This window comes from Artemia sp. Qi Xiang Cuo, chromosome 12, assembly GCF_049724085.1.
Source record: "Artemia sp. Qi Xiang Cuo chromosome 12, ASM4972408v1, whole genome shotgun sequence".
Taxonomy (NCBI): domain Eukaryota; kingdom Metazoa; phylum Arthropoda; class Branchiopoda; order Anostraca; family Artemiidae; genus Artemia; species Artemia sp. Qi Xiang Cuo.
The window spans coordinates 32455920-32528008 of record NC_142805.1 but is presented as its reverse complement, the minus strand read 5'-3'; the positions used below and the strand labels follow the sequence as shown (position 1 = coordinate 32528008).

Genomic DNA, 72089 nt, shown 5'->3' with positions numbered 1-72089 from the left:
CTCCGCCGATTATGCAAATCAATTTCTCAGAAATCTAGTTCCCCTCGATTATGCAAATCAATTTCTCAGAAATTCTCTCCCCTTCGTGGATCAATAAACCATGAATAAATTATCCTCAGTGAGAAAAACCATGAAAAAACTTTCTCAGTGAGAATAACCATAAGAACATGCATAAATTATGTAAGTTTCGGAACTCATGATAGGTTCCTACTTTACTAGGCCTTTGATATGAAAAAAGCTACATTTCAAAAGTTGTAATCGTAAGAAAACCTGCATAAATATATAAAAGGGGGTCAAATACTCTCAATATTGCTCTGTTATTTGGTTATTCCAGCACTTAAATGCAAAATACAAATTCAATACTTGAACCTTGTCATTTCTCATTTAAGTGGTTCTATTTAATAATAAAAAACGCTTAGCTTGCAAATTTATGAGTTGTAATCTATTATCTGCCTGTTCTGTCCCTGGCTTTTTTCTCTTATTTTTTTTACCAAACTCGTATCAGGGAGTGGCCAAAATTGTTGCCACTATTTCTCCATTTCACTAAGCTTTGACATTTTGGTCACAAGAAGCTGATCCGTAGTGATGGAATAGTTCATTCTTGTCTCTCGTTTCAACAGTTATTTTGAGTAGAAAAGGAGGTGCTAGTCCCGTACGAACACCATATATGGGCATAGACTCCCTATGCCCATAGGGAGATGGTTTTCTCACTGAGAATGAAAAAACAGAATTTTTCTCACTTGAAAAAACAGGAATTTTCTCACATTTATGGTTGTTTCTGGGACGGTTATGTGAGTCGGTCAATTTATTTGTTGTTTTTCTCGGATGTCAACAGTAATTTATGTCTGTTTTATGGTTTTCTCTGTGAGAATGAAAAAAAAGTATTTTTCTCACTTTGATGGATGTTTTCTGGATTATTGAGTCTAACGGGTACCGGAGTCAATGACACTTCTTTCAAGATCCTGTTTTGTTGTTGTTTTGGCCAAGTCTCACTGAGAATGAAAAAACAAAATTTTTCTCGCTTGAAAAAACCGGAATTTTCTCACATTAATTGATGTTTCTTGGACGAAAGTTATGTGTGTAGGTCAATTTATTTTTTGTTTTTAATGTATGTCAACAGTAATTCATGTCTGTTTAATGGTTTTTTTCAGTGAGAATGAAAAAACAGGATTTTTCTCACTTTGATGGATGTTTTCTGGATTATTGAGTCTAACAGGGACAGAGTCAATGACACTTCTTTCAAGATCATGTTTTGTCGTTGTTGTTGTTTTGGCCAATTCCGGGATGAAGTTTATTAATGTCTTTGATTTTCATCCAGGAAAATTGTTTGTAGGCGAAGTTTTTTAATGTCGGACGGGTGATGTCAAGGATGATTGATTTGTCACGAAACGGGAATTAATTTGTTGTTTCTAAGGGCAATTATTGATTCATGAAAGGAGAATTGTTTGTAAGATGAAGAGATTAACGCGAGAAAGAGTTTCCTAGTAATTTCAAATGTGACAGCGCAGGGAAGCCAAAAACAAAAGGAACACGTTTAGGGGTTATTTGGGTGAAACCGTTTTAGACATTATAGGGAATTATTTCGGCGAAACAGTTAGAGACATTTTAAAAGATGATTTTAGAAGATATTTTAGAAGAGCATTTGAGGGTGAAACTCTGTGGTCATTATAATACACAAGTTCCATTTGAACAGTGTCGTGAGGTCCCCTACCCCAATCCCAAAGGAACCCCCCGGTCCCCAAGGGTCCCCCGGGCTCCAAAAGGACTCCGATCCTCCTACCCAAACCCCAAAGGAACCCCCGGCGCCCAAAGGTCCCCCGGAATCCCAAAGGACTCCGATCCCCCTATCCCAGCCCCGAAGGAAGCTCCCGGTCCCCAAAGGTCCCCCGGGCTGCCAAAGGACTCCAATCCCCCTATCCCATCCCCGAAGGAAGCCCCCGGTCCTCAAAGGTCCCCCGGTCTCCTAACGGGCCCCCGGATCCCCAAAGGCCCCTGAGCCCCCATTTTTTAATACTTTTTTAGGGCTTTATTATATCTTTTCAGAACAAGTTACTTTCTTATCGAAATCTGAAGGTAGGGTCTGGGTACAATTAGAATGGTGGCAATTAGACTAACATTTTTGGAAATAAAATATTGAAAGGAACATCAAATTATATTCTTTTAGCCAACAAGTTAATGTAAACAGCCTAAATTTTCCAGATACACTTTGGAATGTACATCACCATCAACCTTCTTGTTAACTGGAAATATCCTGGAAAAAATAAAAAAAAAATCACTGACTCTATGGGTTTTTGCTTTATAGCAACAGTTCCAGAATAAAGTCTACTATTTAGCCTAGGGGTACCAATCGAAATCTAAAGGTAGGGTCTGGGTACATTTAGAATGGTGGCAATTAGACTAACATTTTTGGAAATAAAACATTGGAAGGAACATCAAATTATATTCTTTCAGCGAACAAGTTAACGTAAACAGCCTAAGTTTTTCAGATATACTTTGCAATGTACATCACCATCAACCTTCTTCTTAACTGGACATATGCTGGACAAAATAAAAAAAATCACTGACTCTATGGGTTTTTGCTTTATAGCAACAGTTCTAGAATCAAGTCTACTATTTAGGCTAGGGGTACAAATCGAAATCTGAAGGTAGGATTTGGATAAATTTAGAATGGTGGCAATTAGACTAACATTTTTGGAAATAAAACATTGAAAGGAACATCAAATTATATTATTTTAGCCTACAAGTTAATGTAAACAGCCTAAGTTTTCCAGATATATTTTGCAATGTAGATCACCATCAACCTTCTTCTTAACTGGACATATCCTGGACAAAATAAAAAAAATCACTGACTCTATGGGTTTTTGCTTTATAGCAACAGTTCTAGAATCAAGTCTACTATTTAGCCTAGTGGAACCAATCGAAATCTGAAGGTAGGGTCTGGATACATTTGGAATGGTGGCAATTAGACTAACATTTTTGGAAATAAAACTTTGAAAGGAACATCAAATTATATTCTTTTAGCCTAAAAGTTAATATAAACAGCATAAGGTTTTCCAGATATACTTTACAGCTTTTTGTAAACCTCAACACCAAGCAATACTTTTCAAAAGGCATTTCAGAGCAAGTTCCTTTCTTAAAGTCCCTCCTAAGCCAATTTTACAAGTTGAAGTACCCATCCTTTTCGCTCACAACTTTACTTTACAGCTTTTTGGATACCTCAACACCAAGAAATACCTTTCAAAAGGCATTTCAGAGCAACTTCTTTTCTTAATGTCACTTCCTAACCCATTTTCCAACTTGAAGTACCCATCCTTTTCACCCACAACTTTATTTTACAGCTTTTTGAATGCTCCAACACCAAGCAATACTTTTCAAAGGCATATCAGAAAAAGTTCCTTTCTTAATGTCCCTCCTAAACCCATTTTACAAGTTGAAGTATCCATCCTTTTCAACCGCAACTTTACTTTACAGCTTTTTGGACACCTCAAGACCAAGAAATACCTTTCAAAAGACATGTCAGAGAAACTTCTTTTCTTAGTGTCCCTTCTAAGCCCATTTTCCAACTTGAAGTACCCATCCTTTTCACCCACAAATTTACTTTACAGCTTTTTGGATATCTCAACACCGAGAAATACTTTTCAAAAGGCATTTCAGAGCAAGTTCCTTTCTTAATGTCCCTCCTAAACCCATTTTACAAGATGAAGCATCCATACCCACAACTTTACTTTACAACTTTTTGGATACCTCAACACCAAGAAATACCTTTCAAAAGGCATTTCAGAGCAACTTCTTTTCTTAATGTCCCTTCTAAACCCATTTTACAAATTAAAGTACCAATCCTTTTCACCCACAACTTTACTTTACAGCCTTTTGAATGCGCCAACACCAAGCAATACTTTTCAAAGGCATTTCAGAACAAGTTCTTTTCATAATATCCCTCCTAAACCCAATTTACAAATTGAAGTACCAGTCCTTTTCACCCACAACTTTACTTTACAACCTTTTGAATGCGCCAACACCGAGTAATACTTTTCAAAGGCATTTCAAAACAAGTTTTTTTCTTAGTATCCATCCTAAACTCATTTTATAATTTGAAGTACCCACCCTTTACACACACAACTTTACTTTACAGCTTTTTAAATGCTCCAACACCAAGCAATACTTTTCAAAGGCATTTCAGAACAAGTTATTTTCTTAATATTCTTCCTAACCCCCATTTTACAAGTTGAAGTTCCCAGCCTTTTCATCCCCCACTATACTTTACAGCTCTTGAATGCCACAAGACATTACAGAACAAGGTCTTTTCTTAATGTCCCTGTCCCTCCTAAACCCATTTTACAAGTTGAAGTACCTATCCTTTTCACCCACAACTTTTCTTTATAGCTTTTGAATGCCCCAACACCTATCAATACTTTTCCAAAGGCATTTCAGAACCAGTTCCTTTCTTAATGTCCCTCATAAAACCATTTTACAAGTTGAAGTACCCATAATTCTCACCACAACTTTACTTTACAATTTTTTTTCTTAATGTCCCTCCTTAAACCATTTTACAAGTTGAAGTACCCAACTTTTTCACCCAGAACTATACTTCACAGCTTTTTGAATGCCCCAACACCAAGCAATACTTTCCAAAGGGCATTTCAGAACAAGTTCTTTTCTTAATGTCCCTCCTAAACCCATTTTACAAGTTGAGGTAGCCATCCTTTTCATCCCAACTTTTTTTTACAACTTTTTTGCACGCCACAATATCATGCAAGTTTCCACTTCAGTTCAGATTTTTCTCAAAGAGATGAAAAAATTTAAAATACTGTTCCAAATTTTTCATAAAAGATAGAAAGTTCAAGTTATCTTCTGAATTTTATTAAAGAACTTACAGTTCAATTTTAATTTCTCGAAAGATAATAAAAATCTTCCGCTTCAGTTCTTAATTTCACAAAGACACAAGGAAATTTAAAGTTCTATTTGAAATTTTTCCGTAGAAGATAGAAAAAGCTATACCACAGTTGTGAATATTTTCCCGGAAGATAAAAATTTCTACTTCAATTTTAAATTTTCTCCACGAAGTGAAGAAAAGTTCAAGTTCTAGTCATCATGCAAGATTCCACTTCAGATCAGATTTTTCTCAAAGAGATGAAAAAATTTAAAATACTGTTCCAAATTTTTCATAGAAGATAGAAAGTTCAAGTTATCTTCTGAATTTATTAAAGAACTTACAGTTCAGTTCTAATTTCTCCAAAGAAAATAAAATCTTCCACTTCAGTTCTTAATTTCACAAAGACACAAGGAAATTTAAAGTTCTATTTGAAATTTCTCAATGAAGTGAAGAAAAGTTCAAGCTCTCTTCTGAATTTTCTCAATGAAAAAGAAATTAGTTTTTGATCAATTTTATTTTTCCTAATAATATAAAAAGGTTCCACTTCAGTTCAGATGTTTCCTCAAAGACATAAATTTTAAATTCTGCTCCAAATTTTTTGTAGAAGATAGAAAAAGTTACACATTGATCGTGAATATTTCACTATGAAGATAAGGAGCTAATTTTCTCATTGTGTGAAGAAAAGTTCAAGTTCTTTTCCTAACTATCCATATGAAAAGAAATAAGTTACAGATCAATTCTATTTTTCAAGAAAAAATAAACATTTTCCACTTCAGTTCAGATTTTTCTCAAAGGGAACTTTTCCGTAGAAGATAGAAAAAGCTATACCATAGTTGTGAATATTTTCCCGGAAGATAAAAATTTCTACTTCAATTTTAAATTTTTTCAACGAAGTGAAGAAAAGTTCAAGTTCTAGTCATCATGCAAGATTCCACTTCAGATCAGATTTTTCTCAAAGAGATGAAAAAATTTAAAATACTGTTCCAAATTTTTCATAGAAGATAGGAAGTTCAAGTTATCTTCTGAATTTATTAAAGAACTTACTGTTCAGTTCTAATTTCTCCAAAGAAAATAAAATCTTCCACTTCAGTTCTTAATTTCACAAAGACACAAGGAAATTTAAAGTTCTATTTGAAATTTCTCAATGAAGTGAAGAAAAGTTCAAGCTCTCATCTGAATTTTCACAATAAAAAATAAATTAGTTTTTGATCAATTCTATTTTTCCTAATAATATAAAAAGGTTCCACTTCAGTTCAGATATTTCCTCAAAGACATAAATTTTAAATTCTCCTCCAAATTTTTTGTAGAAGATAGAAAAAGTTATATATTGATCGTGAATATTTCACTATGAAGATAAGGAGCGAATTTTCTCATTGATGTGAAGAAAATTTCAAGTTCTTTTCCTAACTATCCATATGAAAAGAAATAAGTTACAGATCAATTCTATTTTTCAAGAAAAAATAAAAATTTTCCACTTCAGTTCAGATTTTTCTCAAAGAGATGGAAAAATTTAAAATTATTGTTCTAAAGTTTTCATAGAAGATAGAACGATAGATTCTTCTGAATTTTCTTAGAGAAAAGAAAAAAGTTATAGTTCAATTCTAATTTTTTTTTAAAAGAAAATAAAAAATCTCCAACTTTTTAATAAACATTCTAAGCGCTTAACATGCTAACGTTTCCTAAGATAATAGAAATACGACAAAGTAATGCATAAAATATTTTTATCGAAGTAAAAACATGTAGTAACAATATAAAAATATGTTATAGACATTATTTTACATTAATAACATCATTGAACAACATTGAACATTCTGAATCTGTTCCATAAAATAATTTATCGAGTTCCCTCTCTCTTGATACTAGAGTTACTCGCTTCTCTTAGTTCATAACCACTAGAATAATCATTCATCCATTTTGAATCATATACAATTTCCACTGGGAATGTCACCTACTGATTCAATACACGTTTCATCCTAGGTATTATTTGATTCATTGACTATATGATCAATACTAGTAATAATGCTCACTTGTTCTTCATTTTCCAATCAATTTGTCATTATATTCATTAGTAATATTGTCTGCCAATGCTCTTTTTAGTTTACCAGCAATTTCTACTGTCTATTATCACATTATTTTTAAAGAGGCAACAGTTTTGGCACGTTGACAAGATATGATTTATAATGTTGGTGCAGGAGTAGGCCCTTCTTTTCCTTACTGATTTCATTTGAATGCTAACACCGGAAAGATGACAATAAGATCTATTAACGGCTAACGTGTTACCAGAACCATTAGCTAGAAGTTGCCCATCTTCATCAACTATTATTTTCAAGTTGGTATTCTCTTTGAGCACTAACTTCTCTGGAAATGATACTTTCACATATCCACCTTTTGAATGATGAAAATTCTTGACTACTCCAAAGGAATTTTAACTCCTCACTGTCATGACAACGTAGGCACACATTCCTAATAAGATCTCCACTACTACTTGTTCCATAGTTCAAATATATCTCTTTGTCAGCATTCAAGGCAACAATGACTTTATCATGTGCACACACTTTCTTCGAATAATTCATTTTCACGTCTTTTTTTTTTAAATATGGTGTAGGTGTTTATCCCTCCAATTGCTAAAAAAATTACTGATTTAACACACGCAATAAACTAGATAGTCTTGATAACCTACCATGGAGTACCACTGGGAAAGCCGCTTCCAATGTAAGAGCAACCATAGACTACGTTTGCTATACCAGCAAGCATGCATAGTGAGAGAGAAATACAAAGTCGACCTGGGGGGATTTTCCGGCGAGTATGGTTAGGTTAGATTAGGTTAGACTAGATTAAGTTAGGTTAGATTAGGATAGGTTAAGTCAGGTTAGGTAAGTTAGGTTAGGTTAGCTAAGTTAGATTAGGTTAGCTAGTAAACATCTCTCCGTGTTTAAGTTAGGTTAGGTTAGGTTAAGGCTAGATTAAGTTATGAAAGGTTAAGTTAGGCTAGGTTAGCCTACGTACGCGCGCGTACGTAGGATGGTAAAAAGATTAAATTAGGTTAGGTTAGGCTAGATTAAGTTAGGTTAGGTTGTGTTAGTCTACGTACCCGCGCGTATGTAGGCTAACCTAACCTAACTTAATCTAGCCTAACCTATCCTAATTTAATCTTTATACCATCCTACGTACGCGCGCGTACGTAGGCTAACCTAACCTAACCTAACTTAACCTAACATAACTTAATCTAGCCTTAACCTAACCTAGCCTAACTTAAACATGGAGAGATGTTTACTAGCTAACCTAATCTAACTTAGCTAACCTAACCTAACTTACCTAATATGACTTAACCTAACCTAATCTAACCTAACTTAATCTAGTCTAACCTAATCTAATCTAACCTAACCACACTCGCCGGAAAATCCCCCCCAGGTCGACTTTGTATTTCTCTCTCACTATGCATGCTGGCGGGTGTAGCAAACGTACTCTATGGTTGCTCTTACATTGGAAGCGGCTTTACCAGTGGTACTCCATGGTAGGTTATCGAGACTATCTAGTTTATTGCGTGCGTTAAATCAGTAATTTGTTAGCATTGGAGGGATAAACACCTACACCATATTTTTTTAAAAAAGACGTGAAAATGAATTATTCGAAGAAAGTGAGTGCACATGATAAAGTCATTGTTGCCTTGAATGCTGACAAAGAGATATATTTGAACTATGGAACAAGTAGTAGTGGAGATCTTATTGGGAATGTATGCCTACGTTGTCTTGACAGTGAGGAGTTAATTTCCTTTGGAGTAGTCAAGAATTTTCATCATTCAAAAGGTTGATATGTGAAAGTATCATTTCCAGAGAAGTTAATGCTCAAAGAGAATACCAACTTAAAAATAGTAGTTGATGAAGATGGGCAACTTCTAGCTAATGGTTCTGGTAACACGTTAGCCGTTGATAGATCTTATTGTCATCTTTCCAGTGTTAGCATTCGAATGAAATCAGTAAGGAAAAGAAGGGCCTACTGCTGCACCAACATTATAAATCATATCATGTCAACGTGCAATAACTGTTGCCTCTGTAAAAATAATGTGATAATAAGACAATGAAATTGCTGGAAAAATAAAAAGAGCACTGGCAGACAATATTACTAATGAATATAATGACAAATTGATTGGAAAATGAAGCAAAAATAAGCATTATTACTAGTATTTATCATATAATCAATGAATCAAATAATACCTAGGATGAAACGTGTATTGAATCAGTAGGTGACATTCCCTGTGGAAATTGTATATGATTCAAAATGGATGAATGATTATTCTAGTGGTTATGAACATAGAGAAGCGAGTAACTCTAGTATCAAGAGAGAGAGAACTCGATAAATTATTTTATGGAACAGATTCAGAATGTTCAATGTTTTTCAATGATGTTAATAATGTAAAAAAATGTCTATAACATATTTTTATGTTGTTACTACATGTTGTTACTTCAATAAAAATATTTTATGCATTACTTTGTTATATTTCTATTATTTTAGGATATGTTAGCATATTACGCGCTTAGAATGTCTATTAGAAAGTTGGAGATTTTGTGTTTTCTGTGAAAAAAAAATTAGAATTGAACTATAACTTTTTTCTTTTCTCTAAGAAAATTCAGAAGAATCTATCGTTCTATCTTCTATGAAAACTTTAGAACAATAATTTTAAATTTTTCCATCTCTTTCTTTGTGTTTACAATCTCTTTCTTTGTATTCCATCTCTTTCTTTGTGTTTGTGTTTACAATTTCTTTGTGTCTTTGTGAAATTAAGAACTGAAGTGGAAGATTTTTATTTTTCTTTGGAGAAATTAGAATTGAACTGTAAGTTCTTTAATAAAATTCAGACTTGAGTTAACTCTTCATGATCAATGTATAACTTTTTATATCTTCTATGAAAAATTTAGAACAGTAATCTTAAATTTTTCCATCTCTTTGAGAAAAATCTGAACTGAAGTGGAAAATTTTTATTTTTTCTAGAAAAATAGAATTGATCTGTAGCTTATTTATTTTCATGGGGATAGTAAGGAAAAGAACTTGAAGTTTTCTTCACATAAATGAGAAAGCTAGCTCCTTATCTTCATTGTGAAATATTCACGATCAATGTGTAACTTTTTCTATCTTCTACAAAAAAATTGGAGGAGACTTTAAAATTTTTGTCTTTGAGGAAACATCTGAACTGAAGTGGAACCTTTTTATATTATTAGGAAAAATAGAATTGATCAAAAACTAATTTCTTTTTCATTGAGAAAATTCAGAAGAGAGCTTGAACTTTTCTTCACTTCATTGAGAAATTTCAAATAGAACTTTAAATTTCCTTGTGTCTTTGTGAAATTAAGAACTGAAGTGGAAGATTTTTATGTTCTTTGGAGAAATTAAAATTGAACTGTAAGTTCTTTAATAAATTCAGAAGATAACTTGAATTTTCTATCTTCTATGAAAATTTTGGAACAATATTTTAAATTTTTTCATCTCTTTGAGAAAAATCTGATCTGAAGTGGAATCTTGCATGATGACTAGAACTTGAACTTTTCTTCACTTCGTTGAGAAAGTTTAAAATTGAAGTATAAATTTTTATCTTCCGGGAAAATATTCACAAATTTGGTATAGCTTTTTCTATCTTGTACTCAAAAATTTCGAATAGAACTTAAAATTTCCTTGTGCCTTTGTGAAATTAAGAACTGAAGTGGAAGATTTTTATTTTCTTTGGAGAAATTAGAATTGAACTGTAAGTTCATTAATAAAATTCAGAAGATAACTTGAACTTTCTATCTTCTATGAAAAATTTGGAACAGTATTTTAAATTTTTCATCTCTTTGAGAAAAATCTGAACTCAAGTGGAAACTTGCAGGATATTGTGGAGTGCACAAAAGTTGTAAAGGAAAGTTGTGATGAAAAGGATGGCTACCTCAACTTGTAAAATGGGTTTAGGAGGGACATTAAGAAAAGAACTTGTTCTGAAATGCCTTTTGAAAAGTATTGCTTGGTGTTGGGGCATTCAAAAATTTGTGAAGTATAGTTCTGGTTAAAAAAGTTGGGTACTTCAACTTGTAAAATGGGTTTAGGAGGGACATTAAGAAAAAAAGTTGTAAAGTAAAGTTGTGGTGAAAATGATGGTTACTTCAACTTGTAAAATGGTTTTATGAGGGAAATTAAGAAAGGAACTGGTTCTGAAATGCCTTTGAAAAAGTATTGCTAGGTGTTGGGGCATTCAAAAGCTGTAAAGTAAAGTTGTGGTTGAAAAGGATGGGTACTTCAGCTTGTAAATGGGTTTAGGAGGGACAGGGACATTAAGAAAAGACCTTGTTCTGAAATGTCTTTTGAAAAGTTTTACTTGGTGTTGTGGCATTCAAGAGCTGTAAAGTATAGTTGGGGGTGAAAAGGCTGGGAACTTCATTTTGTAAAATGGGTTTAGGAAGGACATTAAGAAAATAACTTGTTCTGAAATGCCTTTGAAAAGTATTGCTTGGTGTTGGAGCATTCAAAAAGCTGTAAAGTAAAGTTGTGAGTGAAATAGATGGGTACTTCAACTTGTAAAATGAGTTTAGGATGAACAATAAGAAAAGAACTTGTTCTGAAATGTCTTTGAAAAGTATTGCTTGGTGTTGGCGCATTCAAAAGGTTGTAAAGTAAAGTTGTGTGTGAAAAGGATTGGTACTTCAATTTGTAAAATGGGTTTAGGAGGGATATTATGATAAAAACTTGTTCTGAAATGCCTTTGAAAGTATTGCCTGGTGTTGGCGCATTCAAAAGGCTGTAAAGTAAAGTTGGGGGTGAAAAGGATTGGTACTTCAATTTGTAAAATGGGTTTAGAAGGGAAATAAAGAAAAGAAGTTGCTCTGAACTGCCTTTTGAAGGGTATTTCTGGGCGTAAAGGTATCCAAAAAGCTGTTAAGTAAAGTTTCGGGTGAAAAGGATGGATTCTTCAACTTGTAAAATGGGTTTAGAATGGACATTAAGAAAAGAAGTTGCTCTGAAATGCCTTTTGAAAGGTATTGCTTGGTGTTGAGGTATCCAAAAAGCTGTAAAGTAAAGTTGTGGGTGAAAAGGATGGGCACTTCAAGTTGGAAAATGGGTTTAGAAGGGAAACTAAGAAAAGAAGTTGCTCTGAAATGCCTTTTGAAAGGTATTTCTTGGTGTTGGGGTATCCAATAAGCTGTAAAGTAAAGTTGCGGTTGAAAAGGATGGATGCTTTACCTTGTAAAATGGGTTTAGGAGGGACATTAAGAAAGGAACTTGTTCTGAAATGCCTTTGAAAAGTATTGCTTGGTGTTGGAGCATTAAAAAAGCTGTAAAGTAAAGTTGTGGGTGAAAAGGATGGGTACTTCAAGTTGGAAAATGGGTTTAGAAGTGACATTAAGAAAAGAAGTTGCTCTGAAATGTCTTTTGAAAGGTATTTCTTGGTGTTGAGGTATCCAAAAAGCTGTAAAGTAAAGTTGTGGGTGAAAAGGATGGGTACTTCAACTTGTAAAATTGGTTTAGGAGAGACTTTAAGAAAGGAACTTGCTCTGAAATGCCTTTTGAAAAGTATTGCTTGGTGTTGAGGTATCCAAAAAGCTTTAAAGTATATCTGGAAAACCTTATGCTGTTCACATTAACTTCTAGGCTAAAAGAATATAATTTGATGTTCCTTTCAGTGTTTTATTTCCAAAAATGTTAGTCTAATTGCCACCATTCTAAATGTATCCAGACCCTACTTTCAGATTTCGATTGGTACCCCTAGGCTAAATAGTAGACTTGTTTCTAGAACTGTTGCTATAAAGCAAAAACCCATAGAGTCAGTGATTTTTTTTATTTTGTCCAGGATATGTCCAGTTAAGAAGAAGGTTGATGGCCATGTACATTGCAAAGTATATCTGGAATAATTAGGCTGTTTACATTAACTTGTAGGCTAAAAGAATATAATTTGATGTTCCTTTCAATGTTTATTTCCAAAAATGTTAGCTTAATTGCCACCATTCTAAATGTATCCAGACCCTACCTTCAGATTTCAATTGGTACCCCTAGGCTAAATAGTAGACTTGATTCTAGAACTGTTGCTATAAAGCAAAAACCCATAGATTCATTGATTTTTTTTTATTTTGTCCAGGATATGTCCAGTTAAGAAGAAGGTTGATGGTGATGTACATTGCAAAGTATATCTGGAAAACTTAGGCTTTTTACATTAACTTGTTGGCTAAAAGAATATAATTTGATGTTCGTTGCCCTCCAATCACTTTCGACTATTAAAAAGGGCACAAGCCCTTTGAATTTCCAAATCGAATGAGCCTGTTTTGAAGTTTCTACGACAACGTTTTCTATAAAAACCATAACTTAAAACCCTTTCCCTGAGGGTTGTGGGTGAGTGTCCTCCTCAAAAGCACATTTTCCATGCAGAAATCAACTACGCTGAACAAAATGGCTATCTCACAATTTTGATTGGATGTGTTTGGGTTAGTGTTGGGCTGGGGGGGGGGTCTAGTCGCCCTCCAATTACTTTCGACTATTAAAAAGGGCACAAGCCATTTGAATTTCCAATCGAATGAGCCTGTTTTGAAGTTTCTACGACAACATCTTCTATAAAAACCTTATATGGCCCCAGCACATAACTTAAAACCCTTGCCCTGAGGGTTGTGGGGGAGTATCCTCCTCAAAAAGATATTTTCTATCTGGAAATCAGCTACGCTGACAAAATGCCTATCTCAAAATTTTGATTGGATGTGTTTGGGGGAATAATAGACGTGAGGGGGATAGTTGCCCTCCAATCACTTTCGACTATTAAAAAGGGCACTAGCCCTTTGAATTTCCAATCGAATGAGCCTGTTTTGAAGTTTCTACGATAACACCTTCTATAAAAACCTTATATACCTCCAGGGCATAACTTAAGACCCTTGCCTCGAGGGTTGTGGGGGTGTGTCCTCCTCAAAAAGATATTTTCTATCTGGAAATCAGATACGCTGACAAAATGCCTATCTCAAAATTTTGATTGGATTTGTTTGGGGGAATGATGGGCATGGGAGGCTAGTTGCCCTCCATCACTTTCGACTATTAAAAAGGGCATTAGCCTTTTGAATTTCCAATCGAATGAGCCTGTTTTGAAGTTTTTACGACAAAACCTTCAATAAAAACCGTATATCCCCTCAGGGCATAACTTAAAACCGTTGCCCTGAGGGTTGTAGGGGATTGTCCTCCTCAAAACATATTTTCTATCTGGAAATATACTACGCTGGAAGGTCCCCCGGGCTCCCAAAGGACTCCGATCCCCCAATCTCAACCCCGAAGGAAGCCCCCGGTCCTCAAAGGTCCCCCGGGTTCCCAAAGGGCCCCCGGATCCCCAAAGGCCCCTGAGCCCCCAATTTTTAATACTTTTTTAGGGCGTTATTATATATTTTAAGAACAAGTTACTTTCTTATCGAAATCTGAAGGTAGGGTCTGGGTACATTTAGAATGGCGGCAATTAGACTAACATTTTTGGAAATAACTCACAATTTTGATTGGAAGTGTTTAAGGGAATGATGGGTTAGGGGAGAGGCTAGTTTCCTTCCAATCACTTTTGACTATTAAAAAAGGCGCTAGCCCTTTGAATTTCCAATCGAATAAGCCTGTTTTGAAGTGTCTACGACAACGCCTTCTGTAAAACTCTCATATTCCCCCAGGGCATAACTTAAAACCCTTGCCCCGAGGGTTGTGGGGGAGTTTCCTCTTCAAAAACACATTCTCTATCTGGAAATCAACAACGCTGAAAAAAAATGGCTATCTCAAAATTTTGATTGGATGTGATTGGGGGAATGATTGGTGTGAAGGAGGGCTAGTTGCCTTCCAATCACTTTCGACTGTTAAAAAGGGAACTAGAACTCTCGATTTCTAATCGAATGAACCCCTTTTGTAGTCTCTACGACGACCAACATTTATCTTATATGCCCTCAGGGCATAACTTAAAACCCTTGCCCCGAGGGTTGTGGGGGAGTGTCCTCCTCAAAAAAATATTTTTTATCTGGAAATCAACTAGGCTGAACAAAATGGCCATCTCAAAATTTTGATTGGATTTGTTTGGGGGGATGATTGGCGTGGGGGGGGGGCTTTTTGCCCTCGAATCACTTTCGACTATTAAAAAGCGCACTAGCCACTCCAATTTCCAATCGAATGAGCCCTTTTCGAAGTTTCTACGACAAATCCTTCGATAGGAAGTGCCCGGTTATGGAGAAAAAAAAACATAACTTATAATCCTTACCTTGAGGGTATTGGGGGAGTGCCCTCCTTAAAAATATGTTTCCTATCTGGAAATCAGCTACCCTGAGCAAAATCGCTGTCTCAAAATTTTTATTGGATGTGTTTGGGGGAATGATAGGGGGGCTAGTTGCTCTCCAATCACTTTCGACTACTAAAAATGACACTAGCCACTCCAATTTCCACTCGAATGAGTGCTTTTCGAAGTTTCTACGACGATTCTTTCAATGCTAAGTGCCCGGGTATGAAGAAAAAAAAACACATTGTGCCCACATCGTTCTTTACTTAGGCAGCGCTAGCGCGCTGTGCATGATATTTTCAATAAGGTTTATTGGGTAACCATTGCAGAAAAGAATATCTTTGATATAATTTAATTCAGAATTTGCGTGATTAAGTGAACAAATTTCTAAAACTCTGTCGACTAAAGTGATTATTACCCTTCTTTTAACAGAAGGATGGTGATTTGACGAGAAGTGCCGATACCGATATTTATGGGTCGGCTTCCTGTATACAGAAAATTCAAGGCTAGGAGTATTTTTTATAATCAAAACATCCAAGAAAGGCAGCTTTCCTGAATCTTCTAGTTCCATTGTGAATTGGAGATTACAATCAAAAGAGTTTAAACATACCAAAAAATCCTCAAGACAGTCCTGTCCGTGTTCCGAAACAGAAAGGATATCATCAACGAAATGAAATCAGAGGGAGTTTTTAAGTAGAAACTATTCAAAGCAGATTGTTCTATGAAACCCTAAAAACTTGCCAAATCATGAGTGCCCATAGATAGGCCCATGATTTGAAGGAAAGATTTGTCTCGGAACTTAAAATACGAAGAAAACTTGTTGTAAGGACGAAGAAGCATCGTTATTATGTCAATATCCAAAGTTTTGTAATTCAACCAAGCAGAAAATTCCTCCAATTTTCGTTTTAAGGCCTGCTCACAATTATGGACATCCCATGCAGTGTACATAGAAACAGTATGAAAACTAGATAAGATAGTGTTGTATTTTGAAATTTTAACCTCTCAACAAGACCTATCGAATTTTTATATAAGATTTCTGTGTGCTTAAAAGAGCCTTATAGTGGCCAAGAACTTTCCTACACCTGTAACTGGAGAACTATAACATACTACAATTGGACGTAATGGAATAGCTATCTTATGGATTTTAGGCGGACCATAAAACTTTGGGGCTGAACATCCTTTGGGGTAGACCTACTCAGAGGCGAAATTTGCTTATATTTTGTCTTCTTCATGGTTCGCTGGCTGACAAAATCCTCGTTTTTTCACCCTTTTTGATTTTATTTTTCATTTTGTTACTTTCTCTCTTCTCTGAGTTTCGTTTGTCATTTTTTGGTACATTTAAACTTTTTTGATCCGAATCTCCAATCCACAACGGAACTAGAAGATTCAAGAAAGCTGCCTTTCTTGGATGTTTTGATTATAAAAAATACTCCTAGCCTTGAATTTTCTATATACAGGAGGCCGACCCATGATGATCGGTATCTGCACTTCTCGTAAAATCTGCACTTCTCCTTCCGTTAATAGAGGGGTAATAATCTCTTTAGTCGACAGAGTTTAAAAAATTTGTTCACTTAATAACGTAAACTCTGAATTAAATTATATCAAAGATATTCTTTTTCTCAATAAACCTCACTGAAAATATCATAGATATACGATTAAAAAAGACAAAACAAGAAAACAGAGAGCCCGTCCCCCTTGATTCAGTTGTTCCGGCAATTGAAAAGAAAACTTTCACCACTCTACCATACATTTCAAAACTTAGTGATAAACTTAAAAAAATTTTAAATAAGTACAATCTTTCTGTTTCTTTCAAAAGTGAATAAAAAGTTGGACATTTGTTCAACTCAGGAAAAGATAAAACTGACCATGTACTCGGTGGTGGTGTCTAAAGAGTCCCGTGTTCATGCGAGAAATTTTACATTGGTAGGACCCATCAACAACTTGGTGAACGTTTGCATGAAAAAAAAAATTCAAAAGATGTGTCTTTGAGATTGAAAAATAAAAATGACAACTTTGATTCCGCCTTGGCCCAGCATATTTTTGAAAATTCGACACATCTTGTTCTTTTTGAGGAGGCAACCTTAATATCTACTGTAAATGACCTACCGCAGTCTTTTAAAGATGTAATTGAGATAAAAAAAATATATAAACAGAAATGTGGCTATAAATACAGACACCAGAGACATTTCATTAGGCACAATTTATAACAATTTAATACTAAAAGACTCAACTTATATTTGTAATAAGTCAAATTTAAGAGAACCTATTAGCATACCTAATGAAAACCGAATTTGCAGACAAGCAAAAAGTATCGCGAGGCAAAACATTCTTGCTCAATGTCTTTGGTAAATATTGTCTTTCATTCAGATTGGCTTGGTCTTTCATTCAGTGTCTGTTCGTATAGTGAACAGTAAACTCCAAAAGGTTAGATTTCGGTTGTGTTTTTTCTTTTCTTCTTTTTTTGTTAAGCACTGAGGATGACTTGGTGGAGGTCCTTGTCGAAATATTTGCTTGCTTTTCGTCTTCATGTTTTTGTCACTGGCTGACAAAATTCTCGTTTCCTCACACTTTTTTGTTTTTATTTTTCATTTATTATTTCCTTTCCTCTCTTAGCTTCATGTGTCATGAATAGCCAGTATTGTCTAAGAAAGTATTTACGTCAAGCTTACGGGGAGCATTGGACCAATATTGTTTTAGATTTTCTTAATTCTGTTAAAAAACATGCAAATCTTATTTGTCCGTTCAATTTTTTATAAATTTGCTGTTCATGTGGGAGTTTTTTTGGAAAAATGAATAGCATGGCATAAACAATTATGAAAGGCACATAAATAGCCTAAATTACCTAAGTTGAAGTTGAAATTTAAGACAAAACCTCTAGAATTTGGGAAGTTAATGTGAAAATAGTCAAGTTAGCTTACATTTCTGAAGATAAATTACCGTATGTAAAAAAAGAAAAAAGGCAAGGTATATTCGTTGCAGTAAGGCCATTTGTTTTTTGATAAGAGAAAGACCCAAACAGAAAACTGTGACCACAAACGAAAAGTGTGCTACATATATATATATATATATATATATATATATATATATATATATATATATATATATATATATATATATATATATATATATATATATATATATATATATATATATATATATATATATATATATATATATATATATATATATATATATATATATATATATATATATATATATATATATATATATATATATATATATATATATATATATATATATATGTAGCTCCATGTTTTTTATTTGTTGTCACATTTTCGTTTGGCTCTTTCTTCTTATCAAAACAAATGACCTGTACTACTTTAACGAATATACTTTGCCTTTTTTTACTTTTTATTTTTTTAATATATCAAGTAATTTATCTATCAGTACATGTATATATATATAGACTATATAACTATATATGTACATATATGTATGTACGTGTGTATATATATATATATATATATATATACGTGTACGTATATATATATGTATATATGTGTATATATATATATATATATATATATATATATATATATATATATATATATATATATATATATATATATATATATATATATATATATATATATATATACACACACACACTCTCACACACACACACACACATACACATACACACAAAAACACACACAAAGATACACACACACATACACACACATAGACACACAAACACACAAACACAAACACAAACACACAAACAAACACACACACACACTCTCACACACTCACCCACTCACACACACTCATACACTCATACACACTCACTCACTCATACTATATATATATATATATATATATATATATATATATATATATATATATATATATATATATATATATATATATATATATATATATATATATATATATATATATATATATATATATATATATATATATATATATATATATATATATATATATATATATAGTCAAGTTAGCTCAATAGTCAAGTTAGCTTACATGTCTGAAGATAAATTACCGTATGTAAAAAAAAAGAAAAAAAGGCAAGGTATATTCGTTGCAGTAAGGTCATTTGTTTTTTGATAAGAGAAAGAGCCAAACGGAAAATGTGACAACAAATAATAAGAAAAGCAGTTAAAAACAGAAATAGCCTATACAGAAAAATAATAGCCAACCAAATGTAATTGGCCAAGGTTTGTTTTCTTCTCCTACATTTTGAATCCATAGAGTGAGCTTATTTGGATTTTTATTCCTCATTTATTGCTGGCTATGTTTACTAGTAGCCTACAGTTGTGACAGTGGGGTACTACTAACTATACAAGTGAATTTTTCTGCTTTGTTGTGTTACCCCTCTCCTTAGCAGTCTTGGTAGCCTCAATATACTTGATTATTGATATAGAATCTGCACACCTATTGGAAGTTTTGGAATTATAGCCAGTTTAGTAGCCTATTTACCATTGTGATGCCTCCTCCACAAAGTAACAAACGTCAAAAACCAATTACTCCTGAAAAAGGTATTGATAAATGTGGTGTTGCTGGGTGTTTGCTTGATAACATTTCTTGTGCTATACAGTGTGATAAATGTGACCAATGGTTGTGTGCACAATGCCTATCAATGTCCTCCTCTGAACATGAGATATGTGTAAAAATGAATGACTGACTGGGTAGCACCTGGGTATGCCCCATGTGAAATCTAGAGGTTCAGCCCGGCAAGAACTTCCCCAGCTGCTAAAGTCAGCTCTTAATGAGCACTGTAGTGAAATTAAAGATATGTATGTCGGTTTTCAAAATGAAATTCGCACCTATCTTGAAGGTATTAATGCTAGAGTTCAGAGTCTAGAAAATATTATCTCATCTAAGGTGTCCATGGCCAATGTTGAGGAAATGGTCAATCATACTATTAACATTAAGCTGAAAACTGAAGTTCAAAAGATGGTGCTACAAGAAAATGATAGACTGAAAAGACGTATGAATTTAGTTGCATATGGTGTTCCACCCCAAACCAATGACTTACAGTTCTTACAAAATTTTCTTAAAAATATGTTTCAAATTGATGTAGGTGCAGTGAGCAATTTGCAAAGGCTGACAAGGACTAATTCCAGCTCAAATGCCCCCAACTGATTCAATCGACCAGATCCTTTACTGTTCTCAGTCAGTTCCTTTAAAACTAAAATTGACATCCCAACACAGTCCCGCATTAAAAAGGGAGACATTCGTTTCTATACCTCAAAAGAAGACCGGCTACACAGAAAAGAATTAGTAGAAAAAATCAAGCAAAGAGCTGCTGCTGCTGGTGGGAAAAAGTTAGGAATTAAAAATGATTGTATAGTGACAAAAAACGTGCTAAAACGGGCTGCCATTACCCCAAACAACAAAATTGCCCTTTAAAAACCTATTCCCTGCCTCTACATAGTATTAACAAGCAAATTAATTTATCTGTTCTGTATACAAACGCAGACTGTTTATCTACAAAAATTGATAAATTTCATGCCCTAATATCAAGCTGCAAACCCCATGTTATTGTTATTACAGAATCACTACCCAAGAATTATCAGCACCCAGCTATATTTTTCCAGCAAGTGCCTGATTATAATCTCATTATAAATAATAATTATAAGCGTAGAATTTTCATTTATGTTCATACCTCATTAAAGTATATTGAAGTTAATGATCCAATTTCTTCAATTATAAGTGAATCCTTAGTAGTTGATGTGAAATTACCTGGGTCCTCAATTGCTTTTAGAGTTGTAGCCATTTATCGTAGTCCTAGTGTTTGTGAATTGTCTTCATTTAATAATAGAAAAATATCGCAGTATTTATCCACTGTCTCTTTATCTAGTTCTAAGTTTCTAGTAGTTGGTGACTTTAACCTACCTTCTATTGATTGGACATCAGGTACAACACAACTTTCTGATGATTCATTGGAAAATAATTTCCTAGAAACTTTACAAGAACATTATTTGTATCAGCACATTCAAAACCCTACTCGTTTGCGCGCTAATTAAACCCCTTCAGTTTTGGACCTTGTAATTACAAAATCACCAGATGATGTTGCTAGTGTTGAGTTTTTACCACCACTAGGAAAAAGTGATCACTTGGTATTGGTGATATCACTAAATTGTGTGGTAGGTCGTTATGATATTCCAAATCGTTCTCCCAAATATGATTATGATAGAGGAAATTACATTGCATTTTCAGATTATATTTCATCTCTTTCTATACAAGAGGAGTTACAGCAATGTAATGCTACTGTTGATGCATCTTTTGATTTTATTAAGCAGGCCCATATAGAAGGTAAGGATCAATATGTACCAATATATAATAGTAGATAGTTTTTCAAAATTAGACAGATCCTTCCTTGGTATATTGTACAAATGCTAAAAGAAAAGGGTGATAGGTGGCGTGATCATTTAAGATTTAAAACCTTAGATTCTTGGTTAAATTATAAAAGAGCTAGAAATAGAGCAACTAAATTCCTTCGTTTAAATCGTCAAGAGGTGGAGAAATATGTTATAGAATCAGTCCAATGTTGCCCAAAAAGATTTTGGAAATATTTGAGAAGGAATCAAGTTTCACAATCCCCATCATCCACTTCCTTTATAGATCCCGAAACTTTCTTACCCATAGATGATGATTTTGTAAAATCACAACTTCTCAATAAGGTATTTGGTTCAGTTTTTAATCAAACACACACCAAAACACTCACTCAGTTTACTCCTCCAGATTTAACAAAAGAATTTGTTGATTCAGAGTTTACAGTCCAACAGGTTTATTTGACACTCCGAAATCATGATCCAGGAAAGGCACCAGATATTGATGGATTTTCCAATGTGATGTTACGTGAACTTGCATCAGTGCTTGCTGGACCACTCACATATCTCTTTAATCTTTGTCTCTCATCTGGTAAATGTCCTTCAGCTTGGAAAAGAACTATTATTAGGCCATTGTACAAGATTGGTTCAAAGTCCCATTTCAATAATTACAGACCAATTTCAAATACATCAATCTTTTCCCTCATAATGGAGAAAATTGTGGTGGGAAGAATCCAAGCACATTTTGAGGAAAACAACTTGTGGCATTCTGCTCAGCATGGTTTCCGTAAACAACGATCTTTTAACACGCAACTTCTTGAGGTGATTTGTGATTTTCAATTGATGGCTGATAATGGTATTTTGTTTGATTGTATTTATATTGACTTTTCAAAAGCATTCGAGAAAATTTTCATTCCACTTCTGATAAACAAATGTCAACTATATGGTATAGGCCCACAAACTATAGCATGGATAACAGATTATCTTACAAATAGAACCCAAGAGGATGCAGTAGGTGATGCTTTGTCATCACCTATGTCTGTAGTGGAGTTCCACAAGGCAGTTGTCTTGGGCCAGTACTCTTCTGCCTTTTTATCAATGATTTACCTGGCGTTGTTAGGAATTCGACCATAAAAATGTTTGCAGATGAAGTAAAAATCTACAGGCCAGTCATGAGTGAACATGAGATTTCTTTACTTCAAGAGGATTAGGTTGCTCTTGGCCAGTGGTGTACTGCAAACTCTATGTTCATTAATGAAACCAAGTGCAATGCTGTGCACTATTTGCGTAGACTCCCTCAACATTACCATTACTTTGTTGTTGGTAAATTAATTTCCAGTGTAGAATATGTTCGTGACCTTGGGATTCATTTTGATTCAAGTCTCAAATTTAATAACATGTATCAGATACCACCCATAAGGCTAATTACCAATTATTACATCTAAGCCGTACTTTTTCTAAGTTTAATCTTCATTCACTGATCTCACTTTATGTATCCACTGTACGTCCAGTACTTGAGTATTGCTCATCAGTATGGTATCCCCTTAATAAGAGAGATAGAGAGAGGGTTGAGAGAGTACAACGTAGGGCCACCAAACTCATACCATACCTGAGTCATCTACCTTACCACCAGAGAATGCAAAGACTACAGTTGCCTTCTCTCCAGTTCAGACGTGCTAGAGCCAATGTAATAAATACATTTCGCATTGTTAGGAATATTGATAATATCACCCCAACTCACTTTTTCACTTTTACAGAATATAGTAGCACCCGTCAACACCAACACAAAATTTACCCACCATGTTCAAAGAAAATATTAGGCCAAAACTCTTTAACTTGTTGAGTGTGGAAGACTTCGAATTCTCTTCCGTCGGAAATACTTGCAAGTACCTTGGTCCAGTTTTTCAAAAGTAGTCTAGCCTCTAGAGATTTCTATGCTAGGTCCTATCACAATCCATTTTGAGATTATTTTTACTTTTGTATTACCTGATTTATGACAGTGTGACAGTTATTTTGTAAGCTTACTTTTTCGTAGGTTTCAATTATTAACTGATATGTATCAGTTAAGTTGGTATGTTATTGTATGTTTCAGTAATGTTGTTTTCCCAATGTTTTTCAGTTACTGTATGTTTTTGTTATGTCATTTATATTGTTATTGACTTTTTTATTATTGTTTTGTGCGACAAGCTTGTTAAAGCTTACCGTATCTTGGTATTAATAAATAAATAAATAAATATATATATATATATATATATATATATATATATATATATATATATATATATATATATATATATATATATATATATATATAATTAATTAATTAATTGATGTGTGCAGGCTCATAACAGTTCTTTCAGCATTAGCAGTCAGACAAGGGAACCTGGATGTGTTCTATGGAGCTCTCACAAGAAACTTTTGGTATGCAAGCCTTAGATGCAGGCACAAGTACGTTGAAAATGTCATAACAGATAAAAAGGTAAATAGCTAAATTTTGAGCTTATTAAATCTAAGCTGTAAATGGAACCTTGTCCCAAAAGGACATTAAAGCTAAAATAAGAGATTACTGCGAAGAGATTATTAAACTGTCTCAAGTACCTGGAATTGGATAAGAATTAGAAAGCTCAAAAGTTTGTATAAACAAACCGACATAGAGTAAGCTAAAAACAGTTACTAACACATTTTTGTCTTTCGAAATAGAACAAAAGAAAAGTTATAAAACAAATAAAAAAAAAAATAAAAAATAAATGTATATAGTCGTATATGGAGAATGTATATAATGGTTGCAAATGTTAGTGAGAAAATATATATAGTTATAAAGGTATTTTGAAAACCTTTAAGAAATATGGAATTGTTATCGTATAAAATTGTAAATATGTAAATTTAAATTGTAAGAACTGTTGACCAGCCCTTAAATAGCGGCTAATCCCTGTTCTCAGTTATAGTGTATAAATCTATTTGTTGAGAATTGAATTTTGTTTCCGTAAATATTTTAATGGCAGTTTAAGACTTTTCAGATAAAAGGCTTGATGGACTTGTTAAAAAGTTGTAGAAAAATTTAAAATATTGCAGTGACTAAATAAATTGTAAGGGTACATAATTATTGGTTGTGTTTAAACAATTAAGTTATGTAAAAACATAACTTAAGTCATTTTTAATTATCAATGTAGATAAATTGAATTAAAATGTTGAGTTTTTTTTTTTATTTTGCTTTTTGTATCGTTCAAGAAGTATTCTGCATTAATACTTTATAGGCATTTAACAAAGCACTAATTGGAATTAATTCCAATGCTAGTCTATACCGTGTTTTATTTTTCATAAATGCTTTAAGTGTTAAACACTGGTTTAATGCTATATCTAAGCTTTTTGACTTCTAGCCAACTTATAAAATCTGTTAGGACATCCTATCGGATCCATTTTTCAATCAATTTCTTACGCATTTTTGGAAAGTGGCCAATTTCAAAGCAAGTTCAATTATTTCCTGACACGAACAGCTCACACCATCAGAAACCAAACCATAAACGGTCAACTAATATTTTGGGAACTGCATGCAATATTACAGAACTCTGTTACCAGTTCATCATAAAGTGAGATAAGATCAGAATTTCAATATTAGGCCTAGAGAAATATCAAAGAAAGTGCTACATAGCCTAAATGGCTTTATATTATTGAAAGAATATGTGAAAATGCTTTGGGGTAGAAAAATATGTGAAAGTTTAAAAACCGAAATTGTTATTTATAATTTATCCAAAGCATTCCTAACCCCAGAAGATGAATGGTAAATCAGCCATATCACCCAGATAAATGAAATTATTAATGGGAATTGAAATTAAACTCAATCAATCAAATAGTTTCTAATATAACTTTAAGTCTAATCTAAGCACAAACAGTAATATAATACTTAAGCCACAGTCGGTCAAACTAAAACAGAAGATGGATATAAGAATGAGGGTGAAAAGAAAAATTTTAAAGTCTTAAAGACAAAAAGAAAAAGAGAGAAAAAAGAAACAGGGATAGATTCCAAAAGTTGATATCCTCGGAAGAAAGGACATGGTATATATTTGACCATAAACACGACCCTAAAGAAACCCATTGAGGGTATGTACACAGAATAACCCAATGATGACAGTATAAGAACCATGCACAAAATTAAAACGATTATTGGATAAAAGTAAAATATTGAGAGTTGGGACAACTCTTCTCCAAATAGGAACTATTGTGGTGACGCCAATAATTAAGTCAAATTCTGAATCTAGTAACAACATTAAGACGCAAATACAAAGTTTAGAAATACCGCTTTTTGTTAAGATAAAGAACACACCCTGGTATATGCATATTGAAGAAAATTGAGAAATCGCTACTTCCTTGCTAAGTGCATCAATGGGACCGATAATGTGTGGTTGATGACATGTATAAAAGATATATTTTATAGGAATGGGGTGTTATATACTAATTTTATGCCAGACTGACCTCTGGTCCGTTGATTTTAGAAATACCTTGGAATATTGTTGGAGTATTGTAAGTGTTCAAGTATCTTATTGTATTATACGTTATTGTAGATTACCTATGCTTATTGTCTCCTTTGGACAACCTCCCAGCGGAATACAAACTATGAAACCCTGTACTGGTGTATGTTAGTTGAATAAAAGTATTGTGTTATAGCCAACTTCTCTACAATCTAAATTAAGTCCCTCGAATAATCCCAGCTGTAATGCCTCATTAGTCAGGTCATAGCCTAAGACACGCTACCAAAGCTTATTTACCTTAGGACCACAATTATCTCCCCTATAAAGGGAGAAATAAAGGCATCAACTACAACCTCACACTCAGGGGCGGATCCAGGATTTTTTTAGGGAGGGGGCGCATAATAGGTTGATCCAAAAAACGAAAATTAGGGGGGGGGGCAAAATAGGCTGATCCGATAAACTTGCGTTAGAAGCATGTTTAATTAACGCAATTTGGATTCATTAAGTAAATTACACTACTTTAGACTACACTAGAGGGGGGTACACCCACCCCTCGCCCCTCTCTGGATCTGCAACTGCTCACTCTAACACCTTAAAATCACTTTACCACGCTTGGAGGGAGGTCAATTAGGTGTGGTCTACAGGTTGTGATACTGAACTTGTTATAATACTGTAATACTTAATTGAAATATAGTCAGTTCAAAGTATGACAATAAATTTGATTGCAAATTATACTAACTAGTTGCAAATAACAAGTGAAAAAGCTTGTTAATTAAAAATTGACTGGGCTGTAAAATGTCCATATTTTATGTATAAATGATAGTTAATAATGAGTCTCGGTCATTATTTTATTGAGTTTTCAGAAATACTATTAATTTCTCGAAATATATGACAATTAAGTGAGTGAAGAAGTCAAAACCACAAATCTCATTAAAGTCATGAGCGCAATAGCTTGAATTTGAAGTCGAAAACACTAGCAAAAACCCTCTCTGCAGGCGGGCTTAGCTGGATTCGTTTCAAAGTCTAATCAATTATTATCACCTCTCTATAAACAAAAAGTACGTGATACACATGTCCGTATGCCCTAACTTGCAATGTTAATAAAAGGATCAGGTATCCTGGTGTCTTTAGGCTGCGTGTGATGACGTTCTAAAAGTGCTAGGGTCGGAGAATCTGAGAACAGAAGAGCATAATCACTAAATTGATTGGTATTATAAAATTATTTAATTAGTATCTGCATTACATTTTTTTTTTACGGTGCTTTTCACAAACTAAGGTCTGGTAGCTGTCCGCTAGTTGTGAATAGTAAGAAGTACACAAACGTGAGCTAATCAAAATTCAACTTTCCAAAAAAAGAAGCGCCTTTTTGCGCTCGCAAAAAAAGCCTTTAACCATCAATAAAAACAAGTCATTTCATGGTTTATTTGGAATTTTGACGATAATTCCATTTTTAGGACAATGTCCTTTGGTACTAAACCAGCGGAAATCCTAGTCATTTGTGTCAAGCTTTCCTGTCATCTATATTATTTTAGAAGTTCATAATCTAACTAGATGGCTTTCAAAAGGTTTGAAATTTCAAATTTATTTGCCGCTTGACTATTGCAATGGTAAAATGAAAGTTAGAAAGTTTTCAAGACCTAGTTTTGCTGAGGGAGCAACGAAGAAAGCCATAAGAAAGAAGAATAATAAGATATTCAAAGGCAACTCCTCAGTTCAATCATTTCTTTTGGTAAATGTATTCTTGAAATTGGGTTTAAGTTAGGCATAGGTCTAGCCTATTTTAGCATAAGACAAGTTCTGTGCTCTATTTAACCTTTTGATGATTCTTAAGACCAGGGGAAAATTTTCAGGAAACATCAAAATTCTAAAAGGTACTTAAAATAATAATAAATACTAACTTAGGCTAGGCCTAGGCTATGCCTATTGTTCCTAGCCTGGGTAGGCCTAAAAGTCTAGAATTATGGGTATTGAGTAAAATTCTACTTTAGCTACTTTTGACTGTCATGGAAAGAGGTTAAATTATGAGAATGAAACGATCAATATATACCAAATCATATTATTGAGTTTCAAATAAGACCAGGGGAAAATTTTCAGGAAACATCAAAATTCTAAAAGGTACTTAAAATAATAATAAATACTAACTTAGGCTAGGCCTAGGCTATGCCTATTGTTCCTAGCCTGGGTAGGCCTAAAAGTCTAGAAATATGGGTATTAAGTAAAATTCTACTTTAGCTACTTTTGACTGTCATGGAAAGAGGTTAAATTAGGAGAATGAAACGATCAATATATACCAAATCATATTATTGAGTTTCAAATAAAGTGAATACACCATTTGATGCCTTTTTTTATGCTGATTACGAATATAATAAGCATTTCTATTGGAAATGAATTTCAGCTCCCCCCCCCCCTATATAGGCAATACCTAACCTAACCCTGAATTGACATATATAGGGGGGGCTGAAATTCATCTCTGATAGAAATGCTGGTAAAATTCTACTTTAGCTACTTTTGACTATCTTGGAGAGGGGTTGGATTAGGAAGATAATACTTTCAGGGATGGGTCTACAGGCTAAAGTATGCCTGGGAAGATATTTTGAAGTACCTACCTCCACTCCTTCTCTCTCTAGAGGGTCTTGACCTTTGATGACCTTCAAAAATATGTGAGTTATAGAAGTGAAACCTTACAAAATAGATCTTCTGCTTAAATGAAGTACAACAAAATTGTTTTCAGCTTCACAACAGCGCTCAATCCCAATTTATAAGGTTTTAAAGATATGCAAATACATTTCCTAAATTTTGGAAATAAACTATTATATGGCTTAAAATTCTGCTCAAATAAATGAAATTGCATTTTCAGAGCTAAAGCCAGAGAAAAAGAAACTGATAACTGAAAATTAATGTAAAATGTTGTTTTGTCAAAATTTCAATGGGTATAGACCTGTCATATAGGCAGATTTCAGGACCCTCTAGAGGGAGAAGGAGTAGAGATAGGTACTTCAAAATACCTTCCCGGGACATACTTTAGCCTGTAGACCCATTCCTGAAAGTTTCATTTTTCTAACCTAACCCCTTCCCAAGATAGTCAAAAGTAACTAAAGTAGAATTTTACCGAAATGCTTATTATATTCGTAATCAGCATAAAAAAAGGCACCGAATGGTGTATTCACTTTTTTCCTAACTCAATAATATGATTTGGTAGATATTGACCAATGAAACTTTCAGGGATGGGTCTACATTGTAAAGTATGTCCCAGAAAGGTATTTTGAAGTACCTATCTCCTCTCCCTCTCCCTGTAGAGGATCCTGACCTTTGATTGCCTTTAAATTTCTGTGTGTTATAAAAGTGAAACCTAGAAAAATAGGTCTTCTGCTTAAATGAAGTACAACAAAATTGTTTTCAGATTCACAACTTTGCTCAATCCTAATTTATAAGGTTTTAAAGATATGCAAATATATTTTCTAAAGGATATCCACCATACAGGTAATATAAAATAGTATAGTTTATATATAGAGAAAAAATCCTTAGCCAATCATTATATATAAACTTTTTTTTAGCTGACTAGGTGGATAAAATTAATGAAAGTTTATATATAGCAATCTTTAAATTTGCCAACCAGTTGACTATTAGATCTCAGGTCTATTTAAATTTCAGTTTGAATTAGCCAATTAGTCAGCTAATAATAAAATTATATAGGCTGTACACTATTAAATTAGCTAGCCAGTTGGCTATTAATATCCAGGTAACTATTACAAACTTTAGTTTAAAATAGCCAACTAGTCAGCTACAATAAAGTTTCTAATACATTTGTGGAATTAGCTAACTAGTTGACATTAAAGTTGGTGTTTAAAATAGCAAACTAGTCAACTATCAACAAAGTTTTTAATACACAGTAGAATTTGCTAACTAGTTGGCTATTAAAGTATCAGCTATATAAACATGTTCAGATTAGCCAACCAGTTGGATATTACATCTCACCTATATATACACTTCAGCCTGAATTAGCCAGCTAGTCAGCTAATAAAAAAACTGTGCATATTCTATAGGATTAGCCAACCAGTTGGCTATTGGTATCCCATGGTAAAATTCTAATTTAGGTGCTTTTTACTTTCTTAGAAAGTGATTGGGCTAGTAAAATAAAATTTTCAGGGATGGATGTACAGACTGAAGTATGTTCTGGGAAGATACTATAATGCACTTAACTCCACCAACCCCCCCTCTATATACTACAGCTTGTTGTCTTTTCCTTTGATTCACCATTTTGTTAATGTGATAAATGTGTGGTAGTTGAATCAACAACAGGGTTGTATCCAGGATTTTTTTTTCAGGGGGAGAGGGCTTACAAAAGAAGCTTTGAAAAACACATCTAAAGTTTGGGTATTTGCCCTGATAGTTAACTAGAGATAAGGGAGCATATTGAGAAAATTATGTTTGCTTCATAATATGTAGAATACTCATAGTTAACATATTTTGAATGCAGCCTCACTATACAACCCTCCTAATATGCCAATATAAAGCCCAAATTATATATTTCCTATCTTAAGGAAACAATTCCTACTTCATAATATGTAGAGTAATCATAATTAACACATTTTGCATACAGCCTTGCTATATCTTACTCTTGATCCCCCCTAATGTGCAAATACAAGGCATGTTTTTTAAGTAAGTACTGTTTCGGAATTAAAAAAAGACCTGCAAAGAAATTGCAATAATTTTATTTTTACATGAAAGCCTGTACCTTAATCTACTTTTCTAATTAATTTCCATGAATATTCAGGCACTTGTCACATTGTGGCACCAGTTTTGGAATACTCTCCTTATTAAATTCTTCCACCTGATTTGTATCACAACTGTTTTGACTTTGTTATCATCTTGAAGATGCTGACCAACCAAATGTTTCTTCAAGTGCAGGAAAAAATTAGCCACGTGTGGACAGGCATTGTCATGCAGCAAAACAATACCCTTACTCAACTTGTCATATCTTTTGTTCTGGATTGCATGATGCACATTGTTCAATGTCTCACAATAAAATGCTGCATTGATTGTCTGAACTCTACAAGCAATGCTCCTTTTTCTGTCCCAAAAACCTGTGCAAATGATTTTCCGGGCAGAAATTGTTTGCTCAAACTTCACTTTTTTGGGTGATGATGAATGCTGCCATTCCATGGATTGTTGTTTTGATTCTGGTGTGACAAAGGCCACCCATGTCACTCACAATGTTTTGTCTGTAAACTTCACAGATCTCACAATGAATTTTGATTGGTTTTGCGCCTTTTGGACTAAGAAATTGTATAACAGCCCATACTTCATAATTGGCAGGATTCACGAGTGTCCAAGGCATCTTAAACACTCAATAAACAACATACAATGAAGAATCAGACTGTGATGGAGTCAGTGCATAAACAAGGTATGTATGTAACCAGTGCACATTCACAGAACACCAACCATAGCGCTGTGGTGGCAGAATGGCAAAACAGTATTTACTTGGCTTGTATATAGGCCAAATCATATATTTCTTATCTATTCTCAGAATGTGTCTTGGCTGTTTCAACCCATGCACCTGTAAATTGAATCTACTGTGATTACCTTAATTACCTTAATTCACACTTTAGAGCAAAATTAAGTTCCATGCTGGATCTGTTGGGCTTTGGGTCAATGATGACAAAATTTTATCACTGTGTTAGGGCCCAGTGACACTCCATAAGAAAGGTCTGCTGGAGGTATGCAATTTAAGCCCAAAGCAGCATCAGCCTCCTAGCAAGACACTCATTATGATGAAGTTGGCATCAGTTGGTAGTTGAGTGGGATGGACAGTCCCACTCATATTTCCATGGCTTATCATTCCATTCCTTGTCCTGTCTGGACTTGAAGGATGCAGCCGTGGGTGTAGTTGCTGTTTCAGCTTGAAGACTATTCCAGTTGTTGCAAACACATCCACTATATAAACACAATCCATAGTTATATAAACACAGCAAACACATCACGTCAAAATTTTGAGACAACTATTTTGTTCAGCATAGTAGAATGGTCCAGCCACTATGTCATTAGGGATGTTGGGCATGTCAACCCCTCACAATTATGACTGGCCCATTATGTTATATAACTAAATGCTACTTTAAAACTAAATTCAAAGGCATTGTTTGCGGTTGCCAATAAGACACTTGAGCAATATATTGAAAATGACTGGAGGTATTAAGTTGAAGCTTTTGGGGCTACTACTATTACTATTTCTGCTCTTACAATTTAAATGAATAAATAGAGCGTAAATGTATCCAGGTTGTCAAAGAGCATACATAGAATCTTTTGGGAACAAAATTAAGTTTTATTTTTTCAGGTCAACTTGAGGAGGTATAAAATTTAAAAATTGTTGAAAAGTTTTTCCACAAATACGAATAGCAAGCCAAACTATGGATTCTGATAAAAAAAAATATATCAAATATTTTTTTCATGAAAATGACTGTTAAAAGAAACAAACAGAAATTAATTTTTTTCACTCAAATAAATACAAAAAATTAAGACTTTAAATAATAAATGTCAGTATAGATATGTTAAACTGACAATCCATGGCTTTTATATATATATAAATATATATATATATATATATATATATATATATATATATATATATATATATATATTATATATACAGTAAAGCCTAAAGTATGTTCTGGTCTTGAGAAGGCACGGGGGTTGTCAGCCCTAGTAATGTTAATTTTTGCTGGTTTTGAGTTTGACTTGGCTATTTATTCTAATTTCTATTCATTTTTAGTTTTATATATTTGTTGATAGTGATTTGTAGTAGTTTTACACTTGGAAGATTATTTTACTTTTTTTCTGCCCATTTTGGCTTAATTGAGCTCTTTACTTTTCTTTGAAAAACTTATTTTGTGGCTAAAGTTATTTAAATTAATACAAATGTAAGGCAGCGTCATTCAGCCAGAGGGGCTGGCGTCCCCCGCCGTGCCCCCCCCCGTATGGACGCCCATGCTCTAGCCCTATTTATTATTTTGTTCATGACAAGTTGAAGACTAAATTTTTGCTTATTAGTGATGTATATTCAAGGTTTTGGTTGAGATAAACTTGTTCTCTGCATTCGAATCAATCATCAAACTTGCCCAAGTGAAGGCAAGGATAGAAAAGCGAAGTAAATTGACAGCGGAATTGCTGAAAAAGGCTGCTAAGGTGAGTGTAACCTCTAGGCTATACTTCTTTTTGTTATTTTGTAGTGTATTTCTGTTGAAACAACTTTACACAGATAAACTTTGATGAAACATAGTATATCCCTTCCTAAAAGGTTTATCCATGTCAGGGTATAAGTGGAATTTAACATGGATCCAAGGCCGTATCCAGGGTGTAGGGGTTTTTACCCTCTCCCCCCCCCCCCCCCGAAATGTTTGTCCGACTTCTAAAAACGTAACAAAAATGAATATAAATAAATTTTTTATGTCTTTTTGAAAGTTTTTTTGTAGCCCCCCCCCCAAAAAAAAAAATCCTCTTGTACCCCCCCCCCCCCTGGATACGACCCTTCATGGATTACTTATGTCCCTACATAAATTTTCGTATTTTGGCTAGTTTCTGAACCATGTAAGTTTAAGCATATCTTGTATATTTAAGTATTTTAGTGCTTTACCTGAATAGTTTAATTTCAGCATTCTATTCCTACTAATACTACTAAAAACTCACTTCAGCATCAAACTCTCTTAATCCAACACAGTTACGCACGCTCCTTTTCCCTCCCAATCTATCCAAAGCCTCCCTCTTTATAATCATCCCAAGAAGTTTTCATTTCTCTTAGACCTTTCCTTATGACATCATTCCACCCCATTCTGTAATGACTTGCTTTTCGTTTGGCCCTCGGTGGCTGGCCAACAAGGACCATCTTTGGTGATCTGTCATCCTTCATCCACAAAACGTGTCGTAGCCATCGCAGAGCTGCATGTCGAGCTCTAATTGTAGCCCTAAACAGTGGGATTAAACCACATTTTGACACAGCTATTTGAGATATGGTCTGTCAGTCTGGTACCCTTAATGAACCACAGGCAATTTCACTGGAAAATTTCTAGTAAATCCCCCTGTATTTTGGAGCATCCACGCTTCAGATCCATACTTGACCACTGTCATCACTGTAGCTCCCAATATTCTAATTTACTTTTAACATCTTCACTGCGCCCACTGTTTTCACTAATAATTCTACCTAGGTAAGTGAAACTTTCCACTTGATTGGTCTTCTTGTTACCCAACTTAACCTCTTTAACTTCACTTATTCCTACTCTTAGCATTAATATTCAAACCTTTTCTGGTACCCTGTACCCTACAGAACCTCTTAAAGTCCATTCATTCTACCAATATTTTCATCTAGGATGTTTAAATCATCAGCATAATCTAAATCTAGAAGAGTTTTACTTTTCTAATTGTTTCCGTGTTCACACTGATGTTACTGTGCTCCATCACAAGCAGGATAGCACGTAATCCTGCTTAACTCCTGATTTAATACAAAACCAGCCACTAACCTCATTTCCTACGTTAACTGCAGCATAGTTATTCGTGTACATAGCACTAATCACTCTTAGTGTATTTATCTGGTATATCATATAAGAATAGGACCTTCGCTGAAGCTCTTTTATCAGCTGAATCAAAAGCTAACTCATAATCTACAAAACTGAGGACTAAAGGGGTTTGATGAACTTCTCAATTATTATTTTTAGAGTAAAAATTTGGTCGACGTAGTCTCTCCCCCTCTTAAAGCCACACTGTTTTTCTCTTAAAACTTTATCCCTGGTACAATAATAATAACAAAATGAACCAACTCAAACAATAAATAAACACAGTGAAATTATAAGAAACAAAAAAGGGAGAAATTTGGCTTGAACTCTGCTTTCCCTCGGCCATGGAAAGAAGGTGGCCTCTATTTAAAGTTAAAGCAGTGGACGTGTTTCTAGGAATATTTCTGAGAATAAAGAAAAAAAAAAGGAATTCGAAATTACTTTTGCAGGTCCTAGTATGGGCTAGATCCCACTCCTTGGAATATTATTCACGTAGCACAGCAATTTTCCGAGTTTAAAGTATGTTCCTGTTCTAGTGGAACAGGTTGATCATTCCTTCCCTCAGGTACATTCCTGAAAGTTGCAGTTACCTAGGACAGCTGAACCCTGGCATATTGAGGGACTGCTCAGCCGTAATATCATTCCTGTTAGATCATTTGTTGAAGTTTCCACTATGTTTTCATGAAATGTGCAGGGAGTATTACTTGCAGTATTATAACAATGTTCTTAAGCATCTTTCAAATCATTAACATGTTTTAATAAATGTAATAACGGTGAACTATATTGTCAAGTATCAAATAGTCCATGGGAATAAAATTAAAATAAATAACGTCTATCATCCGCAGTTTGCCTTATCCATGGGGCTTGTCCCAGCCAGTTGTTCGACCCCAAGGGGACCTCTATTTTAGTTTTTTTTTTCCTTAAATAAAAAAAATCCTTTGGTAAATTTTGAAGCACTTTGTTTAGTTGCTAAGAATACTTATGTATTGCTAACAACTATAACTTTATTTTGAGCAGTTTTTTTTTATATAAAAAAAAATGAAAATATTAATCAAAGCTAAATCTATGATTTTTGTGTGTTTGAGAAGTGGAGGGGGGCATCTAATCAAATATGGTACAGAACTTTATTCCAGTCAAAAGTCCTCATAACAAGAGTAACATTGCCTAAGTAAAGAGCCGCCTGTCTGCAATGATTTATTATTTTTGTTACCACTTCATATGGAAATAGTGTTCACAGAAACTTCGGAGGGGGCTCATTCTACCGGAAAAATGAAAAGTCGAGTGCTCTCTTTAACAGTTGAAAGTGATTGGAGGGCATTCAGCCCTACTTCCATGCCCTTATTTCTACCTAGTTACGCCATACACATACGTGACCTAGCTACCTAGTTACGCCTCAATTTACATACGATGTAAATTGAGGTGGTCATTTTATTCAAAATAGTCAACTGATTCAGTCATACAGAGATGGTATGCCCCCCTCCCTCCCATAGACACTGGGGCAAGAGCTGTAAATAATCCAAATTGCCAATCGTTCACACATTGTTTTATAATGGAAAAATGGGTTTATTTGATTTTGGGTGTGCGATTAGTCAAAAGTTCCAGAGGTCGTTTTGTGGGTCAAAGAATCGACCATTATGTTCTGTAAGGAGGGGAGAGACCCAGAAATGGACCAAAAACTTTCTGTTGACCATGTAGGCTGCGATTAGAGGTGATTGGTCACTGATTGTTGCAGGACAACCATGCTCCCTTCTCTGCCCTTTTCTGCTACCCTGATATTAGCTACCCTGCTACCCTGAAAACCACAACGATATTAGATAGTCTGTGATAGTTGTTTTACTCAGAAAAATCGAAAGAATCTAACAAGTATGCTTTCTGGGATTGACATTACCTCCACATCCTTTATTATGCAAATCGACCATTGCTCACAGATAGGCTTTAGCAGAAAAGGCGACAAGGTTTTGTCTTAGTCCTCCGATCAGCTAAGAGTTCTTAGGAATCGCTTGCTAGTTCAATATTCGCAGTGTTTCTCGAGTTATTCTGGAAACAATAAGTGCACTTCAGTAAATAAGTAAACCCATATGCACCCGAGTTTTCAATAGTGGATTTCAAATTTTGACATGGGGAGAGGAGAGAGGTAGATCGAAAGGCATAATGAGTGTCATCAAAATAGTATGTCTAAAAGATATCAAGAACGTAGTAGGAGATGAAATTGAAATGTTTAGGTACTGGTAAGGTATGGAAAGGGTGTGCAAGGGGACTGTAAATTTTGTGTTGGAGGGAGGTAAAAGGGGCTGAACAATTTTTGTCTCTGATCCACCGAAATATTTTGCACTATAACCGCCTTAAGACGCTTATGCTCAGTTAATTAGCATGGTAAATCAAAAGAAACTATAGAGACAAAAAAAGAAAAAATTGTTGCCATGTTATCAAACTGGTGTATCCTTAATATCTCAGAAACGACGTGTTGTATCAATTTCAGTCCTCCCACTGGGCTCATAATTATGAAAAAAGTTCATATTTTTAACCTAAGTTCATAAATGGTTCATGATTTAGAAAAAAAGTTCATATAGTTCATATTTTTCTTGCCATCAGATGGAAACCACTTGCTATTGTCATCTTTTTCCTTGTAAAGGACAAGCCATGCAACTCTGGAAGAGCTTTATTTAAAACGTTTCAAACTGTAACACTGCATGTTTTGTGAAGATGTGGAGCTTCTCCACGTCGTTTTCTGAAACATGTGCCAAGTCGATGGTTCAACCTTGTTTCATTGGCTAAACCTTGTTTCAGCTGAGAGACTTGATGAGCAATGGGGTGCTCTTGGTGAGTATTTCCTGAAATTCATTCCTAAGAAAAGACCAGAAACGATGAAGTCCAGCGAATACCGAGAGATATCTAGCAGTCTCGAGTGTACCACAACCAATGCATTAGTTCTCTTTGTCATATTTTTTTGAAACCTATTTGCTCAGTTCACAGAGCTGTTTCAACGTAAAGAACCACCTATCTACATTCTGTATGACGAAATGCGTCGACAAGTAATGATGACCACCAGCAGTTCTGTCAAGCAAAGTGCTTTGACTGATATTCAGAAGAAAAAAAACTTTTTCTGAGCTTTTTCATTCAAGCGGGGATTTTCGTCCATCTGATAAAGTAGCATGCGGTGACGTCGTGGAAGAATGCCTGTCGAAGGTACAACATGTTGATGCTCTGAACTTCAGGAGTAGTGCCAGAACTGCTTACCTGGCCGCTTGCCGCCATATTGAAGAGAAATCACTAAGTCAAAGTGCCCTTCAGCATTTCCGGTGCCTGCGGCGGGATGATTCAAATCCGGAGACAAGAACAAGCGACTTTGTGAAAATCGTTGGGTTTATGCCTTTCCTTGTGAATACTGAAGCTGCCAGTGATGAATGGAACTTGTTCCAGCTGGAGCCGAGCTTGCCTAGGAACATGACTTCATCGACGATTGATGTTTTATGGAACTCGGTTTTAGTCTGAAAAACTATCAAGGACAGACAGAATATCCATTTGCTTCAAAGATAGTAAAAGTAGCTCTCTGCATTCGCATGGGAACGCTGACGTTGAACGTGACTTTTCCCGGTCAGGATGGATCATGCCCAAGGAAAATACATTGATGAAAGTGAAAATGCTCAATTCTGGACTGATAGTCTCTGACGCTCTAAAGAAGTTATAGAACAGGCCCGAGTTAGTCCCTATTACCATAGAGCTGTTGAATTTGGGGCGAAATGCGTGTCAGAGCTATAAACTATACTCGGAAACTGAGGTATCTAAACAGGTTGAAGAGGAGTCCAAAAGGAAAGAAGAAGAGGAAAAAAGAGGATGTTATGTGGGAAGAAGATCATTGAATACCTGGAAAAGATTTGATTGAGAAGAAGTCAGTTGAAAAGGAGAAGAGACAAGTAGCAGAAAGTCTTCTTCAAGAAGCTAATGAGAGCCTAAAAAAAAGCCATAGATACCAAAGACTTTATAGAAAGTAGGATCTATGCTTTGAGCCGTTAAGAAGGTAGATTTAGATGCGAAGATTTAGATGCGCGAAGAAGATAAAGTAGCCAGAGAGGTTGATCTCATACAGAGCAGGGTAAACAAACAAAAGTTGTCCTTAATTTCGGTATATTTTACCAAAAGAAACAAGTAGAGTGGAGTATTTTGTTGTGGTGTGTTCGGTACTGTTGTATTGAAAAACTCTTGAAAAAACAACACCAAAAAACAAGAAGAATATGTGCACCAGTGATGAAAACACCAACTGCCGCTTTTGGTGACCACGGACAGTTTCTGTGGTGCACACATCGTAAATTTAGGTTCATAATTGGTTCATCAAAAGCGCAATCAAAAGTTCATAAAGCTCATATTTTTGTGGTCAAAAGTTCATAAAGTTTATATTTTTCACCAAAAATCTAGTGAGAGGCCAGCAATTTAAAACTGTCAGGGACTGTCTTGAGGAGTAGGGACTAGGCTTTGAATTGCCTAGAACTAAAGAGAACTCTGAGAAAATATAACTAAATCATAGGGAATTTCCAGGTTTTAAAAATATCATACTTGTAGTATCTCGGAACGGCCTGGGGGGGGGGGTCTAGTTAAAACTTTCAGATAGTGTAAGAGAAAGAAGGAGAAAGGCAAGGGACTTCATATTTCATGCTGAGAGTGGGCTTGAGTCTTTTAAGTCTCTTTTTGTAAGGCTTTCTTAAGTCTTATATTAAGTTGAGTCTCTTATCTTAGGTGTCTGATCCACCCAAATGTTTTTGTAGCATAATCCCCTATGGGAATTCAAATATATTCAAGTCTAGATAGCAAGATAACCAAAAGACACTGTGTAGCACCAGGCTACGAAATGGAGCATCTATAAAATTTCGGGAATGACTTTGGGTATTAAGTTGAAACTTTCATAGAGTGTAGGATGTGCAACTGGACCTTGAATCATGGCTCTTGGGGAGGTGCTAAGAATGTTTCTTCTTCAATCCATTTAAACGCTTTACAATAAGAGCACCTGTGGAATTTATAATTTATTAAATTTAAGTATCAAGGTAAAATCAAAAGAAACTGTGTGTTACCGGGTGATCAAACCAATGTATATGAAATATTTCGAGCACAGGTTTGGGGGCCAAGTTGAAACTTCCAGGGAGTTTCAGGGAAGGGGTAACTGAATCTTGAATCTTTACAATGAGAAAGGGGACAGAGAAGAAGGATCTATAGGTTTTGACGTCTAATCAGTGTAACATTTTTGGCACTGTTAGTCATTGTTGGACTAGGACTAGGATTTATTACCGGTGAAGTAGGAAGATAGGTTAAGAGTAACCATATGTACCCTATTTATCCAAATAGCGTATTTGTATTACCCCAGGGACAACTTGGGGGACCGAATTGACGTTTTCAAAGGGTCCCAAAGGGCTAAGTGGACCTTGCAATTGGACTTGGGTAAGGGTTAAAGGTAAATCAAAAGAAAATATGTATCTGGCCCACCAAAATGGCACATACAACGTTTTAAAACCTTTTAATGATTGGTATAAAGCTTTTTATGTACGCGGGGGGGAGACCTCTTTTAATGTTTAGAGTGGGATGTAGGGGCCAGCAAAGGCGTATCTACGATCCACTTAAAAGCTCTGATGCAATTAGCTCCAGCGGGACTTGAAATATGTTCACAGTGAAGTAGCTAAATTAATAAAAATATATCGTATTTCACTTTGGGTGTCAAAATAGCGTATCTGTAATACATAAACCTTTTCTGGAGTTTTTTTTTTGAAGGAAAATGTGACTCAAAATATTTTATTAGGGAAAGAAACAAGAATACAAAAACATTTTTGTCTCCTAAATATTGGTTTCGTCCAAGGACCGATTATTTTCTATTAAAAGTTTGAAACTTATGTCTCTAAACTACTGAGTCAAGAGAACCTGTATTTAGAGAGAAAATATGAAAAACTTGGTTTAGCTCGAAAATGAGCCTAAGTCCTTTTACCGATCAGCTAAGAATCGTAATGCTTTTGTTCATCACTGTTATTTGACTTAAAATATTTTGTTAGCATTCCAGTGAATCCTAAGGTAAATCTTCGATACCTTAGTGAATCTCCCTATCTCGCCCATTACAAGCTTTTTTAGTATGTGTGACCAAACTATTCAGAAACGATTGTGCAGTCTTACCATAACTTGTGTAGTTTTTATAAGAGATGCGAATATACGACATAAAACTAAAAGCCAACACACTCTCCCGGAGATCTTAGAAGAACCACTTAATCTCTCCCGTTTTGTGCCAGAGATTATCAGATTTAATGAAACTTACATCATTAGAAAGCATATTTTTTATTGAACAGAGTAAATTTTCTTTTAAAGTTCAGGAAATGGCAGCCCCTAAAAAATATTTTAGTATACCTACTTGGAAAACATTAAAAATCAGCTCATAAGAAGTCTCATTGAATTCTTTGACAGCTTTGGAAGTTTCCTGTTGTGCTTACTGCCTTGATTTAAATTTTTGTGGATACAGGATGCACGTTATTTATGTTGTATGTACATTAATTGGACAGTGTTTTGTTTAACATTTCGCAAGAGATTATAAGCTCCTTTGTTTTAAACTAGCCTCTCGTTAGTTTTCCAAACTGTTGGCATATCTAAGAAATTATATCAGAATTGCTTCGGAAGCTCCCTGTGGTGCTGGGAAAATTTGCTAATGGGCCCTTTCTCTTTTAGACTGTCCACCGACGTCGAGACTCGCTAAATGACATTTTTAGTATCGAGTGTCCTTAAAGAGTAAAAGATCAGGGATGCAGACAAACACAGCTTTAAATAATTCCAAGAAAGCCCTTAAAATGACTGCCCGATTTCAAATAACGGCTTCTGCCTCACTTAAGCAGTAGCTCAGGTTTATTGACCTTACAAATGGTAGCCATTAAATAGATGTACATACTATAAATGTGTACTTGAATATCCTATTTAAGCCTGCTTTTAGCAATGAAACTGTGAGCACTGGTCTAATCGTTAGGAGGAAGGAGGAGAGGGGTCGTGGGTCTAACCATTTATTCTTAAGTCCTCAATTTCAAAAATGTCCTGCGAGTTGTTTAAAATATTTATTTTTCTGGAAAATGAGGGGGGATGGGCGGTGTTATAAGAAAGGGGGTGCAGTGAGGCTGCCTCAGGTGCCATCCTTGTAGGGTTGACACAAAATGATCTTAAAAGGTTGTTTTTTCCTCAGTTTTTCATGTTTACTTGTCAATTTATTATTTTCACGAAATGTCACTTTCAAGATAGTTTTTGTTACCATTTTTTATTTGTTTAAACATGGATCACGGCGTTAGGAGCTTGAATAAGCTTTTCTTTTTAATGCACACCCTTTAATAACTGATTGATCACTTTGTCACATGTAGTAATCACAATAGTAATAATATTAATATACAGGGCCGAACCTACAGCATTTTAATTAGGGGTGGGGAGGGGTCCATATCCGGATAGTCAAGGGACTTGGGATGTATAATAATTTTTTTTATCTACATTATTGGGGGGCAACTCCCCCCCCCCCCCCAAACGACGCCCTTGGTAATATAGTAATAATACAATACTATTTCACATAGTAATAATATATAGTAATACATATAGTAATAATGTCATATAGTAATAATATAGTAATATATATAGTAATAATGTAATAATATAGTAATAATGTCAGTAGGACTACCAAGTTTAGAAATATTTTAATTTGTTTAACTTTTTACATGTTAACTTATTTACCTTAATATGTTCGCCTAAAAAAAAAAAAATAAACGCATAATTTACTTTTCTTTTACTTCTTGGTTTCCGTAATGTAAACTCTTACTAAAAAAACTTAAAAAAAAGGTGTGGAGAGACAAGTTGAAATTCTGCCCCGGTGTTGGAAGACCTTTCTGCGTCACTGGGGGTAAGAGGAACGTAGTGCCATCTTCACTATGCGTAGTTCTATATTCACTTCACGTGTGTGGGTATGGATGTGTAGTATTTTAGGCCAGTTTAGTAAATGATTTTCCCATAAGTCCGGCTTGTTGACCAGTTTAAAAAAAAAATGAATCTTTGCCACATATAGTAATCACAATAGTAATAATGGTAATATAGTAATAATACAATTAGACCCCGGCGCCGCGCCGGCGGATCGACCGAACACCGCCGACGAGACGCCCGGTCGAACGCCGCCGAACGGTGATAACACCGCCGGCGCGCCGCCGGCGCGCCACCGCCGGTAGAGGCGGCGGCGTTCGGTCGACTTTAAATTAATTTTGCGGCAATTCTTTATTGCGTCAACCGCAAAGTCGGAGCTTTTCCTTCTCGTGTGGTTTAGTATTTCGATTTTCCTGATTAGAAATCAAGCAAGGCTTACACTATCCCCGGTGCCACCCCTTGTGGTTTATCACCGGTGACTTTCCCTGCCAAATATTACTTTGCATACCATAATTCTTCACTACTCTCTTGTTCATTAATTTTCGTCTCTTTTGTTACTTTGCATAAAAAAACAAACAGTTGCAATATGCAATTGCAACAATTGCAATATACACAGTTCTTCATATGTTGACAAAACACAGTATCGTTTTTATGAAATGAGTTTAAGTAATTTCAAATGCAGTTTCCTAATTGCTATTTCTTACATCATTCATAGTCAAGAATTTTGTTTTCAAGTTGAATAGAATTATAGAACGCATTCACTACTATACAGCTTCAGCCTTCAGTTGGATTTTGAAATTGATAGCCGACAGATTGTTTCTACAGCTGAATTTTAAGTGCAGATTTTTTTTTGCTGTTTTAGATAAGATTTTCTTAATGTTTAATACTCAATTGTTGAACGCCTGATAGAAAATACAATCTTCTTTCTTAAACGTTTTTCCCCCCCCCCCCCCCCCAAAAAAAAAAACCTTCTACTGAGACAAAATATAGCAATAGACTAAGCTATTTACAAGGTTGGGGAATTAAAAATTTAGCCGGAAGTTATCCAAAAATATTATTCATAAATAAAATGTAAATTATTGCCTATATTGGGTTGGGGGATAGGCGGCTATCGTTTTTAAATGATAATACCTCATTTTTTTTTTATTGAAAGCAGGGATGCCAAAAAGATAATTTTTTTCATTTAAATTGGAGACATAAGAAAATTATTTCAAATTCCCGGGGAAACCATTGAAATATTTTTTTAGACCCAGGCCCCCCCCCCCCCATTAGGACTTGTTCATTGTCTTGGGTATTTTGCGATTTCTTATAGGCTACTGGCCTAATTTGGCTTTCGTGTGTGCTCCCTTTTAATTAGATTGTTTGGATCTTTAGGATGCCACGGCGAATCTATGACTCAGTTTTCCAATAATTTGAGATATATCTGAAGTTTCGACATTTTTGTTGTCGTCTTTGTACCCCTTTGCTCATACCCTCAATTTTTTTTTCAAGGAACACTAAACTGTTTAAGGTTATTTTGCGTGTTTATTTCAACCATGTAGCGACCTAGTTAATTATTAAGTAAATAATTATTCTAATGAAAGCTGAGACGGCATCGTATCAAGAGGGTATCCAGAGGGGGGTAGGGAGGTATTACATTTAAATGATAATATCTTGAATTTTTTTATCGAAAGCAGGGATCCCAAAAAGTTTTTTTTTTTAATTTAAAGCAGAGACTGCATCCTATCAAGGTGGTATCCGGGGGGAGGGGGGTAGTGAGCTATCATATTTAAATGACAAGACCTCGTTTTTTTTAAAGCAGGGGTGCCAATAAGTTATTTTTTTATTTAAAACAGACACGGTATCCTATCAAGATGGTATCCAGAGGGGGCATAGGAAGTTATTATATTTAAGTTATAGTACCTTGATTTCTTTTATTGAAAGCAGGGATGCCAAAAAGTTGAAAAGTTGACAAAAATTAACAAGATTTTTGTGAGTTATACTTGATACAGCACTTGCATGGTTTTATCTCCAAAGGGAAAGGGACATTTGCGTCCAACCCGTTTTTTTTTTTTTTTTTTTTTTTTTTTTTATATTTTTTAAACGGGTTTAATTTTAAAAGATTAATTCATTAGGACTAGGCAGATTCACACTAAAACGAAATGGTGTGACGAAAGCGATATCGACATCCCCACCTAACGTTGCGCTCGAGTGACAATGGCGCCCTTGGTCCAGTGCCCAAGTAACATTACAAGGCCAGGTCATAATAAAAGCTTTCAATTAGGGAGGTTCAAGGAGGAGTCTTTGACAGTCTCATGACCCCAGGGTACTAGATGTCGCAACGTTCTTACGTATCTACAGTGGTTTAAAAAATTAGATCACCGCACAAATGATGACCAAAAATATGCACAAATATAACAAATGTAACATTTGGAATATTATAACACTTTTTTCAAAGCTTTGAAGAATAGCAAAAAAGGCTAAATGCCCCTAACTACGCTTGAAAGCTATTTTTAAAAGAAGCTCTTTGGAGATTTCCATGGAACTGACCATAGCAGAAGCTTTGAGCCTGGGTGGGGATCAAAGAGGAGTCTTTGAGTATTTTGACCACAGGTGACTTATTGTTGTGACTTTCTTAAATTTGATAATTTTTGTGAGCATTTGGAAATCAAAGCTTAAACTCAATAACTGATACTAAGTCTCCTAACATTTTGCTTAGATTAAAAGTGACAAACTAAAAAGAAAATCTCAACATCTTCCTGGAGCTACTTCAGTGTGTATATTATTTCATTTAATTACATTTAAAATGGATGAGCTTTTCATTTTTTACCTAACAAAATAGCTGGCACTTCATTTTTCTTCATACCGAATAAACCATTGAGTGTTTTTTGTTTCATTGTGATTGAAGTGTTCTCATGTGAAGTGTACATCATGTATTTTTCAATGTGATAAATTTATTCCTTTTAGATGCAGTTTATAATTTGACTGATGTTAGATATTTATGAATTTATAAGTTGGAATTAATCCCCAAAAGGAAAAATGAATACTATGCAAAAGAGCAGCCAAAAGCAATAAAAAAGCAGCAGTTCAGCCTTAGCCTACATGACATATATTCTATAAAGAAGCCAAAAAACTTCAAATGTATTTTTTTTTTAATTGTTATTAAAAACCACTTTTAGATCAAGAAGGCTTTTTAGGAATCCAAAAGAGCAAAAAAAATTAAGCTTCTAAGTTCAAACTTATATTCAAAGTTTTTACCCAGATAACTGACAAATTTTGTGATACGGTATTTAAAGTTTTGTATGCAGCGATGCTCGATGAAAAAAAACCTACTAATTTTGATAATAATGTATATTAAGAATTCACACAGCCATTTCATTTCTACCAGATTTCTACTTCTCCTGATGAATAACGAAGAAGACCAGTTTCCAGCCAGCGACTTGTGAATTTTTGAACTCATGAATAGGCTCGAATCTGTTGTAAATTTAAGCTGTGATTTGAGAAAGACTGATGAAAACATTAATGTTTGCGGTCAACATTGATCGCGCCGGCGGCGTGGCGTGGCGCGCTGTTTTTGGCCCCGCCGCCGCCGGTCTTCCCTCATCGGCGCGGCGCCGGGGTCTAAATACAATACTATGTCATGTAGTAATAATGCCACATATAGTAATAATTCCAATACGACTACTGTGTTTTAACATTTTTTAATTTGTTTAAACTTTTTACATGTTAAGTTATTTACCTAAATATGTTTGCCTTAAAAAATTTTTAAACGCACTTTTACTCCTTTTTTCCGTAATGTAAACACTTTAAATGATTTTTAAAGGTTATTTGTGTAAAAAGTAGGGGAAAAAAATCCAAAAAAGGGGTGGGGAGACAGGTTGCAGTTCCGTTCCGGGTATCAGAAGACCTTTGTGCGCCACTGGTAGTAAGGGGAACGTAGTTCCATCTTCACTATGCGTAGTTTCATCTTCACTTCACGTGTGTGGGTATGGCTGTACAGTATTTTAGGCAAGTTTAGCAAATGAATCCTTCCATAAACGGTCACTGTTCTAAATTGTTTCCTTCTTTTTGTAATACTCACATTTTGCAAGCTAGCACCTTTTTAATTACTGCAATTGGTTTAAGGCTAATGCTTGTGCTATACTGTAGCCTACCTTTTCAGTTATAATAGTGAATGTCTTGTATCACTTATTTTAGGAGATTGGAACTCAGTTTCGGACGGCCTAAATTGTTTCCGTGATCAATTTTGGATCCTTAGGCGCATGCGCACGTGATCCACTTCATTTTTAAAGGATTATAAGCTTCATAGTTTAGTTTCCATCAGATTTTCTCCCGCACAACTGCTAAATCAATTAAATCTTCATAGTCAGTGAGGAACAAATTAGTATTTTAAAGAATGAAAGTTTTACCATTTATTTTTGTGATTTTGACTTCTGCTATATGTGGACCTACTACTGAAAGACATGTCCATAAGCATGGATTTAAAGAACGAGAAGAAGATGGGGCATTTAGTCCAAGAGATCATACGCATTATGAAGGTGGGGAACATCACCCAGAATTTGATCATGAAGCTATATTAGGTAAGAGTTTTTCTGTGTTCTACGTTTTGGATCATGACCTTTTTACTATAAAAAATGCCTTGTATCAATTTTAGCTGCTTAATTTCTCACAGTTTGAGTCTCAACGTAAAAAGAACTAGATTTGCGTTGCTAAGGAGACGGAAAGTGTTGCAGCAACCTCTGGTCGGTTTGACTGACAAAATTATTACGATAGCAACATGGATTTTCTTTCTTTTTTTTTTTTACTCGCCATCGGTTGAACGCTACCGTTTTCAACCCCTCAAAATTTTAAAAATGATATATCTAAAGAATAATATTTTCCAAAAAGAAGAAAAAAGTCGTAGCATGTTTCTTAAAAGCGTTCTGAAAAAACGCTGCGTTGTAAAACTCAACAATATTCTCTATTTCTCGACAATTGATTAAAAATTTATTTCAAGGAAAAGTAAAGAGCCATATTAATACCTAAGACTAAGACGAGCAGAAATAATGTCCTATATTAATTCATACTTCAATTTGTTCGAAGACCACCCTAGCTATACATGGCGTTTGACAAGAAAACAAAACAAAGAAAACGAAGAAAAATAATATACAAAATAATTGAGAAACCAAAGCGAGAGTGATTTTCAGGCAGTGGAAAAAAAAACAAAAAGACAAAAATACAAAGTAGATGTTTCAGCAGACTCCCGCTAAGCCTCCTAAGTGCTCAAAAAAGGGAGAAGGAAAAAAACATAAATACATAATAAACAAAACTAATCGTTTGAATCAGACTACAAAATTAAGGAAGTGGGAGTCATTTTCCTTTTTTTTGGGGGGGGGAGCACTGAAAACAGCTTAGTGGAGATCTTTGCCATAATATCTGACTTGCTTGTTAAACATTCTAACCTAAAACGATCAGAAATTATTATCAATGAATAGATGAAACCCAAAACGAACAGAAATTCAAATAAATAATAATGCTAAATACTAAGCATAAACGTAACAGGGACTGAAATAAATGAATTCAAAAACCCTGGAACTTGAATGATCAAGTCAAGCTTAAAACGAACAAAAATTACTACAAACAGTAATAGTGCTATTGAAAAGGGTTGCTGAAGATTATATGTATTTCGAATAGTGCGGTTTAACTTGTCAAAATATCGTTTAAACATGAAGTAGAATCATCATAATAATCAATGATTGGAAAGAACCAATGAAAATAAACTGACCTTTATTTAATATTCAACGACGTTAATACCTGAAGATCTCAGCACTTCAAAATTTAAGATTTTGCTTAACAGAATGTTTTTTTCAACGTCATAATTATAAAAGTTAGTTAATTAAAATATATTTGGTTTTCAGTTAAGTGAAAATGATACACTGACCTTTTGTAAGATTTTTGGGCCGGAAGGGTTGCAGCCCTATTTTTGTTGCAGTAATTTTTGTTTTGTGGTCTGAGAAACAGATGATGGTGACCTAGCAGGGGCCTAAAATGATACAAATCAAAATTCTTTTACATGATTTTGTTGCAAAGAGTGTATAATATGACTACTTTTTTTGTTAAAAAGTTGGGGGGAGGGAGGGGTAACTGGCTCGCTTTGCGATTCTGTTAACCATGGCTGGCCTTATTGATTTGAACAATGTTCAACATACCTACGCTTCGATTTAATAGTTAAAGGTGGGAGGAGTAGGGTGTGTTGGGAGAGTATGTCTCCAATTTGATTCTCCAATCATGCACATTGAAAATGCTGTTGTGATTTTGGTGCAAAAAAATTGATGAGGCCAACTTTAGTTCTCCAATTATAGTCACTGGAATTCCTTGCGTTATTCTATTTCAAGCAAGGTGTATCATTAGGCCTTCTGCCTGAAAAATGGGGACGAGCAGTGTGGGGATATGGTAGGTGGGATCATGGGACTATTTTATGCCTCCATTAGTATAAATTGAAAATGCTTCTTTGAATTTTCAAAACAATTCTGAAGTAATTGCATTTCTGCAAGCGAATTGGCAAGGAGAGGAGGTGTCGGAAGATCCTTTGCCAAATATTTTGCCACCAATCATGCTATTTTCAAATCTGCGTGATTCTGATTCAAGATTTAACATGTTTATCTTACTACTAAAAACCTGGTGTATGCGTGTATATATATATATATATATATATATATATATATATATATATATATATATATATATATATATATATATATATATATATATATACTATATACAAGTAATATACGAATATTACTTGTTTGGGAATATCTGTGTGAGCATCGGATAAACTTTGCTCATATTAGACAGATTATTAGTATAAATGAAGAATTTATCTTCTTTTTTCTGTATGCTGATCATCTTTTATAATTTTTGCTTCATTTTCCTCTTAATAATTTCTTCTCTCCAAACCAGGGTTTTCCGGAATCTTGGAGTTCAATTGAAATGTACTTAGTGATGTGTATGTGTTACTGAGTACATGTAAATTATTTTAGGAGTTGCTGCAATCATAAAAAAACACATCTGAAATATTAAAAAACACGGCTGTAGACAGTCATTGAGTGCTTGGATTAAACATTATAATAGCCTCGTTTTTATTGGTATTTGCCTGACCTGTAACCAGCTGACTTTTTCCCAAGTTCTTGTTTTGCCAGTCGCTTATTTTGTGTTTTTATCTACACCGGCCAATCGTCAAACACAGATTTTGTTGTATTGGCAAATGTATTTGGTAATTGAAAGAATCAAGTACAGAAAAGAAGTGAAATTTATTGGACACATCTTGAAAATAGGAATTAGAACTGATCAAGGCATATGAAAATTTGGGGTATTTTGATCTGTCGTTCACTGGTCATTCGCTAATGACCAGTAATCAACAACTGACAAAAAAAAATGGGGTTTGAATGACTGCTGGCGACGAGTAAATGGCCATAGTTTACTACCAAGAATAATTAAAAACGAGGCTAAGATTATATGCTCGGCAAAATTGATGGCACCCTCTCGCTTGTCTCTGTGCTTAACTCTTTGTTTTGTATATGAGACAATAAATTTTATAACATATTGCAAGAATTATGTTTTTATGTTACCGGAAAAACCGAAAACGTTCCGTTTCTGATGCGACAATAATTAGCATCGCCATCGCTACATGGACTGGCTGGCGTCGGCCGCAAGAGAGATGTTATTTAAACCGATGAGTTTCAATCGCCAAATTCAGTGTGACATAGTAGTTTAAGGCACATTCCCACTGAAACTTTTTTTTTTCTAATATCGAGAATTGGCTAGCTGCATTTGGACTCAATCAGAAATTTTCATTGAATTCTTCGATTGGCATCTGTCAAACAGAAAATTCTGATTGGCATAAATTAGCCCTAGCTTTAATCTTGGTATTACGAGCTACTTAAATATCTTTGCGAATGGGCCATTGAGAAGGTTTCTTCGCCAGAGGTTTTTCTTGAGTGGGGGGGGGGGGTCGAAACACATACAAATTGTATTTTAGGCTACCATTCCTCAGTCTGGTATGGGGGGGGGAGGAGACTTTTTATCAATCAATTGGGTTTTGTTAATACTACCACGCTAATATTTTTCTTTGTTTTGCTATCTGGTAATGATGTTTTTCTTCATATTTTTGATGTTTGATAACAGCGTAAGTATTTGAGGATAAAAGAAAAATAGTAAAATATGAGTGAAAATGCCGAAAATATCAGACCGAGTGAAAAATGTTATAAATAGTTTTTGGTTTTGTAAGATGGGCAGGGAAAATATTGCCCTAAAAGTCGGCATTCTTCCTAAACCAATCAAAATTTAGTGGGGTGACTGACTGGACGGGGAGGAGGGCAAACACCCTCTTCGAACTACAAGTGCTATATATTAGCCTTAGCTATCATATTATTATTTTTTTCTTTGGCTTACCAAACTTAGAGCATAAGAGGGGGGAAAGGGCTAACCTCTCCCAAGGTTCTTAATGAAATTATTTCACTAGAATTAATGTTTTTTTTTACCTTCAAACCCAGTTTTTGTGAGTTCATAAAACAAGAACACTCATGAGAATTAATAAGTCTGTAACATTTGATAGCAGTCCCTTCTGACCAGTTTCAGGGGCTATCCTGTGTTCCTTGTATAAATATTTTTCTTTCTAATCTTAGGTAGCACTAAAGAAGCTGAAGAGTTTGATCAGTTGCCTCCTGAGGAAGCTAGAAAAAGATTAGGAAATCTACTTGTCAAAATGGACAAAAATCAAGATGGAACTATTTCTCGACCTGAGTTGAAACAATGGATTCTCAGGTCATTTAGGTATGTTCGTTTTCATGCCTCTCTTGCTTTTGAAGATTTTTTGTCCATGTGTTTACTGAATAGAGAGCACTGGGGAATAGCCTTTTCGTTGAATAGATATGTGACTTGTTTTTACCTACTCTTTGTCTGTCGGCATAAAAATAACCTCAGTTTTTCTCTATTACCTCAACTTATAAGCAACCTTATGCCCTGTTTTTGGTTTGAGTCATACGAAATCTGAATATCAATAAAAATAAAGGGAAATTTATGCCTAACATACAGTTCATAAAGAACTGTTTTATTCATATAAATTTTATAGCTACTGTAAGTTAGATTGTCATATACTAGTAGTAAGTTGTTTTTTTATTATTATCAAGCAGCACACATCATATGATAAACATTTTGGCTTATAGCTTTTTCTGAAGTGTTGGGTGCTGATGAAACATGGATTCATCTGAGTACACCGAAGAACATTATTAAACAAAGAAGGTTTTTATTTCAATGAATAGGTGCAAAAGAAAGCCAAAGCCAACTTAGTGCCAAAGAAGGTCACGATAGCAGTTTAATGAGATAATTCTGGCATAATTTAGATTTCCTTCCTGGAAATGGGTAAAAAAATACTGATGGATATTATTCTACTTTCTTAGTCTGTCGTGATGGCGTCCGTCACTGGCGAAGAAAAAGGGTTTTATCCATGAAGGCAAACAAATAAGCGTTCAAATGGGTATAAGTCCATTTGTTAGACAGTGAAAACAGATACAAAAGTCTGAATATTTCGACCACATATACAGCAATTGTCATCAGCAGATATACTAAAGTATTAAAATTAAAACTAGCATATTTATACACAACAAAATAATTACTTCCGAATCATTCACTAGACTTGCCTGAGAAAGTTCAATATCTGTGTTCATCCGAAGTCTTGAGTTGGAGATTTTCTTCTCTTATATTGCCTAAATGTAAGTTGAATTTCTAATGAAGGTGACACAATCTTCGTCGTCTTCTAATTGTTTGTTCGTCATAGAAATGTTATGTTGTCTTGGGAAAAAAATACCAAATTTAAGGTATTACGTCGTATTTATGGGGAGGTGTGAGCAATCAAGTATATAAATATAAATTCAACATAATTTCTTTTGCAATTAGAAGACGAAAAAGATTTTCTCTCCTTCATTAGAAATTCAACTTACATTTTGGTAATATTAAAGAAGAAAATTTACTATATATATTTATATTTATTTATACATATGTTGGATTTGAATTTTACTTAAAAATTTATTGACTGAACCCGAAATAATTATTTTTTTCTGTATAAATATGTTAGCTATAATTTTAGCCCCTTACTATATCTGCTGATGACAATCGCTGTATATGTGGTTAAAATATCGAGACTATGGATAAAACCGTTTTTCTTCGCCAGAGACGGATGTCATCACGACAGACTAAGAAGGTAGAATAAAATCCACCAGTATTTTTTTACCCATTTCCAGGAAGGAAATCTAAAAGATCTATGAATCAGACAACTCAGTGAATTAACTAAAAAAAAAAACGCTTGAAAAACGCGACGCAAAATCTTGTTTCTTTATTATAGATTTGGTTTGCTCTCGTTGTAGGTCACTTTCAGAGGAAGAGGCAAGAGAACGTCTTGGAGATACAGATGTAGATCATGATGGATTTGTCACTTGGGAAGAATATGTGTCAGAAGCTTATGGTATAGATGACTCTCATGAACTTGATGCTTTCATTAAGGATCCATACAGTCATGAAGATCAAGGGGTAAGCTGGGTGAAATACAAGTTTATCCTCCAAAACCTGTTTATTTTTATTTTTTACTTTTTTATATTGTATCTTCTAGTCGTTGGTCGCAATCGTAGTAGTTTCATCAGCATTTTTTTTACAGAGGGCCCTAATTGTTTCATTTTCGATTTGTCTCTATATACAAGAGTATATAATTTTACACAGAATAAGTCCTTGGTTGGAGTAATGATTTCCTTTTTTTGGGGGGGGGGGGGAATGTGGGTGGAAAACTTGTTAAAAAATGAGTATGATTTTGAGTTTAGATATATCGAGATTACCCTTGGGAACCTTGTACCTTGGCTAAATTCTGTCAAGTGATGGATATGTCGAGAGCGAAGTCAACGCAAGAATCGCTAAAGCAACTTCCGTCCTAGAGAGACTTAATAACATTTGGCGCAACCCTCTTGTCAGCCGTCCTACAAAGATGTGGATATTTAATGCATCTGTCAGTCCCACTCTATGGCACAGAAACTTGGCCAGCAACCACCAAGACTTTGAGGATGCTGGATATAATTCAAAGCAAATGACTCCGGAAGATAGAGAAACTTTGTTGGTACGACTTTATCAGTAACACCAACCTCCTCTCAAGTACGATGCAGGTTCCATTCTCCCTGCAATTTGCGCAACGTACACTGAGATGATACGGCTACCTTCTCCGAATGACAGAAAAAACCTCTTGTCGCATCGTATATGACCTTAACCCTGTGGTTGCTGGATGGAAGCGACCAGAGGGTCGCCCAAGAGCAAGATGGCACGACAGTCTACATCATTTCCTAAGTAAGATGCACCCAAGGCAGTTCAAGAACGTATTTGCTGGAGAAGGATAGTGTCTGCTCTCTCGATGCTGGCGCCAAGTCAGCAGGAGAATTAAGTCAAGTAAGTCAAGCTCTTGGGAAAACAAATCAAAATTTACTGTGGAGATGGGTGAAAAGTCTATTTTCCTCATCAGAGAGGTAAAATCTCGATATTTTTGGAGCAAATAATAATTTATTCAAGTAGTCTGTTAAAATTTTACTTAATCTCTTTCTTTTCTTAAGTGAGGCCCTCCTTCTACCCAGAATAAAACTCGGTGCGCCATTTTCCTTGTCAAATTTGTGAAAAAGGCCTACTTGTCTTGCAGAACAGGAAGCCGTGTGTTAAGTATTATTACGAAATACCTAAATTAGGGATGTTCTGTTGTTATCAGTTATACTTCTCAAGAATATAGCTTTCCACTGCTTTGATGTTCTGTCGCTGCCATCAGTATTTTGGCTTTCTTGAAGTTCCTGTGAACTCAACTTAAGTTCCTATCATTCTATTCATTTACGTAATTAATAGTTTCGTGAAATTATTTGTATAGTTTCAATAAACTATTTTCTTGTTTTCTTCTTTTTAATGCTATAGTCAGGAAGAGTGAAGGGTATAAAAATACCCTTCCCAAAGTCTATTGTCCGTCGTCAAGTCAGACAGGGACTGAACCTCTGGCGAGTAAAGCCTTCTTTTAAGTATGTATCATAGTGTATTCTACTTATAGTATTTAAGACTTCCATAATTTCTTGTCCTTTTTTTCAAGTTCTGTCTTCCATATGCACAGATCCCATATTTAAAAATTGACTAAGAACCCCTTCTCTATTCTTACGATATTATTAATGTCATAGTGCTGAATCTAAAATTTATGAATCTCTCATAATTTATTTCTAATGAATTTACGGCATATGTTTACATAATCTGTGCAGTAAATTGTTTAATTTTCCTGTTTAAAGTTCGAAAACACATGTATGAAAGCAGATGGAGGGAAACTCGTAAAATTTTTATAACCAAATAGAATAAAGACAGACGAGTTTAAGTGAAAAATATAACAGCTTCGCTGATTTACCTATATATATTTTTATTTCTTTTTACAAGAAATGATACACATATTAATGCTGAAAAATTTAATTTTCATGATATTTGATATTGGAGACACTCTTGAAAAGTGAAGCTTTTTGGAAAAACCTTGGGTACATGGCCAGTATTTTGAAGTAGATGGTAACAGATATGGTTTTGGGTGGGAGCTCCAAGTTTTTTTTTTTTTTAGGCCGAAAGCTTCGCTGTGGATAATATTGCTGGAGGGCGGGGGACTAACAACTTTGAATCGTACTGAAAGTATTCGTTGGTACAAATCAGTTTCCACCTCTTAATCTCGATTCTGATTTTTTGGAAACTTGTGTCCACAATCAGTATTTTCAAGATGTTGCTCTGCTGTCTCAAGCAATAGAAGTCCTATCTCAACTATAAAGCTTGGTGAAGGATCCTTAGCTATAATTAACACAATTTTTTTTTTTTTTTTTTTTTTTTTTTTTTTTTTTTTTTTTTTTTTTATATATATATATATATATATATATATATATATATATATATATATATATATATATATATATATATATTCAGGACCAGCCGACAGGTAACAATGGATAGTCAATACGACAGGGTCTGCCCATTTGGATTATTAAAAAATATATAATATCAGTTTTAAGTTGACCTCAGTGTAAACGGTCATTGCTAATGTAAGATGAAGTGGAAAAGGTCATAGAATTTAGTTTACTCCTATCTCTGAAAGTAACAGCATTAATTGTAATTACTCAATGTGTCATTAAAGCCTTATTGAAAGTACTCATTCCTGAGATAGATAATAAGCTACACTATTAAACACCGAGCTATAATTCCTTAGCTATAATTAACACAATTTTTTTTTTTTTTTTTTTTTTTTTTTTTTTTTTTTTTTTTTTTTTACTATGCCAGTTTGAAATAAATCATTTAAAATAGTCTATATGAGACCTGTGTGCTATCAGCATGACTTTTTTTAAAATATATTTATGTCTTTTAGTTTAATGTTTCAATGATTTTATTCTTCTTTAAATTTGACTATTTGAGGTGGTTTTTTTTGTCTCTTGTTTTATTTTATATTAGATTGTGTCTTTGATATTTGTGTCGTGATGAAACTATTTTATTGAAAAAAAACGTTTCATAAGTATTCTTTAAATTTTCATCTATTTTAATTTTGACGCTTGAAGTGCTCATTCGGCAGTTATTCCCGTGAAAACCACTATTAAAATAGATCTCATTCCTACTATAATAACATCCCTTACATTAGTCGAAATAATTTGAAAGACGCCTAATGAATTAAATAATGGTTGCAGCGGCAGTGACAACCTAGTTAGGAACGAAACACGGCCCATAGTAACCAAAAAAAAAACCGCATTTAAAACTGGAGAGGGAGAAAAATTGTCATTTTTATCTGATTCAGAAATGGTAACTTTTAGGTAAATTAGTCTTGATAGTAAAATGTTATTTTGAAAAGAAATTTAAGGAAATTTAAAAAAATAGCCTGGAACCCCTACGAAATGGTGTCGGACCGAAAAATAAAGCACACTGTTGGATTCGCCATGGATGAAAACGCTATTCGGGAAACTTACAGTCCCCTGACCTGAACAACAAAGAGAATCGCTCTCAGGAAAGTATAAAGTCTCAACATCTTTGTGATCTGTGGAGTAAAACCAACGTTGCGTAAATAAATCGGTACTAAAGCACTAAAGGCACTATAGCAGTAAAGAGAAATCACTAGTCTAAAAGGAGAAATACAAATAGGATTTAGCTTCTATTTCAACAGCAATTTTTTTAAATTTCACAAATTATGTTTGTTATTTTATTTTAAGGACAGCTAGAAAGGTAGAGATGTTCTTTACTGATGTGTCCTTATTTTCTTCTTCACTGCTAGTGGGGAATGGGAGTATCATAGAGGGCTCTTTAAGGACTCATTTGAAAGGAAATTGCTACATCTAGTGCCTTTTGTACCGAAACATAATATTTAAAATGAAATAACTTTTTTGATAAAAAAAAACTGAATCTTCATATCGCGTCATAATCGTTTGTTACAACCATAAAGGACGTTACAGTAAAGCTATATGATAACGTATGTTGCAACTGGGGTTTGTTCTTTCCTATACCCGGATAAAATAGCTACCGCTGCAACCCGGATGAACTATATCGGTCCTTTATGTAACATAACTAGCTACAACTGCAATCCAAATACTGTGAAATTACAAACAGGAAAAAGCCTATGGCTTTTTCTTAATTGGAATAGTAAGAGACGACCTGGCTACAAACTATGATTATGAAGTCATTGATCAATCTTCAACAGGATGAAATTATATCTGATGAAACTTACATATTCTGGATTTATGATGAACCATTTCGATCCTTTGTGTAAAAAATTTATTCTCTTTTAGAAATAATTTATTTTAGTTACAAAAGATTTTTAACCCAATTAATTTCCTTTAAAATGAGCCATTGAACAACTCTCTACGATGTTCCAGTGACAAGCTATCTGTGGAAGAGAAAAAAAGAAAAAAAAAATATGCCGTTTAGGCAGAATGTTGTAGTAGCTGACACTTTTCTTGATTTTCAAGCCAATATATTTCCCTTGCTGTTCAAGCCAAGAGACAGAAAGTTTCCTATACAGGGGTTTCTGACAAGGCGGTTCTACTGGTGTACTTTTCGTTTTGATCTGACTCTTTTTTTAGGAGTTATGGGTTTTTATATTTCTTTACATTGGACGTGATCGTCTCTTATTAGGTTGCTAGCTACCGCTGCAACCCGGATCCAGCTAAGAAGAAGCTGGATGCCTGTTTGATATATTATCATGGTTGCATTACTGTAAAGAACGGCTTGTGTATGAGTGATATTACTTATTTGGTCATAAATGTCCCATAAGTTAACATGATACTTGCATGATGTTAAGACGAAAAGCTTATTAAATATGTCACAGTAAACCGAAGAATGGTATGATCAATATTTATTACTAGGGTATAAAGTAGTACTTACTTGTACTTGTCTCAAGACACAAGCTCTTCAGCTCTCCCTTGCATTCTAATTTGGCAGACGGTTGATTACCATGCTTGACGTAAATACATTCTAAGACCACACTGGCTTTACATGACCTATGAACCAAACAAGAGAAAATATAATAAATGTAAAAAAAAAGCAGAGAAACAAAGGTAGTGTCAGCCAGTGGAACAACATGAAGAGAAAATAAGGAAATATTTCGACAAGGACCTCCGCCAAATCGTCCTCAGTGCCATAAAAAAACAAAAACAATCTACTTTTGAACTAGACTACATGAGGCACAAATATACAGTCAAATACGGGAGTCAATAGACTCTGGGTGTCTTTATGTCTCTCGTGTAGTCTACTTCAAAAGGTTAGATTTTTTTTTTTTTTTTTTTTTTTCACTGATGACGACTTGGCGGAGGTCCTTGTCGAAATATTTGCTTGTTTTCTCTTCAGGTTGTTCCGCCGGCTGACACTACCCTCGTTTTTCTTTGCCTTTTGATTTTTATTTTGTTTTTTATATTTTCTCTTCTTTGTTTCATAGTGCCATGCTGCGCCGTCGTCAGCGTATGGTGCAGTGATCTCTAGCCATAGCTTGTCCCATCTTCGCCCCTGGCGTTGAAAGGCTCCAGTAGGCTCCAAGTTGGTCTTGACTGTATTGAGCAAGGTCTTTATTTGCCCTACCAGTCTCTTCTTCCAGTGGTTCAAAGATTTACAGTTTAACGCTTGTTTGGTGTTAAGAAGTAGAAGCCCCAGCAATAGTAGTAGTATGTACATATTACCTTTTGTCAGTTGAACATCCTCCTCATCATGCCCTGGAAGTTTCAACTTAGTGCTTTAAGGTGTTCCTAAGATATTGCCGATTCGTTCTTTGACATCCGAATTCCCCTTCAACATTTCCTGAAACTTTCACCTTAATATCCTCAGCCTCAGTAGTAGTCACAATAGAAGTAATAGCAGTATTAGTGGTTGTTGTAGTAGTAGTAGTAATAGTGGCATGCAGCACATATAACTTTTTGGTTAATTGATCATCCACCTCATCAGTCCCTGAAAGTTCCAATTTAATACTCTAAGCCATTCCTGAGATGCACCTTTTTGGCAATCAAAATGCACGCAGTGTGTTCTGAATTAGTTCAACATTCCCTGAAAGCTTCACCTAAATGCTCTTGGTCTTTTGGGCACCATGGGTCAAAGACTTGAAACCTGCTACGATTACTACGACTAATACTAGTATGACTGATACTACTTGGATCACTACTATTATATGCCAACTACCACTACTAAGCCCAAGGTTATGAAAGTGAAATCTTCAGGGAATATTCAGGAGGATGTTGAATTAAATCAAAACACACTATATACATACAGGTGGTCAAAGGGGCGTATCTCTGGCATTAAGTAGCTTAGGATATTAAGTTGGAACTTACGTGTTTGATGAGGAGGAGGATCATATTAAGGTGAAGATTTCAAAAATTGTTGAGTAGCCCAGTCATTTTAGCAAAAATACGGTAAGAATCTTGGAATTTGAGATAGTCACCTAATTATTCTCGTGTCATCAATCAATCAATCATCAATCATTTTATTAATACTAAACTCGTGTAAATCTTTTATTATTCCACCCTAAACTTGTTTCAAACCCTGTGTATCGTGGGGTTCCCGCGACCACAGATTTTAAAGGTAAAAAAAATTCTTTTTGCAAATATGTTGTTTCCTGGGGGTTTTATGCTATTTGCATTTATTAAAATATTGTTGAAGACTAAATTTTCTACAATTTTTGTTTAAAAGTTTTTTGGTGCTCTAAAAAATTTTTGTCATCCGGACTTTAATCAGTAGTGGCCGAAGTTTTCTGTTCTTAACTCTGTGACCCAGATAAGCTATTTCTCCTTGTCTGAATTGACACTTCCAAGGGTTTATTGTCAACCAGCGTTACTAATGCTTCCAATTGCATCGTTAAGGTGCAATAGTTGCTCTTCACAGGAATTGGGAATGCCACAACACAGCGTAGGCTAACCCTAGCAAGTTTACTGTTTTTCTCTAAAGTTTGGTCCCTTAGTCACTGAAAGCTAACAGAGCTCTGTGTAAGTCAACATGCATCAAGCCCCAAAGTTTTTTGGAAAGTTGCTTTGGGACAACCTTTGGGATTCAACCAAGCCTGTTGGTTAGCACTTCTAGAAATTTAGCCTTTCCGACAATTTCCAAATATCGTCAATTTAGGATAGGGGATACGGATTAAACTAGGAAACTGTCAAGATCCCTGATATTAACGTAGAAGTGAATATTTCTGTCAGGCTTTGGCAGTACTACTACAGGTGAGATCACTGGCTAATAGAATGTTGCATAATCCTTGTATCAGTCGTTTTTCTAGTTTCCTTTTTTATTGCTGATATTGTAGATTTGGTTATTTAGCATGGTTTCTGTCGATGTGCCTTGTCTTACCAATGTCAGCATTACACGTGACCACCGTTTTCTCTTTTTTTTTTTTTTTTTTTTGTGAAATACTATTAACGCTCTCTGTCAGAGCTTCAATCTGAATATTTTACAGACATTTCATCTGTGACATCTTCACCAACTGATATGCCAATGTAAGCGATACTTTCAAACATTACTGTGCTTTTCATATATGGCGCCTTTCTTCAGGGTTTTTGGAGGAGATTAAGTCTAAAAAATTCCCAGAGGATGGAATAGCCACGTCGTAATTGACACAATTCACTCTACTTGTAACTTCATGTTTTTAGTTTATGATTAAGATTTCGCACTAAGACTATAGCACTAAAACCTCGTCCCCTGGCTCGAGAAAGTAAAATATCTTCAATTATTCACAATACCACTTTTATTTGGGTAATGCCTCTAACATGTTGATTCTGGCATCTTCCCAGAAGAGATGACTAATTTGAATTGTATTCTTTTCGCGTATGCTTTAATTTTGAATTCTCACTACTCTCTAAGGATGTCTAAGGAAACTCCTGAATTTCTCCCGTATAATAGAAAAACGACATTCCAAGTTAGCAAAAGACTATCATCTCTGTTTTCATTGTGATTATATCGTTATTCATATCAATAATGTGTCTAAGAACTAAAGTTAAATTCAAATCAGGGTTTCCAACATGGTGTGATATTATTCTTGATACCATCCACAAAATTTGAAATAGATTAAGTTCTCAAGATTACAATCTTGAGAAAAATACTCTGTAACCGTTAACAAAGAAATATTACTAGCTTCATGTTGGCTCCTCATATCTGATGCTGACACGTTCATACCAACTTTTCTACTTGCCTTTCTGTACTGCCAAGAAATCAGGGTATCGTCCAACTTTGATATGATAGATGGTGTGTCGTAGCTTATTTTAGAAGGATCATCTCCTTTAATAAATAAATAGAAAGTGTGACAATTGGTTACAGTAGAAAAATTATTAGTCTTCTTTTTAAACAAAGGTTTTAATAGCCTTCTTTCTTTTTGTTTGAAACAAGGGTCAAAAGACGTAAATCTGTGAAAGTTTTAACTTCAATAAATTGTTGCGTAGGTAAATTACACGATGTGTTTTTGAACTCAGTGCACCTATGTGAACCGCAGGCCTTTTCATTCAGTCTTTTCAGTATTGATCGTTTAATATTTGTAAATTCTAGCTATTGAACAACGATAGAGAGCTTTTCAAGACTGCCGATCTGGATAAAGATGGCAAGTTGAATGCTGTTGAATTTGTCGCCTTCTCTCATCCGGAAGAAGTTCCTCATATGTTAGAAGTCATCCTTCGCCAAACACTGAAGGACAAAGATTTAGATGGCGATGGATTTATTAATTTCATGGAGTATCTTGGAAATAAAGGTAATATTGTGAAGATATCTTAGTAAAACTGCATAAAAGGAGATCCCCTCCCCCCTAGATTTTCTCTAATACCTTATATGAAACTTTTGGGAAAGCCTAAAATGCAGAAACTTCCTATTTGGGCTGTCAAATAAGTTATTTTGCAAAATTAGACCTCTTCTCTTGTTCCCAAAAAAGCATAAAACGCTTAACTTCTATGTAATTCTTTACAGTTGGAATCAAAAACCGCAGTTTCTTGTTTTACAAGTTTTCATTGTATCGAAAATTAGTTTTCTATGTTTCTACGAATTTTTTCACCTGCCTTGGGACCTCATAGCCCGAATAGTTTAGAATATAATTATTTTTTTTTTTTTTTTTTACCTTCACTCATAAGCCATTGTATGGGGCAGCCAATGCATGTTGAAAAGGAATATTTTACTATAACATAAATTAATACAAACATGCTTCATAGTGTAGCTTCTTCAAGAATATGAGCAATCTTCTTCAAGCATTTCATTAGTAAAACAAATTTTTGCAGACTAATACTACTAAAAACTCACCGCAGCACCAAGTCGCATGAGGCCAACACAGCTACGCACGCTCCTCCTCCATCCCAATCTATCAAAATCCTCCCTTTTTACACCCTCCCAGGAAGGTTCCATTTCCTTTAAATCTTTCTTTATGACCTCCTCCCACCCCAGACGAGGGTGACCTGCGTTCCGTTTAGCCCTAGACGGTTGACCAAAAGGACAATCTTTGGCAATCTGTCATCCTTCATCCGCACAACGTGCCCTAGCCACCTCAACGTTTCTTTCATTATAGCACTAGATAGCGGTATTGAACCACATTTTTCGTACAGCCTATTGTTTGAAATACGGTCAGTCAGACGGGTACCCAGAACAATCCGTAAGCAATTTCTCTGGAAAACAAGTAGCAAATCTTCATCCGCTTTCCGGAGTGCCCATGCTTCAGAGCCATATTTGACCACTGTCACCACTGTAGCTTCTAATATTTAATCTTGGTTTGCAGACTTATCTTCCTATTCTTCCAAACTTTTCTTAACTGTGAAAAAAAAACACCCTGAGCCTTGGCTATTCTACTTTTAACATCTTCACTGCTCCCACCATCTTTACTAATAGTTCTACCAAGGTAAGTGAAGCTGCCCCCCTAATCAATCTTTCTATTACTCAACTTCACTTTTTCATCTTCCTTATTCCTAGCCTTAGTGACTTAGTCTTCTTAATTTTTATTTTTTCACTATTCTAGCACCCTGAACTCGCAAAACCTCTAAAAGTTCATTCATTTTCCTCACACTTTCATCTAAGATGCTTAAATCATCATAATAATCTAAGTCCAGAAGGTTTTTTCCTCCCCATTTGATTCCGTGGTCTCCCATCGCCTTTCCTGTGCTCCTTAAGACAAAGTCCATTAAATAATCCATATAAAGGGGGATAGAACACAACCCTGCTAACTCCTAATTTAATACAAAACCAGCTGCTAACCTCATTCCCTACCTTTACCGCAGCAAGTCTTTTTTGCCATTTCTTGCCTAATTCTAAACTAGATGGGATGTTCCCTAATCAGTCATAGTAACGTCACGAAAATTTTTCTTTTAACATAATTTATGAAGTTGCTATTTTGTTTTTAATTTTAGATAAATGAGTAAATTATAGTAATATTAAATACTAAATAAAATTCCAGCAGTTATTTATTAAACGTCCTTGACAGCCCACGTTAGCCAAGAAGAGTGGACCAGGTTTTTTGTTTCAAAAAGTTTCATTTGCATGGTCTTTTCAAAATTATGATTACACTGCTGGGAGAGGTTGTTGTGATAAAACCCAACTAAGCCATGTCCTTATAGTCGATTAATATTTAGGTTATGGTAATAGCACTTTCGTGGAAATTTGCCAATGTTTGCCATATTTGTCGGACAGCCCATTTACTTGAAAATTTTATGAAAATATGACAAAATTTGTAAAAAAAAAAAAAAAAAAAAAAAAAAAAATCGTCTTCTGTCTTCTCCTCCTTGCCCCTAAAGTGCTATTACTTTCTATGGTAATACTAATTGTATGGTAATAGTAAAGTTTATTAATTGTGAAGTTTAGTGGGATTTTCGTAAAGTTCAGAAAGGGTGGCTAAGAAACAGTAGATGGCGTCAAAAAACAACATTATTAACTCACTGCTGCTCCTTTGAGAATTAATGAAGGTTATGGCTTATCTTCATTCCCATATCTCTCATTACTGCTGTAAATTGCTGTCCGCTTTCAATCTCATTAAAGAAGCTATGGATTTCCTATTGATCACTGTCACCTATTATAATTTCGGTAACAGGGTTAATGGTAGCTCTGTGTAAAATTAAGTAGTATCTTTTTCTTTTTTCTTTTTTTTTATGCAGACAATTCCGAAGAGGAAGATATCGAGACCCAGAAAGATTTATTTGAGAAAGACTATGACCAAAATCAAGATGGTGTATTGGACAAAGAGGAATTTCAAAACTGGATGTTTCCATCAAATGAGTATGACAACAATCTAAACGCCATATTAAAAAAAGAATCTGTTAAAAGATTTAATCAGAGACCCGTTAAATCAGCTGCCAAAATCTGAAACAAGACACTGACCATTTTAATAATTTTATGATAGAGCAATAACGCATATCTGTTGGTCTCAAAAACGCCGGATTCCCCATTAAAAAAAACAACAACAACAAAAAATCAATAAAAAAAGGCCAATTTGCAAGAGAAAACGCTTGACAGTTTATTGCTACAAAACTAAACGTTAGAGAATTTCAGTTTTTCTGAATTTTGATCCACCACTGGTAAATATACAAAGCAATTGTTCAGAAATTCAAGGATGGGGGGAGGTGTTGATTCTTTTTCAGACGATGGGCTATTGAAAGTCTGTATTTAACTTTTAGTTGGCTTATTCTAATGTGTAAAGTATTGCCAATAAGTCTGTAAGTTCTGACATTCACAGTATATGTACTTTCTCTTTCTTAGCCGTGGTGCATGCAGAGCTTGTTGTAAGCCGTGTGGCTCTTCTTTGATTTTTTTTATTCCAAAGATAAAATAAGGAATATATATATATATATATATATATATATATATATATATATATATATATATATATATATATATATATATATATATATATATATATATATATTTATATATATATATATATATATATATATATATATATATATATATATATATATATATATATATATATATATATATATATATATAATATATATATATATATATATATATATATATATATATATAGGGATATATAAGGGACTATTCCAAAGATAAAAAAAGGGATTGGCTAGTGTCTCTGATTGTGTTTCCGTATTTTTTTAAAGATATATTTATAGCTCCCCATTTTAACAAAGCAGATTCTTTTTTTAATGCTCTTGTGCTTGTATTAACATTAGCTTACCAGGTCTTGCTAATATATTTTTTCTACGTTGACTGAAGGCTATTCTGTATTGAGGAAATGTAAAAAAGAGTAAAAATATCCTGGCCTTTTATGACAGAAAAATAACGTAATTCTTGTTCAAAATAAATAATTATTACTGGAAAACACAATCATAAACAAGATCTTCAATATTAATGTTTGTTTAAGTTTTTTTCTGGATAGTCTTGAAGCTCCTCAAAAAATGTAATAGGCTTTAATGGTAATGCTCAGAAATGCCAAACTAAGATAAAAGGTGGTTCGAAGTTCTCCAAAGAAATCTGCTTGAAAGATTAGTGTTACTCTTTTGTAGACTACAAATTATATATTTTCTTAAAATCGTTCACCTTTCGATAAGATATGGCTGGTAGGGTAATCATTCACCTTCGAATAAGGTGTGGTTTAGTGTCTCCCAATACTCAAATCTTCATTATTGCGACGTTAATCGTTACGTTATACGACTATTACGTATACGTCATATCTTACACGTTATGCGGATACGTTATTACGTTACGACTACGTTAGTCGTCGTAGTTTTCTTAAAGTGTCCTTTATATAGTCTACACTCATGATTCAGAAAGCATTGCATTGCAAAATAGGCAAATAGAGCAGCGCTTTGTTTGGACTATCATTTTGCTCTTACTCTATTCACAGTTATGATCCATGCTATTTTACTATATTTTGTTATTTTTTTCGTAATATTGCATTAATTAAATATTTCATTGTAAATGATTACTGAAATGTTTTAAGGAACTAATAGCATAACGTTTCGGTGTTTAATAGTGTAGCTTATTATCTATCTCAGGAATGAGTACTTTCAATAAGGCTTTAATGACACATTGAGTAATTACAATTAATGCTGTTACTTTCAGAGATAGGAGTAAACTAAATTCTATGACCTTTTCCACTTCATCTTACATTAGCAATGACCGTTTACACTGAGGTCAACTTAAAACTGATATTATATATTTTTTAATAATCCAAATGGGCAGACCCTGTCGTATTGACTATCCATTGTTACCTGTCGGCTGGTCCTGTAATGTATGCGGTATCAAACCACTTTTCTTGGCTTCGGATTTGATAAATTAGCTTAGTTTTTTCTTTTCAGCTAAAGATAAAGATCGAGCATGGCTTTTGAATGAAAAGGAGCATTTTGATCTTATGTTGGATTCAAATAAAGATGGTCTTCTTGGCCCTTTGGAAATTTTATCTTGGAGGGTTCCAAGCAATGAGTAGGCCTTTTCTATGTCATTTACAGCTATGCATGGTCTTTTTCTTTTGTTTATCAGCTTTTTTGTTCCGTTTGTTCAGTTTCGTCTGTAGATTTAATTGGCCTTGTATTATTCAGTTATAAAGCTATGTTTTGTTTTAAAAGTTAGCATGAATTTAAAACTTAAAAACGAGCAGAAATTAAAAATAATAAGATGTCAAACCTAAAAAGTACATGAATTACTATAAATTAAGAAATGAAGGCGCTAGAGAAAATCAATCAGAGGAATAACGCAGCCTGACTGAAAGTAGACAATATTAACACAAATGTTGTGTTGCTGCACCTCAAAAGGCTCGAATGTCATTCGCTTCACTGAAAACTAATTTGACTGTTTAAATTAAGAACTTTGTTTGGTTTGTCGATTTTTCCGTGGAATTAGAGCTGTTGACATAAAAAGAATCAATCAATGACAATAATAAGCCCGAAGAATAGTAAAACTAAAGAAATGGTCACAATATTTTTATATTGTGAAAATTTGGCCAAAAATAAGTGTCTTGTAGCCACCCGTCCAACCTTCTAAAAGGTTAGAGTCTCATTTGTGCTTCGCTGAAACAGAAGTGTCGCTATTTACTTGCAATTTGTAACCACAAACTTGGAATTAAAGGAATAGCTGAAACTGAAAGATTTGTTGAGTTAGCAGATTTTTAGTAGTTTTTTAAGGAATTGGTATCACATTTTTTAGTGTTATAGCAAAAGAAAAACTGAAAACTGTTGAAAACATATTTTGTTTTCAGTAAAAAGTAAATCATACTAGTTTTATGGGGAGTATTGAAGGCAGGAACATCACACGTGTTTGTCATGTTTTCTTTTCGTTTGAAGGTTGGTTTCACTTTTCATCATAATTGAACTTGGTTTTTAGTTTCATTCCTTCATTTGTAGGAAATTTCTGCTCATTTTTGGTTTGACAACTTAAGCTAATTCCTGCCTGTTTTAAGTTTTAAATTTACTTTTTACTATAATAACATAAGCCGATGTTTAATATTAGAAATATAATATTAATAGTCGTGGTAGGAACAGTCATGCTGGAAAAGGCTGAGTTAGGAGAAACAATGACGGAAGTTGTGCTATGGGAATTTGCTCATCGGGAAAACCAAATATCATTTCTTGGAACATATCTTAACCAGATTTTGGCTTTTGGCTTCTGTAATGTAATATTAGCCTCAGGTATATCATGAACGCGATCAAAAGCTTTGAAATAATAATTCTGTTGGAAATCAAACACTATATGTGAAATATATAGGCTGCATCGAGTTTTCATTTGGACCTCTGTGTTGTAATATTAGCCTCATAACTGTTATCAGCAAGCTCATAAATCCTTAAATGTGAAATTTAGTGATAAATAAATACTGTTTCTAAAATAATATCTGGCTTGTACATGTTTGGTCACAAAATGGCCTTTAAGTTAAATAATACTTGCATGATACTACTACTACGAACAACCCACCGCAGCACCAATCCCCCTGAGGCCAGGACAGCTGTGCACGCTCCTCTTCCATACCAAGTGATGAGGAAGAAAACTTGTATAAAGGTTCAGCTTATTGGCCATTTTATTGCAAATCAAAGACTGGCAGGACATGTTAAGGAAATATTGGGTATGTAGGTGTGCTGTGACTGATGTTAAAAGTAAAGATCACCATCTAGTAGCGTCTATTGTTAGTCTGAAGCTGAAGTGTAAGAAGAGTAACTACTCGTTCCTCCTGGAAAATTGTGATTTGGTATACTCCATGATGGCAATTTGCGAGGCACTTTCTTGGGACAGTTTGATTTTAAAGTGGAGAGTCTAAAATTTGAAAATGTAGAAATTGGATGGAACAATTTTTAGGAAAATTGTTTGTAAAGTACCAGATGGTGTCTTAGGGAGAAGATGTAGAAACGCAGCTAGGAATAGCAGTGAAAATCTTTTAAGTTCGGTAGAAAAATATTGTCTAGTTTGTGCGTGTTTGGTCATAAAATGGCCCATAAGCTGACATGGCATTCACGTATTGTAAATCGAAAACTGGCAGGATCGATGCAAGATACTATGCTTTATAGGAGTGCCCTTGTTAATGTTAAAAGTTAAGATCACCATATATTAGTGTCTAGAGTTGATCTGAAGCTGAAATTTAGGAAGAGTAACTGTTTCTTGGGTAGCTATTATGCTACCCAAGAGAATTTGAGAAGGAATTTCTCAGAAGAATGTAATATGAAACTGGAGAGTTTAGAATTTGGTAGTGTAGAACAAGGAGGGACACTTAAAAAAAAAATAGACTTTGAAGAAGTTAGGGTAGAAGTATAAAAAAGTAGCCAGAAATATTAGTGAAAAGTTATAAGCTTGGTAGAAGAGAGATTGGTTTTATATGAGAACTTTCTGTGTTATATACATTAGGGGAAGAAAAGGAAACTAAGGGAACTTGAGAATATATTAAAGTGTGAATGAAAGCTATGTGAAATTCAGCCTTATGGATAAGATTACTGTGGATCTTGGGGACAGAGCTAGATAGTATAATAGCAAGACGTAATGTGCTCTTCTAACCCTATAGTATCGTCTTGCACCCTCTTTAAAATTAACGGTTTCCGATATTTTAGCTAAAAGAAAAACACTTTGCAAACATGGTCAACTACTTTATATTATATTATGGAAACATTATTTAGGTCTTTTTTCTTCTTTTTTCCTTTTTTTTTAGTCTCACTTAACAATGAGACACAATACTGGCATATTAAGAAATTGAGGGAATGAAATCAGTCTACAGCAGTCAAATGATAGAAGCGAGACGTCATTTGTTTATATTGAAAGTGTCAGGCGAGATAAGCTGAATATCTTGAACGTCTAAATCTTGGCAGAGCTTTAGAAAATGATAAAGCAAATATTAAGAGATTGTTTTTGTAATATACAAGTGAAGGAAAATTTATTTTTATTACTCTGGTGCACTTTCATTTGGCAAAAAAGGTATTATAAAAGTAGGAAACAAATGCTGAGGTTTTGCCAGTGTGGATGTTACTATGGACTCAGTACACAATTCCTATTGTTGTAAGGAAGATGAGTGTTACAGATATAAAGGGGAGATTTGATCAACTCCCCTCCTGTGTCTAAAAAGAGACAAGCAATTTTACCATGTCTTTTTTATGTATCGGCAAATACAGTCTTTGAATAGCTTTCTTAATTAGTTTTAACGCAAATAAAGAAAATAATTATTATTGCAAGTCTGAGTGTGGCTGTTAGTTTTTTTTTGTCTTTTGTTTACTTTTTTTTACTACATTCCAAGGGATTGAGGAAGGGAATGTGATCTGTAACATAGAATCTGCATCCGGTTTTTTTCTATCTTTACGTTATCCAAAGTAGTGTGATTTTACCGAATTTTCTACAATCATGACTTACAATTAAACATCAAATTTTATTTTTGAGTGAAATCGCCGAAGACGAAGTAGATCATTTGTTTGCATCGAGTGATGACGACCATGACGACACTTTATCATTTGGTGAAGTTCTTGATCACCACGATGTTTTTGTTGGAAGTGAAGCAACAGACTATGGCGAGCATCTGAAAAAGCCTAGCCACCTTGTAGATGAGTTGTAGCTACATTTTATGAAACTATTTTACTTTAATTAATTTTTGTTTTAACTGAACCTAGTGGTTGATCACTTAGCTGGTATAGCTACTACTTTTAGTATTTAAGAGTTTTAAAAGCTGCATAGTGAGATATTAATTACTTTTTATAAGCTTAATATAGAAATAGAATTCTTAGAAATATTATTTTGCGTTACTATGTTCAGTATATGGTATAATTCCTCCCTCCTCTGTCTTTCAATACCTCTCTCTCTCGCTCTCTCTCTCTCTCTCTCTCTCTCTCTCTCTCTCTCTCTCTCTCTCTCTCTCTCTCTCTCTCTCTCTCTTCCCTCCCTCCTTTGTCTCTCCGATAATACGCTAATTGGAAAATGTTAGATATAATCCGATAGAAACCAATGCTATGTTTATGCTCCTTAGCTCTAACTTATGGAACCTCTTACTATATTTTGTTACAAGGATCAGGTAAACCAATGACTGAGCCTTTTCTTTAGATCTGTACCCTTTTAATCCTATAGTATGGTCTTGTACCCTCTTTAAAATTAATGGGCTGCAATATTTTTACTAAAAAACACTGTAAACATGTTCAACGCCTTTAATTTATATTATGGAAACATTATATAGGTCTTTTTTCTTCTTTTTTTTTAAGTTGACCGCAGACCTTTTCTCGTGATTCTAGGAATGCGTGCACCCGTGCTGGGAAAATCCAATGCATAAAGAACATGAATTTGAAGCTTTAAAATTTCGTCTTTGGAATTGGCAAACTGAGAATCAAATTTTTATGTTAAATTGCCTAAATCAAAGAGTGTAAAAAACTGAATAGAATAAGATCTTTGGCCCATTACCGTGTCTTTTACAAGCGATAGAAGTAGCAGCAGCACAAACAGTGTAGCACTACAGCGAAAGTAACTAAAAAAGAAAAGAAATCAGACAAGCATGCACTAGTTTTATGCATTTAAAATTTACGTAGACTTTTGAAGTTTTTTCTTTTTTTTTACTTGAAAAACTAAATTCATCTTAAAAAAATCCTAAAAAATTTTAAAGACAAATAAACTTATGTTTTATGTATTTTTTGGAAAAAAAATTAACAATTTAAATAAAATATTCTATAGTAGTTTGAATATTGTGCAGCTTTGTCGTGATTCACGCGCTGCTTCAACCTTCCATAATTTAAACTGTTCGGCTGTGATAACTAAAAGGGCGACACCCGCCATTTTTTTAACTTTTCAGGAAAGCCAAAAAACGGGAAAAAGTTTGCCGGCTGTGGTTGCTCTGAAGGATGAGACTAATGCATATAATGGGAACATATTCTAAACCAACTTTTTATGCTCTTTTCAGTGGTATAAGTTAAATTCAAGCATTCCGAGTGAATTCAAAAATTATTCAATTTTACGGCATTTGTCTCCTTTTTCCTTCACGAAAAAAGGGGAAAATTTCCCCTTTAAGTTAAAACTTGTAACATAATCTTGTTGAACATAGTTAGTCCTGCAAAGCAATTTGTCGCTTGTCAGAATCACATACTATAAATAAACTACTAATAATTAAGGGATTGCTTCATTGTGTTTGTTATTTACAATCCTTGAGTAAAAACTTCATTCTAGGTGACAATAATTTTGGCTACTCAACATGTATCGAAAATCCGGAACTGATGTACTGGTTTTACACAAGTTTTTAAACCCTCTCCAGTGAATATATGACTTCGCTCTACCAAACGATTTTGCTTTTGTTTCTTTACTATTCTAACTGTGAAGTTACGTCCTTTTACCGTATTTTTGTTTATAATCGCAGCGTAACCGTATAGAGGCACATTTTCTTATTCTCAAACACATCGGAAACAAAGAGAAGGTGGGAAAATTATTTGTTTTAGCCTAAAATGCGTATCAAGAATCAAAAATGGGTACACAAACTAGGAAAAATTTCAAGCCCCGCGTCCACAAAGTGGCCTCAGAATTCTAATCTTAATTCTTTCTTTAAATGTGTACGTTAAAGCTAAAGTTTTTAGCCCCTCGAAATATTTTAAACGGTACATCACATTATAGAGCTCTAAATTGGCAGTATAATCTTGTCAAACCTAGTTGGCATTCTAGAGGATCAACTGGGTTTGTAGTTATAGAGATAAGCTCTATAGCTATCTGTCACTTTTCAAAATCATAGTACGATTGATAGAGACTGCAAAAATAAAGGAAGGGTACACAAGTCAGTAGAAATGTATAACACGCAGGTGACCCTGTAGACGACCCTGGTCCAACAACCAACTAATAAGTAAAGCTCCA

General features: G+C 34.4%; 1 protein-coding gene across 2 annotated transcripts; it reads left to right on the top strand.

Moving 5' to 3' along the window:
* Nucleotides 1–27485: 27485 nt before the first annotated feature.
* Nucleotides 27486–70002, top strand: LOC148946027 (reticulocalbin-2). Of its 2 annotated transcripts, none has more exons than XM_089097964.1 (8): nucleotides 27486–27622; nucleotides 32953–33072; nucleotides 46515–46897; nucleotides 50981–51128; nucleotides 52718–52880; nucleotides 61371–61569; nucleotides 66113–66236; nucleotides 69657–70002. In XM_089097964.1, the coding sequence occupies exons 3-8, from the start codon at nucleotides 46714–46716 to the stop codon at nucleotides 69826–69828; spliced, it is 990 nt and encodes a 329-aa protein (XP_088954090.1). In that variant the 5' UTR covers nucleotides 27486–27622; nucleotides 32953–33072; nucleotides 46515–46713; the 3' UTR covers nucleotides 69829–70002. The 2 variants fall into 2 exon arrangements, with proteins under 2 accessions (XP_088954090.1, XP_088954091.1); XM_089097965.1 differs by lacking the exon at nucleotides 66113–66236 and adding an exon at nucleotides 63944–64064.
* The last annotated feature ends 2087 nt before the right edge of the window (nucleotides 70003–72089 follow it).

Coding starts and splice junctions, on each gene's coding strand:
- LOC148946027 (XM_089097964.1), top strand. CDS start 46,714: ATGAAAGTTTTACCATTTATTTTTGTGATTTTGACTTCTGCTATATGT. Junction 46,898..50,980: donor TGATCATGAAGCTATATTAG/GTAAGAGTTTTT, acceptor TTCTAATCTTAG/GTAGCACTAAAGAAGCTGAA. Junction 52,881..61,370: donor ACAGTCATGAAGATCAAGGG/GTAAGCTGGGTG, acceptor TGTAAATTCTAG/CTATTGAACAACGATAGAGA.